Source organism: Salvelinus fontinalis, chromosome 1 (genome assembly GCF_029448725.1).
Source record: "Salvelinus fontinalis isolate EN_2023a chromosome 1, ASM2944872v1, whole genome shotgun sequence".
NCBI lineage: Eukaryota > Metazoa > Chordata > Actinopteri > Salmoniformes > Salmonidae > Salvelinus > Salvelinus fontinalis.
The window spans coordinates 56,539,436-56,610,090 of NC_074665.1; the positions used below are offsets into that span (position 1 = coordinate 56,539,436).

At 41.2% G+C, this 70,655-nt stretch overlaps 1 protein-coding gene and 1 pseudogene across 1 annotated transcript; one reads left to right on the forward strand and one right to left on the reverse strand.

Moving 5' to 3' along the window:
• The first annotated feature begins 17,793 nt into the window (after positions 1 to 17,793).
• On the forward strand, positions 17,794 to 34,597 carry LOC129858325 (tetraspanin-14-like). The gene is made up of 9 exons (XM_055927482.1): positions 17,794 to 17,887; positions 18,706 to 18,794; positions 22,761 to 22,811; positions 23,540 to 23,686; positions 26,388 to 26,558; positions 26,940 to 27,065; positions 27,254 to 27,304; positions 32,136 to 32,249; positions 32,336 to 34,597. The coding sequence occupies exons 2-9, from the start codon at positions 18,714 to 18,716 to the stop codon at positions 32,399 to 32,401; spliced, it is 807 nt and encodes a 268-aa protein (XP_055783457.1). The 5' UTR covers positions 17,794 to 17,887; positions 18,706 to 18,713; the 3' UTR covers positions 32,402 to 34,597.
• Positions 34,598 to 46,674: 12,077 nt separating this feature from the next.
• On the reverse strand, positions 46,675 to 53,023 carry LOC129859048 (SH2 domain-containing protein 4B-like; annotated as a pseudogene).
• Between the last annotated feature and the right edge of the window lie 17,632 nt (positions 53,024 to 70,655).

Consider the following 70,655-nt stretch of genomic DNA (forward strand, 5'->3'; position numbering starts at 1 on the left):
TTCTGTACAAAATATTTAGTTCTGCTTTTCTGATGTATCAAATACTTATGTCATGCAATAAAATGCAAATGAATTACTTAAAAATCATACAATGGGATTTTCTGGAATTTGTTTTAGATTCCGTCTCTCACAGTTGAAGTGTACCTATGATAAAAATGACAGACCTCTACATGCTTTGTAAGTAGGTAAACCTGCAGAATCGGCAGTGTATCAAATACTTGTTCTCCACACTGTCTATATATATATACACTGCTCAAAAAAATAAAGGGAACACTTAAACAACACAATGTAACTCCAAGTCAATCACACTTCTGTGAAATCAAACTGTCCACTTAGGAAGCAACACTGATTGACAATAAATTTCACATGCTGTTGTGCAAATGGAATAGACAAAAGGTGGAAATTATAGGCACTTAGCAAGACACCCCCCAAAACAAGAGTGATTCTGCAGGTGGTGACCACAGACCACTTCTCAGTTCCTATGCTTCCTGGCTGATGTTTTGGTCACTTTTGAATGGTGGCGGTGCTCTCACTCTAGTGGTAGCATGAGACGGAGTCTACAACCCACACAAGTGGCTCAGGTAGTGCAGTTCATCCAGGATGGCACATTAATGCGAACTGTGGCAAAAAGGTTTGCTGTGTCTGTCAGCGTAGTGTCCAGAGCATGCAGGCGCTACCAGGAGACAGGCCAGTACATCAGGAGACGTGGAGGAGGCCGTAGGAGGGCAACAACCCAGCAGCAGGACCGCTACCTCCGCCTTTGTGCAAGGAGGTGCACTGCCAGAGCCCTGCAAAATGACCTCCAGCAGGCCACAAATGTGCATGTGTCTGCTCAAACGGTCAGAAACAGACTTCATGAGCGTGGTATGAGGGCCCGACGTCCACAGGTGGGGGTTGTGCTTACAGCCCAACACCGTGCAGGACGTTTGGCATTTGCCAGAGAACACCAAGTTTGGCAAATTCGCCACTGGCGCCCTGTGCTCTTCACAGATGAAAGCAGGTTCACACTGAGCACATGAGCACCTGTGACAGACGTGACAGAGTCTGGAGACGCCATGGAGAACGTTCTGCTGCCTGCAACATCCTCCAGCATGACCGGTTTGGCAATGGGTCAGTCATGGTGTGGGGTGGCATTTCTTTGTGGGGCCGCACAGCCCTCCATGTACTCGCCAGAGGTAGCCTGACTGCCATTAGGTACCGAGATGAGATCCTCAGACCCCTTGTGAGACCATATGCTGACACATGCACATTTGTGGCCTGCTGGAGGTCATTTTGCAGGGCGCTGGTAGTGCTCCTCCTTGCACAAAGGCGGAGGTAGCGGTCCTGCTGCTGGGTTGTTGCCCTCCTACGGCCTCCTCCATGTCTCCTGATGTACTGGCCTGTCTCCTGGTAGCGCCTCCATGCTCTGGACACTACGCTGACAGACACAGCAAACCTTTTTGCCACAGCTCGCATTGATGTGCCATCCTGGATGAACTGCACTACCTGAGCCACTTGTGTGGGTTGTAGACTCCGTCTCATGCTACCACTAGAGTGAGAGCACCGCCAGCATTCAAAAGTGACCAAAACATCAGCCAGGAAGCATAGGAACTGAGAAGTGGTCTGTGGTCACCACCTGCAGAATCACTCCTGTTTTGGGGGGTGTCTTGCTAATTGCCTATAATTTCCACCTTTTGTCTATTCCATTTGTACAACAGCATGTGAAATGTATTGTCAATCAGTGTTGCTTCCTAAGTGGACAGTTTGATTTCACAGAAGTGTGATTGACTTGGAGTTACATTATGTTGTTTAAGTGTTCCCTTTATTTTTTTGAGCAGTGTATATACACAGTATATACACACACACACACACACACACACACACTATGCATTCGTAAAGTATTTAGACCCCTTTACTTTTTCCACATTTTGTTACAACACAGCCTTTTTCTAAAATGAATTAGATGTTTTTTCTCTCATCAATCTACACAGAGTACCCCATAATGAAAAAGCAAAAACTGGTTTGTAGAAATGTTTGCAAATTCATTCAGACCCTTTACTCAGTCATTTGTTGATGCACCTTTGGCAGTGATTACAACCTCAAGTCTTCTTGGGTATGACACTATAAGCTTGGCACACCTTTATTTGGGGTGTTTCTCCCATTCTTCTGCAGGTCCTCTCAAGTTCTGCCAGGTTGGATGGGGAGCGTCGCTGCACAGCTATTTTCAAGTCTCTCCAGAAATGTTAGATCGGGTTCAAATCTGGGCTCTGGCTGGGCCGTTCAAGGACATTCAGAGACTTGTCCTGAAGTCACTCCTGCATTGGCTTGGCTATGTGCTTAGGGTTGTTGTCCTGTTCGAAGATTAACCTTCGCCTCAGACTGAGGTCCTGAGCACTCTGAAGCAGGTTTTCATCAAGGATCTCTCTGTGCTTTGCTCCATTCATCTTTCCCTCGATCCTGACTAGTCTCCCAGTCCCTACCGCTGAAAAACATACCCACAGCATGATGCTGCCACCACCATGCTTCACCACAGGGATGGTGCCAGGTTTCCTCCAGACGTGATGCTTGGCATTCAGGCCAAAGGGTTCAGTCTTCATTTCATCAGACAAGAGAATCTTGTTTCTGAGAGTCTTTAGGGGCCTTTTGGCAAACTCCAAGCAGGCTGTTATGTGCTTTTTACTGAGGAGTGGCTTCCATCTGGCCACTCCACTATAAAGGCCTGATTGGTGGAGTGCTGCAGAGATGGTTGTCCTTCTGGAAGGCTCTCCCATCTCCACAGAGGAACTCTGGAGCTCTGTCAGAGTGACCATCGGGTTCTTGGTCACCTCCCCGACCAAGGCCTTTCTCCCTCAATTGCTCAGTTTGGCCGGGCAGCCGGCTCTAGGAACAGACTTGGTGGTTCCAATCTTCTTCCATTTAAGAATGATGGAGGTCACTGTGTTCTTGGGGATCTTCAATGCTGCAGACAATTTTTGGTCCTTTTACCCAGATCTGTGCCTCGACACAATCCTGTCTCGAAGATCTACGGACAATTCCTTCGACCTCATGGGTTGGTTTTCGCTCTGACATGCACTGTCAACTGTGGGACCTTATATAGACAGGTGTGTGCACTTCCAAAGCATGTCCAATCAATTGAGTTTACCGCAGGTGGACTCCAATGAAGTTGTAGAAACATCTCTAGGATGTTCAATGGAAACAGGATGCACCTGAGCTCAATTTCGAGTCTGATAGCAAAGGGTCTTAATACTTATGTAAATAAGGTATTTCTGTTTTTTGCAAATGTTTCTTAAAAACCTGTTTTTGCATTTTCATTATGGGGTGTTGTGTGTAGATTGAGGAAAATGTTTTTTTAATCCAGTTTAGAATAAGGCTGTAACGTAACAAAATGTGGAAAAAGTCAAGGGGCTGAATACTTTCCGAATGCACTGTACTTGTGCCCCTCAGATTTTTGGGGTACATGATGCCCATGCATGTATACAGTGCCTTGCAAAGGTATTCAGACTCCTTGGATTTCTTCAAGTTGTATTGTGGTACAAAGTGGTATTAAAATGGATTGAATTGTAATTTTCTGTCAACAATCTACCCAAAATACTCTGTAATTTTATAAATATAAAATGCATTAATAAAATATAGTGATTGCATATGTATTCAGCCCCTTTGTTTTGGCAAGCCTAAATTCGTAAAGGAGTGTCACGACTTCTACCGAAGGTAACTCCTCTCCCTGTTCGGGCGGCGCTCGGCGCCTGACTCCTACACCTCTCACCGAGACGCACCTTATCACAAGGAGTAAAGTTTGTCTTATACAAATCACATATGTTACATGGACTCACGCTGTGTGAAATAATCAAGTTGACATGATTTTGAATGACTAATTCTTCCTTTGTCCCCAATACATACATCTGCCAGGTCCCTCAGTCAAGTATTGAATTTCAAGCACAGATTCAACTACAAAGAAGGCCAATGATTTGGTAAATGGCTAACAATAACTAATCAGACATTGAATATCTCTTTAAGCATGGCCAACTTAATAATAATGCTGTGGATTATATATTAAACCACTCCGATACATCAAAGATATAGCCGTCTTTCTGAACTGAGCTGCAGGACAGGAATGAAACTGCTCAGGGATGTTACCATTGGTGATTTTTAAACTGCTACAGAGTTCAATCTGGTAGAAAGCTAAGGATGGATCAACAACATTGTAGTGACTCCAGAATAATGACCTAAATGACAGTCAAATGAAGAATACAAATATACAAAATGAAAATATTCAAAAAATTGCATCTTGTATGCAACAAGGTAATATAGTAATACTGCAATCAAACACAGCAAAGGAATACATTTTTGGGCCTAAATGCAAAGCCATATGTTTGGGTCAAATCCAACACAAGACATCACTGAGTAATGGCTCCTTAATTTCAAGCATGGTGGTGGCGACATCATGGTATGGGTATGCTTGACATCGGCAAATAATTGGAAGTTTTTCAGGATAAAAAGAAACAGGATGGAGCTAAGCACAGGCAAAATCTACTTCAGTCTGCTTACACCAGAGATTGGGAGAGGAATTCACCTTTCAGCAGGACAATAACCTAGAACAAAAGGCCAAATCTACACAATCCAGGTGTGCAAAGCTCTTATAGACTCACCTAAGAAGGCTCACAGATTTAATCAATGCCATTGGTGTTTCTAACATGCATTGACTCAGGGAGCTGAATACTTACGCAACAACATTTTTTTTTAACAGTACATTTCTATTAATCTGTAAAAAAGTTTAATATTACTAGTATCTTCCACTTTGACATTACAGAGCATTTTGTGTAGATTATTGACAAAGAATGACAATTAAATCAGTCTTAATCTCACTTGGTAGCGCAATAAAATGTTAAGAAATCCAAGGGGTATAAATACTTTACGAAAGCACTGTATCTCTTCTGTCTTCTCACTTTTCATCAAGATTCTAATTCAGGCCTCTCTCTGCCACATATGGACCTTTTATTATGCCCTAATGGACATATTTTCTCCCTTTATGCCTTGTATTGCATAACTGCAGATGTGCCCAGTCATGAGTCGAGCCTGTTGACTTGTGTGGGCATCGAGAGCAGGGAGGGGCCACTGGAAGGAGCTACCAAAACCACTGTTTCCAGATGGATGAGTCTGTGGCAGGGTTCCTACTCCATCCTTCCTCCCTCATTCATCCCTCACTTTCCCCCCTCCCCCCCCAAAACCACTGAATATCTGGCACATGACTTGGCCACTGTTTGCAGATCAGGTGTGAAAACAGTGCAGGCATGGAACCAATCAAAAGGAGCGGCAGCCCTGGCCATAACTACATATATGTGTTACTTAATTTTTCTTCTCATACCTTTTTTTTCTCCTCATTCAGATACTGCTAAATAATAAGTACATTTAGGGTTGAATTTTGTGAACTAAATCCAGTTCATCACTGAGTTGTCCAGATGAAAATATAGGCTACAGTGTATTTTACTCCTCAAATATATGGAAGTGGCTTGAAAATAGATGAACTTCTGTGGAAATACTAAAGTTATCCCAAATGTGAGTCATACAAGGTTTACATTTGGGGAGGAATGGACTTCCACCCACTGCAGATGGAAGAAGTACCTTCATAGCTCCAACTTAACCCCTGAGCATAGGCACACATTTTATGGTAAATTCTATATCTTCGCTTCACCTATACTCCTATTATTTGAGCACAAACCCTATTTTAATTTGAATACTGAGGGAAAGTTGATTTGTAGCTAACACCATAAGACATTGTCCAAGCATGACAGTGGCACAGATAAAAGCAGGGCCTAGGAATGTTACAGCCTAGGTTTAGTTTTGTGGTTACAAAGTGTTACAAATGCCTATCTGTATACCTTTCTGTTAGGAGTAATATTTAATTTCATTCATAGCAACCCAAAAAACATGGGAGTTTAGTCTCTTCACAGAGCCTCCAATCATATTTTCTTACAGCATGCTTCATTCATCGTGTTGGGCAGTTGTGCACACAAGCACAAGGTTACTCCAGTTCATAGCCTGGGTGTGGCTGTTTGTGTTTGTTAAGTGAATTAGGCCGGCATACAGTGCCTTCAGAAAGTATTCACACCACTTGACTTGTTTCACATTTTGTTGTGTCACAGCCTGAATTTAAAATGTATTAAATTGAGGTTTTGTGTCACTGGCCTACAAACAATACCCCATAATTTTTTTCAACAAATGAATAAAAAATAAAAAGCTGAAATGTCTTCAGTCAATATGTATTCAACCTCTTTATTATGGCACGCCTAAGTAAGTTCAGGAGTAAAAATTTGCTTAACAAGTCACTTAATAAGTTGCAGTAATAGTGTTTAACATAATTTTTGAATGACTACCTCATCTCTGTACCCCACACATTCAATTATCTTTAAGTTCCCTTAGTCGAGCAGTGAACTTAGAACATGGATTCAACCACAAACACCAATGCCTCGCAAAGAAGGGCACCTGTTTGTAGATGGTAAAATAAAAAAATGTAAAAGCAGACATTGAATATCCCTTTGAGCATAGCGAAGTTATAAATTAATCGCTGTGATAGGAGACAACTGAGGATGGATCAACAACATTGTAGTTACTCCACAATACTACCCTCATCTATAAGTCTTTGCTAGGTAAAGCTCTGCCTTATCTCAGCTCACTGGTCACCATAGCAACACCCACCCGTAGCATGCGTTCCAGCAGGTCTATTTAACTGGTCATCCTCAAAGCCAAAACCTCATTTGGCCGCCTTTCCTTACAGTTCACTGCTGCCAATGACTGGAACGAATTGCAAAAATTCCTGAAGTTGGAGACTTACATCTTCCTCACTAACTTAAAGCATCGGTTGTCAGAGCAGCGTACCGATCGCTGCAGCTGTACACAGTCCATCTGTAAATAGCCCATCCAAACAACTACCTACCTCATCCCCATATTTGTTATTTGTTTTTTTCTTGCTCTTTTGCACACCAGAATTCATATCAGTATTTATACCTGCACATCCTCATCTTCACATTGATCATTTCACTGTTAACTTATGGCTGAAGGGGCAGGATTGAGTAGCTTGGATGAAAGGTGCACAGAGGTGCCCATATTAAACGGCCTGCTCCTCATTCCCAGTTGCTAATATATGCATATTATTATTCATATTGGATATAAAACACTCTGACGTTTCTAAAACTGTTTGAATTATGTCTGTGAGTATAACAGAACTCACATGGCAGGCAAAAACCTGAGAAGTTCCACTTCCTGTTTGTATTTTTTCTGGGGGTGCCAATTTTCAACCAAGCTCTCATTGAAATCACAGCGAGATATTGATGAGTTTTCACTTCCTACGGCTTCCACAAGATGTCAACAGTCAATAGAACTTTGTCTGATGAATCTAATGTGAAGGGGGGCCGAAGGAGACAGGAATTAGCTCTGGCAGGAGGTGATCACGCATTGAACATGCACGTTCACGTGAGAGTGAGCTCCGTTCCTTCGGTCAACTGAAGTCGATGAAATTCTCAGGTTGGAACGTTATTCAAGATGCATGTTAACAACATTCTAAAGATTGATTCAGTACATCGTTTGACATGTTTCTACTGACTGTAACGGAACTTTTGGACATTTCGTCACGTTATAGTGGACAGTAGTGGACACGCTTTGGGTTTGGCGTTTGGTAAACATGTCCAAAGTAGCTAATTTGACATAAATAATGGACATTAACGAACAAATCAAGCATTTATTGTGGACCTGGGATTCCTAGGACTGCATTCTGATGAATTCATCAAAGGTAAGGAAACATTTATCATGTATTTTCTGGTTTCTGTTGAGTCCAACATGGCGGCTAATTTGGCTATTGTTCTGAGCTTCGTCTCAGATTATTGCATGGTTTATTTTTCCGTAAGTTTAAAAAAAAATCTGACACAGCGGTTGCATTAAGGAGAGGTATATCTATAATTCCATGTGTATAACTTGTATTATCATCTACATTTATGATGAGTATTTCTGTTGAAACGATGTGGCTATTCAAAGTCACTTGATGTTTTTGCAACGCGTGAATCTAACGCGTCAATGTAAACTCAGATTTTTTTATATAAATATGAACTTAATCAAACAAAACATGCATGTATTGTGTAACATGAAGTCCTATGAGTGTCATCTGATGAAAATAATCAAAGGTTAGTGATTCATTTTCTCTATTTCTGCTTTTTGTGAAAGCTATATTTCGCTTGAAAACTGCCTGTTTTTATTGTGGTTTTGTGGTGACCTAACATAATCGTTTGTAGTGCTTTCGCTGAAAAACACATTTGAAATCGGACACTTTGGTGGGATTAACAACAAGATTACCTTTAAAATGATATAAGACAAATCTATGTTTGAGGAATTTTAATTATGAGATTTCTGCTTTTTGAATTTGGCGCCCTGCACTTTCACTCGCTGTAGTCATATCATCCCGGAGCGGGATGGCAGCCATAAAAGGTTTTAATTGCTAAATTGTAATTACTTCACCACTATGGCCTATTTACTGCCTTACCTCCTTACTTCATTTGCACACACTGTATACAGATTTTCTATTGTGTTATTGACTGTATGTTTGTTTATCCCATGAGTAACTCTGTGTTTTTTTTGTCGCACTGCTTTGCTTTATCTTGGCCAGGTCGCAGTTGTAAATGAGAACTTGTTCTCAACTGGCCTACCTGATTAAATAAAGGTGAAATAAAAATAAATAACTGACAGAGTGAAAAGAAGGAAGCTTGTACAGAATAAAAACATTCCAAAATATGTATCCTGTTTGCAATAAGGTGCTAAAGTAAAACTGTAAAAAAACTGTGGCAAAGAAATGTACTTTATGTCCTGAATACTAAACATTTTGTTCGTGGCAAATCCAACACAACACATTTCAGTGTGCCACACTTCATATTTTCAAGCATGGTGGTGGCTGCATCATGTTATGTGTATGCTTGCCATTGGCAAGATCTTGGGAGTTTTTTTGGACTGCCTAGTTACAGTTTTGACTTAAATCAGCTTGAAAATCCTGTAGGCTACAGAAAAGGGCACATACTCTTTTTTACCATATGCTATATCTGCTACATGATCTGTATGTTAGATTTTTTGGGGGTGACAGAACATTGGTGGAGCGCTACAGAGATGCGCCTCTCCAACAGCACACTGGAGAGGCATGCTGGGAATGGACAAGCAAAATATTTTGTGCCCCTGCCTTTGACAAAGTGGGCATTGTTTACCAAAGGGCGACATCAACGCTCACCTAAGAAGCACATATGCCACTGGTTGAGAGAAATAGTTTTTGGGCAGAATTATGTGAGATTTTGTGTTTTTGTTGGAGGTGCGTCTTGGTCAGTTTAGCTCAGAAAATGTCGCCCTCGTCAATCTGCCGCCATAGTCGAGCAGTGAATTTCAAACAAGGATTCAACCACAAACACCGATGACTCGCAAAGAAGGGCACCTATTGGTAGATGGTTAAAAACCCCCACAAAAATAGCAGACAATGAATATCCTTTTGAGCATGGCGGTTATTAATTAATCACTGTGATAGGAAAAAACTGCTTAATGACTAGGCCGGCCGTGTAAACAACCAATTTGACTGAGCTTGAATATTTATTTATTTTTGTATTGACTTAGGAGTGTAAAATACTTATGTAAAGGAGATATTTCTGTATTTCATTGTCAATACGTTTGCAAATATTTCTAAAAACATGTTTTCACTTTCTCATTATGGGGTATTGTGTGTAGATGGGTGAGACATATTTAATCAATTTTGATTTCAAGCTGTAACACAAGAAATGTGAAATAAATCAAGGGGTATGAATATTTCTGAAGGAACTGTATTATGTATTGTACGTGCTGGTTTTTATTCTCACAGCACAAAGAAGCTTGTTGGTCAAGAATAAGTAATGAAGAGTTGCTTTTAATTATGCAAATATAGAAACAGACCTAGATCATTTCAGTGACATTTCTGGGGGAAACAATAAAAGAGTGTACAATAGAATAAAGATGGCAGTTAATTTATTCCCCGTGTTACCTGTCCTTTCTGTAGTAGAGTAATGCCTACTCAGAATTGCCGTATGCAAATCTAGTCCATGGGTCTTAGAAAGAGACAGAGCTGAGCCCAGAAGAGAACCTGTGGTACTTCTTCATTCCTTTGTGAGTCACTATGGTCAACAACTCTTGTGATTCCCAGGTCAACAAGCATCTGTAGATGGACTCATGTCAGACCGATCTTTTCTGTTCTCCAGCTAAACCTCAAAAAGTAATCCATGAGAATGAGACGGCGGTGAAGTTTTCTAATGAATGCCAGCATTTATTTGATCACATCTACTTGGACTACTATAGATCCTGAACCCGACTCAGTCAAGTTCCATTATGCTATACATTGTCCTCAGTAAATCAGCATTTTTTGGAAAACAGCTACACCTGCTGAATTATTGCAGATATTACTGACATACTGTAGGCTTATGCAGACTCTAGTACAATGCACTTTCCAAAATGTTGAATGCGACTCATAAAGAGTGTGATGCCACAGCCACTTTTCTAATGCAATACATTTCTAATGTATTTTTTATGCAAAATATCTCACACTATTGTATGAATGCCTAATAAGAAACCACCACATGGTTGAGGCAGATCGCTAATAGTGATTTATTTCTGTATTCCCATCAGCCCATTCATTGTAGCAGAAGTGCAATTCATCAATACACATATCCTGGACACATTTGTAACCCCAGTCACACAAAGGTCATGCTCACAATGGTGTTGGAGACAATAATATTATTCAATGGAGGGTCATAGCTCTTTTCAAGGTCATGACTTTTCCATGGAACTGCAAGGGCACGTCAGGAGATCAACACAAGAGCATATTCTCTCATGACCCCAAACTCACATTGGAATTTTATTCAACGTATCCGCTACTGTTTTGTATCCTCATGAGTTCAGTGGAAGATAATTATAGTGGTCAGCAGATCATTTTCGCCAATCTTACTTAACTGTCAAGAATCTTACACTTTAGTTACAATTAGAGATTGCACATATTGCACTCAACCATTCAAATAGTTAGTCAATGCATAATAGTGCAGAATGATGTGTGGATAGTACAATGCCAGCAGATGGCGGCAAACTCCAGATATGATGAGAAGTCATAATTTCATTATCAGCTGATAGTGTAGCCTAAACTACTAGATATATTGCAATATGTATCGTATATATACATTATATATGTGCCAATAACCAATATGTCTGGCTGTGAGAAAGCTTAATGGAACTGACCTGTCTTTTTTTTGTTGCATTATACCCTTGCAGAGTGTGTGTGTGTGTGTGTGTGTGTGTGTGTGTGTGTGTGTGTGTGTGTGTGTGTGTGTGTGTGTGTGTGTGTGTGTGTGTGTGTGTGTGTGTGTGTGTGTGTGTGTGTGTGTGTGTGTGTGTGTGTGTGTGCGTCAATAACTATATGTATGTGTCATGTGTATAGACCCTTGCAATGTGTCTACAGAAGGACATCTACAGCACCCAGTGCCACAGGCAGGCAAATAAGATCATCAAGGAGCTCAACCACCTGAGGCACGGCCTATTCACCCCACTACCATCTAGAAGGCAGAGACGGTATAGGTGTATCAAAGCTGGGACAGAGAGACTGATAAACATCTTCTATCTCCAGGCCATCAGACTGTTAAACAGTCATCACTAGCCGGCCTTCGCCCAGTACTCTGCCCTAAACCTTAGACACTGTCACTATCTGGCTAACACCAGGTACTCTATCCTGCACATTAGAGACTGCCCTATGTACACAGAGTCACTGAACACTGGTCACTTGAATAATGTTTACATACTGTTTTACCCACTTTAAATGTATATATTGTATTTTAGTCATGACTTATCCTATATACAGTGCATTCCGAGAGTATTCAGATACCTTGACTTTATCCACATTTTGTTGCATTACAGCCTTATTCTAAAATGGATTGAGTTAAATAGAAACCTCATCAATCTACACACAATACCCCATAATGACAAATAAAAAAAAGTTTATGAAATATTTGCAAATGTATTAAAAATAAAAAAACTTATTTATATATGTATTCAGACGCTTTGCTATGCAACTCAAAATTGAGCTCAGGTGTATCCTGTTTCCATTGAACATCCTTGAGATGTTTCTACAACTTGATTGTAGTCCACCTGTGGTAAATTTAATTGATTGATCATGATTTGGAAAGGCACACACCTGTCTATATAAGGTCCCACAGTTTACAGTGCATGTCAGAGCAAAAACCAAGCCATGAGAACGAAGGAATTGTCTATAGAGCTCCGAGTGTCGAGGCACAGATCTGGGGAAAGGACCAAAACATGTCTGCAGCATTGAAGGTCCCCAAGAACACTGTGACCTCCATCATTCTTAAATGGAAGACGTTTGGAACCACCAAGTCTCTTCCTAGAGCTGGCTGTCCGGCCAAACTGAGCAATCGGGGGAGAAAGGCCTTTGTCAGGGAGGTGACCAAGAACCCGATGGTCACTCTGACAGAGGTTCAGAGTTCCTCTGTGGAGATGGGAGAGCCTTTCAGAAGTACAACCATCTCTGGAGCACTCCACCAATCAGGCCTTTATGGTAGAGTGGCCAGACGGAAGCCACACCTCAGTAAAAGGCAGATGACAGCCCGCTTGGAGTTTGCCTAAAGACACCTATAGGACTCTCAGACCATGAGAAACAAGATTCTCTGGCCTGATGAAACGAAGATTGAAATCTTTAGCCTGAGTGCCAAGCATCACGTCTGGAGTAGACCTGGCACCATCCCTGTGGTGAAGCATGGTGGGCTGTTTTTCGGTGGCTTGGACTGGGAGACCAGTCAGGATCGAGGGAAAGATGAACGGAGCAAAGTACACAGAGATCCTTGATGAAAACCCGCTCCAGAGCACTCAGGACCTCAGACTGGGAAGAAGGTTCACCTTCCAACGGGACAGCAACCCGAAGCACACAACCAAGACAATGCAGGAGTGGCTTCGGGACAAGTCTCTGAATGCCCTTGAGTGGCCCAGCCAGAGCCCGATCTTGAACCCAATCAAACATCTCTGGAGAGACCTGAAATAGCTGTGAGCGACACTCCCCATCCAACCTGACAGAGCTTGAGAGGATCTTCAGAGAAGAATGGGAGAATCTCCCCAAATACAGGTGTACCAAGCGTGTAGCATCATACCCCAAAAGACTTGAGGCTGTAATCGCTGCCAAAGGTGCTTCAACAAAGTACTGAGTAAAGGGTCTGAATACTTATGTAAATGTGATATTTAGCAAAAATGTCTAAAAGTCTTTTATTGCTTTGTCATTATGGGTTATTGTGTGCAGATTGATGACGGGGAAAAACAATTTAATCGATTGTAAAATAAGGCTGTAACGTAACAAAATATGAAAAAAAAATCAAGGGGTCTGAATACTTTCTGAATGTACTGTAAATCCTGCTTTACATACCTTTTCTATTCACATACTGTCCATACACACTATTCTCATACATACGTATTTATATTCCAGACTCTGGTCAGGACTCTATCTATTTTGTCATGGGGTTTTGTAAAGTACTGTGTATTTATATACTGGACATAGCTCACATATCTACTGCTGTGCATATCATTCATTCTTCTCATCTGGCGTAGGCTACATACATACAGTTGAAGTCTGAAGTTTACATACACCTTAGCCAAATATATTTATACTCCGTTTTTCACAATTCCTGACATTTAATCCTAGTAAAAATTCCCTGTCTTAGGTCAGTTAGGATCACCACTTTATTTTAAGAATGTGAAATCATAGTAGAGAGAATTATTTATTTCAGTTTTTATTCCTTTCATCACATTCCCAGCGGGTCAGATGTTGACATACACTCAATTAGTATTTGGTAGCATTGCCTTTAAATTATTTAACTTGGGTCAAATGTCTCGGGTAGCCTTCCACAAGCTTCACACAATAAGTTGGATGAATTTTGGCCCATTCCTAGTGACAAAGCTGGTGTAACTGAGTCAGGTTTGGAGGCCTCCTTGCTCGTACACGCCTTTTCAGTTCTGCCCACACATTTTCTATGGGATTGAGGTCAGGGCTTTGTGATGGCCACTCCAATACCTTGACATTGTTGTCCTTAAGCCGTTTTGCCACAACTTTAGAAGTATGCTTGAGATCATTGTCCATTTGGAAGACCCAAGCTTTAACTTCCTGACTGATGTCTTGAGATGTTGCTTCAATATATCCACATAATTTCCTCCCTCATGATGCCATCTATTTTGTGAAGTGCACCAGTCCTTCCTGCAGCAAAGCACCCCCACAACATGATGCTGCCACCCCCGTGCTTCACGGTTTGATGATGTTCTTCGGCTTGCAAGCCTCCTCCTTTTTCCTCCAAACATAATGATTGTCATTATGGCCAAAAAGTTATACTTTTGTTTCATCAGACCAGAGGACATTTCTCCAAAAAATATAATCTTTGTCCCCATGTGCAGTTGAAAATCTTAGTCTGGCTTTTTTTATGGCGGTTTTGGAGCAGTGGCTGCTTCCTTGTGTAACCGATGTGAAATGGTTAGCTAGTTAGCGGGGTGCATGCTAATAGCGTTTCAATCGGTGACGTCACTTGCTCTGAGACCTAGAAGTAGTTGTTCCCCTTGCTCTGCAAGGGCCGCTGATTTTGTGGAGCGATGGTTAACGATGCTTCGTGGGAGGCAGTTGTTGATGTGTGCAGAGGGTCCCTGGTTCGAGCCCAGGTAGTGGCGAGGAGAGGGACGGAAGGTATACTGTTACACTTGCTGAGCAGCTTTTCAGGTTATGTCGATATAGGACTTGTTTTACTGTGGACATAGATACTTTTGTACCGGTTTCCTCCAGCATCTTCACACTGTTTGCTGTTGTTCTGGGATTGATTTTCACTTTTCGCACCAAAGTACGTTCATCTCTAGGAGACAGAATGCGTCTCCTTCCTGAGCGGTATGACGGCTGCGTGGTCCCTTGGTGTTTATACTTGCGTACTATTGTTTGTACAGATGAACGTGGTACCTTCAGGCATTTGGAAATTGCTCTCAAGAATGAACCTACAATTATTTTTCTGAGGTCTTGGCTGATTTCTTTTGATTTTCCCATGATGTCAAGCAAAGAGGCACTAAGTTTGAAGGTAGGCCTTAAAATACATCCACAGGTACACCTCCAATTGACTCAATTCATGTAAATTAGCCTATCAGCAGCTTCTATAATCATGAAATAATTTTCAGAAATTTTCCAAGCGGTTTAAAGGCACAGTCAATTTAGTGTATGTAAACTTCTGACCCACTGGAATTATGATAGTGAAATAATCTGTCTGTAAACAATTGTTGGAAAAATTACTTGTGTCATGCACAAAGTAGATATCCTAACCGACTTGCCAAAACTACAGTTTGTCAACAAGACATTTGTGGAGTGGTTGAAAAACGAGTTTTAATGACTCCAACCTAAGCGTATGTAAACTTCCGACTTCAACTGTATATATTGCATTTGGATTGCTGTGCTATTTGGCTTGTTAATTGGATTTGTTGAACATATCTTGATTTCAGTGTTATTTATCATTATTTTAAAATAATTGTTCTACTTGTTTGACATTTTACAGCATTTTTAGGCACTAGTAACATAACCATTACGCTGCACCCGCTTTAACATCTGCTAAACTGTGAAAATGACAAATAAACTATTTTATGTATCTGTCACGTTCCTGACCTATTTCTGTTAGTTTGTTGTATGTGTTAGTTGGTCAGGACGTGAGTTTGGGTGGGCATTCTATGTTTTCTGTTTCTATGTTGGTTTATGGGTTGCCTGGTATGGCTCTTAATTAGAGGCAGGTGTTTTGCGTTCCTCTAATTAAGAGTCATATTTAGGTAGGTTGTTTCACAGTGTTCGTTGTGGGTGGTTGTCTCCTGTGTCTGTGTTTGTCGCACCATACAGGACTGTTCGGTTTGTTTGTTCATTCGTCATTTATGTGTAGGCTATTTTCCCTGTTCGTGCGTTCACGTGTGTTATGTGAGTCCGTCGTCCAGATCTGTCTACACCGTTTGTTATTTTGTTTAGTCAAGTGTATTTCGTTTTCGTGTTTTCTTTAATAAATTATGTCTTCACAATCCGCTGCATTTTGGTTCAATCCCTGCTCCTCATCTTCTGAGGAAGAGGAAAGCCGTTACAGTATCAGTGTCATTTATTGACCATATTAATTTGTGATGTGTCCATCTTTGAGTGTTTTTTTGATTTCCATAAAGTTGATTTTGATTTTGATCTGTATACATCAATGATGTCGCTCTTGCTGCTGGTGAGTTTCTGATCCACCTCTACGCAGACGACACTATTCTGTATACTTCTGGCCCTTCTTTTGACACTGTGTTAACAACCCTCCAGGCGAGCTTCAATGCCATACAACTCTCCTTCCGTGGCCTCCAATTGCTCTTAAATACAAGTAAAACTAAATGCATGCTCTTCAACCGATCGCTGCCTGCACCTGCCCGCCTGTCCAACATCACTACTCTGGACGGCTCTGACTTAGAATATGTGGACAACTACAAATACCTAGGTGTCTGGTTAGACTGTAAACTCTCCTTCCAGACTCACATCAAACATCTCCAATCCAAAGTTAAATCTAAAATTGGCTTCCTATTTCGCAACAAAGCATCCTTCACTCATGCTGCCAAACATACCCTTGTAAAACTGACCATCCTACCAATCCTCGACTTCGGTGATGTCATGTACAAAATAGCCTCCAAAACCCTACTCAATAAATTGGATGCAGTCTATCACAGTGCCATCCGTTTTGTCACCAAAGCCCCATATAGTACCCACCACTGCGACCTGTACACTCTCGTTGGCTGGCCCTCGCTTCATACTCGTCGCCAAACCCACTGGCTCCAGGTCATCTACAAAACCCTGCTAGGTAAAGTCCCCCCTTATCTCAGCTCGCTGGTCACCATAGCAGCACCTACCTGTAGCACGCGCTCCAGCAGGTATATCTCTCTGGTCACCCCCAAAACCAATTCTTCCTTTGGCCGCCTCTCCTTCCAGTTCTCTGCTGCCAATGACTGGAACGAACTACAAAAATCTCTGAAACTGGAAACACTTATCTCCCATACTAGCTTTAAGCACCAGCTGTCAGAGCAGCTCATATATTACTGCACCTGTACATAGCCCATCTATAATTTAGCCCAAACAACTACCTCTTTACCTACTGTATTTATTTGTTTTGCTCCTTTGCACCCCATTATTTCTATCTCTACTTTGCACCTTCTTCCACTGCAAACCAACCATTCCAGTGTTTTTTTTACTTGCTATATTGTATTTACTTCGCCACCATGGCCTTTTTTATATTTTTATTTATATATATATTTTATTTGCCTTCACCTCCCTTATCTCACCTCACTTGCTCACATTGTATATAGACTTATTTTTCACTGTATTATTTACTGTATGTTTGTTTTACTCCATGTGTAACTATGTGTTGTTGTATGTGTCGAACTGCTTTGCTTTATCTTGGCCAGGTCGCAATTGTAAATGAGAACGTGTTCTCAATTTGCCTACCTTGTTAAATAAAGGTGAAATAAAAAATAAATAAAAATAAATTTGTTGAGTTTTCATAGCTAAGTGCTAGCTAAATTTGATTTGTTGAGTTTGCATAGCTATGTTGCTAGCTAAGTAATAGCATTATGAACATGTAGCTGGATAAACAAATAACGTTATATTATTACCTAATCAAATATCAATTAAAGTTCTAACGTGTAACCTTTTAATAACACGAAAACAAAAACAGGAGAAAAGTGGGCGAGGCCTGCTGCCCTTACAGGAAGTGGAGTAAAAAAGTCTACAAAGAGTTTTCGAAACTCGATCAAGATATATATTTTGTCAACGGGCAGTGCAGCGCTAAACAAAGCCGCGGTGAGTTGTTGATCATGGGAAAGTTGATAGGTAGCAGCGATTAAAATAAATATAAAAACTTTGTTTTTGTAACGTAGATACTTTATCTATATTGAAAATGTGAAGTTTGCCGAATATTTTGTTTTTTGAGCAAGATAGCCAGTTAAACGAACACTGTCTTAATCGCTACGCTAGCTAGCCACGAAGCTAACATTGAGTCCTAATCTTTGACTAACGTTAGCTAATTTCGCTAACTAGTGAATGAATGGCTTCTGTTTACGAGCATATATATTTTTTCCGGATAGCCACTATGGCTAGTACTTAGTTAAGTTAGCTGTGTTTCCATCTGTATCATAGCTAGCTGGCTATCACTAGATACTATCTAGCCACAGTATAAATGAATTGTGTTGACCAACTAACGTTAGTCAGGTAACGAATCCGTTAGTAAACTGTCTAACGTTACCTAGCTACAGTAATGTTAACTCTACTAGTAGCTATTGTTATCTCGCTCTTGGTGTTCTGACAGTGTGCAGCAAATCGAATGATGGTTAGCTAGCGGGCTAGCTGTTAGCTAACTAACGGTAGTTTGGCCAGCTATCTGGCTTTTTCTGGCCAACAACAGTCAGTTGTAGCTACCATTTCAGTCTTTGATTCAGTGTTTCAGATGAGCTAGCTAACGTTAGCTAGTGAGCGAACTATGTTGCTAGCTAAGTGATTGTGAACATGTAGCTGGGTAAACAAATAACGTTAGATAATTATCTAGCTAGTAGGTCAACCTTTAACATCTTGTTCCATCTGTGTGCTAACTGTCATCGTCTCGCTCCTGTTTCCCAACACAGGGGAAAATATGCACTACTATCGTTATGAAAATGCAGAAGTCAGTTTCTGTTACAAGTACCTCATGTTCAGCTACAACATCATATTTTGGGTAAGTAGCACAAGCAGTAGGTAGCCCTGTAAACCATGAGTAATACAGACATGCTGTGACACCCCGTTGTCTCATTTGGTGCTATGCTATGAATGTAGTTATGCATATGCTGTATAGTTGGCCTGAGTTAACCTAGCGGACTAAACTCCACTCGATGGTGAAGGAAGTTTATGATGAACTTTACCAAGAGAGTGGAGCAGAAACCAGAATTTGTGGAATCTAGCTCAGACTACATCGATTTGCCCAATACTTTAAAAAAGGTAAATCCTGAAATGCCTACATTGTTCCAATGTTTGACCTCTAGTTGCGTGCCTTTCTTTTATTGCTGAAATTCATACCTTTTCAATAAACAATCAAATACAGCCACTGACTTTTTGCTCGTTTCTGTTTCTCGAAGATGGCTACTTCCATCAATTGAATCTCTGATGTTTGTAAATTAAATATAGGCTATTAAAAAGGGGTTGCCAACCATTTCTAGCATGAGAGCTACTTATAATAAATTAAACATGTTGTGTGCTACTCATGCTTCTCATCTCGCCTGCAATTCTTCCCCGGGTCCTTAGTGTACAAGAGAAAGTAGTACACTACTTGTTTTGTTTTTTACTCTAAAATGTACAGTTGTTCATAGATAAACAACAAAATTGGATGTCCTGAGTCAATGTGAAGACCATTTTTTAGGGCGGGGTGTGGTGTATGGAAGAAAATGAACAAATATAAAAATATTGTAATTCCCCTTTTATTGCACCTGGCCCTTTACTTGCACATCTAGTGAGTTGAGGAATGTGCCATCCTAATGTGCTGGTCTAGCCATAGTTCTCTACTGCTGCTGCTCATTTCATGGCAAAGTAAGCAAATAATAGATACAAATGTTATAATTAAGCAATACCGCCCGATGGGTTGTGGTATATAGCCTATATACCACGGCTAAGGGCTGTTCTTAAGCACGACACAACCCCCGAGGAGCCTTATTCGATTATAAACTGGTTACCAGCATAATTAGAGCAATAAAAAGAAATGTTTTGTCAATACCCATGGTATACAGTCTGATATACCACGGCTTTCAACCGATCATCATTCAGCGCTCGAACAACCCAGTTTATAATTACTCATAATATACTTCTGCCATGTACACCTACTTTGCAGTTAACATTTAATTGAGACCGTTTTGGGGGATGTATTTCTCTCAACCCACAAGACCGTTATCACATCAACTGGCTAAACACAAAGTGATAGACAAACGTGCGCACCACTCAGACAGACGGGCAATGTTGCTGGAAATTAATTGGCAGATATTGTTAGGTTTGGCTTTTTAAGCCAATAGTCGCTAACCAGGGTTGTGATAATTAAGCAATAACGCCCGAGGTGTGGTATGTTGGCCATATACCACAAACCCCCGGTGTGCCTTATTGCTATTATAAACTGGTTACCAATGTAATTAGAGTTGTAAAAATACATGTTTTGTCATACCCATGATATATGGTCTGATATAGCACATCTGTCAGCCAGTCAGCATTCAGGGTTTGAACCACACAGTTTATAATGTTGTGTTGATTAGACCGTAGCGGGGAAAATACAGTATCTGATACTTGTTAGATTGCAGTGGAACACTTGAAAATATAATGTATTTTCAGAATTGTTTGCCGAGCTACTCATAGGTGGGCTGTGAGCTACTGGTAGCTCGCGATCGACCTGTTGTAGACCCCTGCTATAAAATGATTGTAATATTAAAATAAAAGTATATTTTTATGATTTCTCTCGTTATTTCTCAGTATCTCTGGATAGAAAATGCAGCAAGTCAATAAACTAATGTGCCAAATTTTGGGTTTGTAATGATCTGCAAGATTCGATTGGTCGGCACACCATCTGTAGATTGTATGATTTGATTGGACAATGAGTATTTGGAGCACTAGGCTTACGTCATCGGATAATCAATTGACACATGCACATTCGCGCTAAATTGCCATCTTTGAGAAACAGACGTGAGCAAAACGTCGGTGGTTGTATTTTAGCAAACACCCGCAACTACAGAGGACAAACATAGGTACACGGTAGGCGTTTCATGAGATTTTTTTTTTTAAAGTATTGCCCGTGAGTGAATTGTTGTAGTCTGAGTTAGATTCCAAAAAGCCTGGTCTCTGCTCCACTCTGTTGGTGAAGTAAATCATAAACTTCCTTCACCTTGCTGTTTAGTTTGGTAGTCAGCCATTAGCAGTAAATCAGATACTCAAGAATACTGCAACTTTAAAGCCAGGCGTACACTACATGATTTTTGACCCCGAATTAGCTGTCTCAAACAAGTTTTTGAGATTGGAGACAAAATCATCATGTTGCCTACGCGGGGTGCGTGGCTGTCACCGACGCAATCTGAGGGCTATCGATCCCGTCTTTGGGCCGTCCCAGACGTTCCCATATTTTCAAACACATTTTATCAGCACAAATCTGCAGTGCTCTTGTAGTGAGATGTGCAACGGCAGGTTTTCAGAACGCTGATCAGCAATGAGAGCTTGCCAGAGAAGAAGCCAGTGAGATGATGATGATGATGTATCGCCACACCCAGAATGTGTAGACTGTCGAGCCAGAGCGATTACTACTAGTATGTGTTTGTACTTGTCTTTAACCAAAGCCAGTGTCAAATCACTACAGCTCTGAAGTTCACAAGCAATTTTAATAAATTCAAAATGTGTAGGATAGGGGATTCAACTCTGTATGGCAAGTGTGAATTTCTGATTTGAATGTGTTAGTGGCTGCTTTTAGCCACCCTTTGTTCCAGCTACGTTTACAATCTAATCACTCATTGTTTTCAGAAGACAGCATGGTATCGAGGATCATCACGACCAAGTGAAGAATCTTGTAGTGTGTGACCCCCAGTCTGTGCCACATCGTTTAGTGTGCGCACCACTACGTTGGCAAGACAACAAAAAAAAACTACAAGAAAGACATTTGTTTAATGTGAGGCTCAGCAATGTTAGGATTTTGAAAGTTGTGTAGTTTACGCCCGGTATGAGGTGGAGCAGTCCCTCCAGGATTCTGTAATCACAACATATTTAGCAAAATCAATAATTTCCTGCATATTATACGAGGTCTTGCAGATTTGACCAATCACTGCACTATTTCTGTCAGTCAAATCATCACAATATTATTGCATAAAACTGACCCATCACCGCAGTACAAAAATAGGGCTCGAAATTTCAACCAATCACTGCACACTTTTGCCTGCAAATATCACAAATTCCAGCAAAATCCTGGAGGGACTAATATGGTGTTCTTTTAAGGCAAGAATGTCTGGGAAGCCCATGTAGAGAACATATTGATTTATTAAAACCATTTTCCACCTTTGAGGGCAGATGGTAGCCCCTGCTGGCTGACCTGGTGCCCCCTGCCGCTATCTTTCTACACAGAGCACTTTTTCAATAGCCATTCCCTCTGATAACATCCTCCACTGGTAACAGCCTCTTTCTGTTTTATTTTTAAATTAAAGAAGTGTGAGCATTTGTTTTGTTGCTTTAGCCTACATCTCTAATGTCCGTCCAACATCGGGTTGAGAAATAACCTTCAGAGCCCCTACTTCCTGTTTTAGCGAGTGAATGGGAGACTCACTAAGATATTTGCTAGCTTCTTCTCTTGGTCTGTGTCAACAGGAAATGTAGAAACGCTTCTGTTTGGGATTTTGGTTAAGCTCGTTAATTCATCTCTTGATAGGGCAGTTGTATTCTGAGTTCAAAGATACGCAATAACCTCTTATGACCCATCTCTTCCTGTTTTTTTTGTTGCGATTTCTTGAGAATTTTGGTGTCCGTTGAAATTAGACATTGTCATTGTTTTCGTTATTAGCAAGCTCCCTCTTTTATACCTAGTAATGCTTTAATATTATTTAGTGGCAGAGTTTTCCCTAATGCCCATGTGAAAATGTTAAAAGTAAACAACTGAACACACCAGAAAAAAAAGTTGGTCTGCTTCCTTCCTCAGCTGGCTGGAGCAGCATTCATCGCCATTGGGTTCTGGGCCTGGAGTGAGAAGGTGAGGGAGCAGCTTCTGTTTCACCACCGTACAGACAGCTTATCTCTACTCATTGACTCTAATTGTGTTTGTGCCAGACCTTCAGCCCACAGACTTGTCACTTGTCATCACTGCCATCACATCTTTTTTTAAACATTCACAACCATCAAATTCACAGTTAATTTCCCCTATTGTTACACACCGCTTGAAGCTGATAACACATTTTAATCAATTTCTGTTCTGTAGGTTTGAACCGCTACATTAGAGGTTATTCAAATCCGTATTGGAGATATTAATGTTACTGGATAACACGCCAGCTTTTAATCAGATACGCCATGTTATTTAGTCAATGTATTAAATAATTGAATTCTTTATAATGTGGCATTCATTATTCTCGGAATGACTGTCTACTTGCATGTTGATGCTTTGCTTGAAATGGTCTCAGCCTCTCATCCATGTCTGAAAGGTCATACAGTATTTTATGTAATTCACCCGTCGTCCTGTGTCGCCATGCACAATACCCTGGGGATCTGTTAGCTCAACGGTTAGCTCAACGGTTAACAACTAAATTCCCAATCTGGCCCTCAACCATCACGGTCACCTAATAATTCCCAGTTTACAATTGGCTCATTCATCCCCCTCTCCCCTGTAACTATTCCCCAGGTCGTTGCTGCAAATGAGAATGTGTTCTCAGTCAACTTACCTGGTAAAATAACGGATAAATAAATAAACTGTTCTCACTCCTGTAGGGAGTACTGTTGGACCTGACACAGGTGACACGGCTGCATGGCTTTGACCCTGTGTGGCTGGTGCTGTTGGTGGGAGCGATCACCTTCATCCTGGGCTTTGCAGGATGTGTCGGAGCACTCAGGGAGAACATATGCCTCCTCAAGTTTGTGAGTACTGCACCACCACAACAATACTCTTTATATTTCTCTTGCTCTTTCTCTCTCTCTTGGTCTCATAGCATACCGATAGAATACTGGTACACATTTTAGCTGCTCTTTCAAGTGGGGCTGTGACGGTCATTGGTCAGCCAAATGACCGAGGTCACTGTAATAACCGTTTGAGTAGAAAAAAGTAATCATTCTCTCCTCTTGACTGCATGTGCTGTTGTAGAAATATCATGAATAGAAGGGGTGTCCCCGTTCAAGCGTGATGGTATATGGGGTGGACTGGTGGCCATTGCGAGTTTACCCATAGTTGCAAGGCAGGAAGTATACCCATCAATATGTGTTGTGGTTTGTTGATTCAACTCAAGTGACTTTACAAACAATGTATTCCAAATTATGAGCCACATAAGTTAACATCATACATTCTACTTTACCATGGAAGTTATTGCATCAATATACCAGGCAACCATTTTTGAGATCATGAAATTACCGGTCAAATTGCCAGGGTTAGAAGTTCCAAGCACGTTTTATTCATTCTATTTTTCTCTGCTGCTGGTGCGGGGAAGGGGCATTACCTAGGCAACACCTTGCTTGTTTTAGCAAGAAGCAATGAAGTTTCATCACGTTAAGTGTCCATGTTACCACAGAAACTGGCTCAAACTGACTCTTCAGTCAGCTGTTCGTTTCACAAAAATATTTTTATATATATACAGTATCAGTCAAAAGTTTGGACACCTACTCACTCAAGGGTTTTTCTTATTTTTTTTTTTTTTACTATTTTCTACATTGTAGAATAGTAGTGACGACATCAACTATGAAATAACACATGGAATCATGTAGTAACCAAAAAAGTGGTTACTAAAATAAAATCTAAATGTTATATTTGAGATTCTTCAAATAGCCACCCTTTGCCTCAATGACAGCTTTGCACTCTTTGCATTCTCTCATGAGGTAGTCACCTGGAAAGCATTAGTTAACAGGTGTGCCTTAAGTTAATGTGCGGAATTTCTTTCCTCAATGCGTTTGAGCCAATCAGTTGCGTTGTGACAAGGTAGGGGGGTATACAGAAGATAGCCCTATTTGGTAAAAGACCATATATATATATATATATATATATATATATATATATATATATATATATATATATATATATATATATATATATATATATATATATATGGCAAGAACAGCTCAAAGAAGCAAAGAGAAACGACAGTCCATTACTTTGTAAAACATGAAGGTCAGTCAGTACGGAACATTTCAAGAATGTTGAAAGTTTCTTCAAAGCAGTCACAAAAAACCAAGCGCTATGATGAAACTGGCTCTCATGAGGACCGCCACAGGAAAGGAAGATCCAGAATTACCTCTGCTGCAGAGGATAAATTCATTAGTTACCAGCCTCAGAAATTGCAGCCCAAATAAATGCTTCACAGAGTTCAAGTAACAGACACATCTCAACATAATCTGTTCAGAGGAGATTGTGTGAATCAAGCCTTCACGGTCGAATTGCTGCAAGGAAACAACTGCTAAAGGACACCAATAATAAGAAGAGACTTGCTTGGGCCAAGAAACACGAGCAGTGGACATTAGACTGGTGGAAATTTGTCTGGGGTCCAAATTTGAGATTTTTGGTTCCAACTACTGTGATGATATCCGCATGTGTATTTCCCATGCGAAGCATATTTTAGATTTTTCAAAGTACCCACCCTTTGCTTTGATGACAGCTTTGCACACTCTTGGCATTCTCTCAATCAGCTTCGTGAGGAATGCTTTTCCAACAGTCTTGAAGGAGTTCCCACATGCTGAGCACTTGTTGGCTGCTTTTCCTTCACTCTGCGGTCCAACTCATCCCAAACCATCTCAATTGGGTTGAGGTCGGGTGATTTTGGAGGCCAGGTCATCTGATGCAGCACTCCATAACTCTCCTTTGTCAAATAGCCCTTACACAGCCTGGAGGTGTGTTTAGGACATTATTCTGTTGAAAAATAAATGATTGTCTAAGCGCACACTAGATGGGATGGCGTTTCTCTGCAGAATGCTGTGGTAGCCATGCTGGTTAAGTGTGCCTTGAATTCAAATAATCACAGACAGTGTCAGCAGAAAAGCACCATTACACCCACCATGCTTCACGGCGCACCACACACGCAGAGATCGTCCGTTCAACTACTCTGCGTCTCACAAAGACACGGCGGTTGGAACCAAAAATCTCCAATTTGGACTCATCAGACCAAAGGACAGATTTCCACCAGTCTAACGTCCATTGCTTGTGTTTCTTGGCCCAAGCATGTCTCTTCTTCTTATAGGTGTCCTTTAGTAGTGGTTTCTTTGCAGCAATTCAATTATGAAGGCCTGATTTTACGTAGTCTCTTCTGAATAGTTGATGTTGAGGTGAACTCTGAAGCATTTATTTGGGCTGCAATCTGAGGTGCAGTTAGCTCTAATGAACTTGTCCTCTGCAGCAGAGGTAACTCTGGTTCTTCCTTTCCTGTGGCGGTCTTCATGAGAGCCAGTTTTCTTCATGCACCACATCCTTCATTGATTAGGGCATGCAATTGTTTAATCTTTAAGCTGTTTTTTTTTTTCTACCCGTGCAGAGCACTACCAAACCATACTACCAAGATTACTACTGTCCTGTATTTGAGTCTGTTGTCTCTGACGCTTCTCTGTCTCCCACCACGTATAGTTAACTTGTTTTCTCTTCTAGTTCTCAGGGGTGATCGGGTTAATCTTCTTCCTGGAACTGACTGCGGCCGTGCTGGCGTTCGTCTTCCAGGACAACGTCAGAGAGTGGATCAACGACTTCTTCCTGGCCAACGTCAAGGCCTACAGAGAGGACATCGACCTGCAAAACCTTGTTGACTCCCTGCAAAAGCTGGTGAGAGAGGCCACAGAGCGAGAGCTATGTAGCGTGTTGTGTTGGGGGGTGGGTAATGGGATATAGAGGCAGGGAGAATGTGAGACACAAAGTTTCTTAATCACCTGCTGTCCCTCACATCGGTTCTGTCACATTAATTTCCTTTCCTCCTAACCCCTTCCCGAGATGGTTCATACATCCTAGTGTTAGTGTGTAATTGTGTGCTTGCTACGATGGCCTGTTCTCTAGGGACCTGATGATACTTGAACTGCTCTCCTCCAAGTGACTGTGTGCTCAGTCCTACACTGTCAGATGTATGGTATGGAAACACACCTCAGGAGTTGGTGTGTGTTTGGGTTCGTTAGAACCATCTGACTCAAACTTCCCGCTTGTCTGTCCTAGAACCACTGCTGCGGAGCCAAGGAGCCTGATGACTGGAACCTGAACGTCTACTTCAACTGCACCAACAACAACCCCAGCAGAGAGAGGTGCGGAGTGCCCTTCTCCTGCTGCCTCAGTGACCCTGCAGTGAGTAATCTGCCTGCCCTTACCTCCATGTCTCTCTTGGTGTCATTGCTCCTTCAGTATCTGTCTCCTCTGAATAAGTCACTCTGTACTAGTTGTTATAACTGCCATGTTAATTTTTAGGTATGCCTCTTGTTAGTCCTTGACACTTACCGGACTAATTTGAGCTGTTTCTTTCTCCCTCTCTGCAGGACTCTGTTTTAAACACCCAGTGTGGCTATGATGTCCGTAAACATCTAAAGGTATGACCCTAACCAGTGCACACATCACATATAGAGTTGAAGTTGGAAGTTTACATACACCTTAGCCAAATACATTTAAACTCAGTTTTTCACAATTCCTGACATTTAATCCTAGTAATAATTCCCTGTCTTAGGTCAGTTAGGATCACCACTTTCTTTAAGAATGTGACATGTCAGAACAATAGTAGACTTTTATTTAAGCTTTTATTTCTTTCATCACATTTCCGGTGTGTCAGAAGTTTACATACACTCAATTAGTATTTGGTAGTATTGCCTTAAACAATTTAAACTTGGGTCAAACATTTGGGTAGCCTTCCACAAGCTTCCCACAATAAGTTGAGTGAATTTTGGCCCATTCCTCGTGACAGAGCTGGGTTAACTGAGTCAGGTTTGTAGGCCTCCTTGCTCGCACACGCCTTTTCAGTTCTACCCACAATTTTTCTATGGGATTGAGGTCAGGGCTTTGTGATGGCCACTCCAATACCTTGACTTTGTTGTCCTTAAGCCATTTTGCCACAACTTTGGAAATATGCTTGGGTTCAATGACCATTTGGAAGACCCATTTGCGACCAAGCTTTAAGTTCCTGACTGATGTCTTGATGTTGCTTCATTATATCCACATAATTTTCCTCCCTCATGATGCCAACTATTTGGTGAAGTTCACCAGTCCCTACTGCAGCAAAGCACCCCCATAACATGATGCTGCCACCCCCGTGCTTCATGGTTGGGATGTTGTTCTTCGGCTTGCAGGCCTCCCCCTTTTTCCTCCAAACATAATGATGGTCATTATGGCCAAACAGTTCTATTTTTGTTTCATCAGACCAGAGGACATTTCTCCAAAAAAGTACGATCTTTCTCCCCATGTGCAGTTGCAAACCGTAGTCTGGCTTTTTATGTCTGTTTTGGAGCAGTGGCTCCTTCCTTACTGAGCGGCCTTTCAGGTTATGTCGATATAGGACTCTTTTTACTTTGGATATAGATACTTTTTTACCTGTTTCCTTTAGCATCTTCACAAGGCCCTTTGCTGTTGTTCTGGGATTGATTTGCACTTTTCGCACCAAAGTATGTTTTTCTCTAGGAGACAGAACGCGTCTCCTTCCTGAGCGGTATGGCGGCTGCGTGATCCGATGGTGTTTATACTTGCGCACTATTGTTTGTACAGATGAACGTGGTACCTTCAGGCGTTTGGAAATTGCTCCCAAGGATGAACCAGACTTGTGGAGGTCTACAATTTTTTTTTCTGAGGTCTTGGCTTATTTCTTTTTATTTTCCCATGATGTCAAACAAAGAGGCACTGAGTTTGAAGGTAGGCCTTAAAATACATCCACAGGTACACCTCCAATTGACTCAATTGATGCCAATTAGCCTATCAGAAGCTTCTAAAGCCATGACATCGTTTTCTGGAATTTTCCGAGCTGTTTAAAGGCACAGTTAACTTAGTGTATGTAAACTTCTGACCCACTGGAATTGTAAGTGAAATAATCTGTTAACAATTTTTTGAAAAATTACTTGTGTCATGTAACAGTATAGCTTCCGTCCCTCTCCTCGCCCCAACCTGGGCTCGAACCAGGGACGCTCTGCACACATCAACCACAGTCACTTACGAAGCATCGTTACCCATCGCGCCACAAAAGCCGCGGCCCTTGCAGAGCAAGGGGAACAACTACTTCTAGGTCTCAGAGCGAGTGACGTCACCGATTGAAACACTATTAGCGCGCACCACTGCTAACTAGCTAGCCATTTCACATCAGCCACACATGCACAAAGTAAATGTCCTAACCGACTTGCCAAAACTATAGTTTGTTAACAGGAATTTTTGAGTGGTTGAAAACCGAGTTTTAATGATTCCAACCTAAGTGTATGTAAACTTCCGACTTCAACTGTATGTATACATATAATAATATATGCTATTTAGCAGACACTTTTATCCAAAACGACTTTTGATATCCACACACAATCTGGAGAAATTGCTATTTGTATTTACGATAGCCTACTGCATGTCTTAACTATGTTTATATGGCCTTTATATGCACCCATGTTTATTGTTTGCAAAAATCCACCTCTGTACTAGCTGTAGTAAGACTATTTCTGTGAAAGGTAAACATTGTAAAGCAATAGATTAGATTTCAGGGCAATTTCAGTGCAGAAAGTAAACTTCCATTTCTTCTTAAGGGTGGATAATGCAGTCTTTAGTGTCAGGTCATTTAAACTGTATCAACAGTGCTTTTTCTTCCCATTACCCAAATGGGAGAAACACAAATTTGGTGTTATCACTGCTGAACGAAAGGCAGGCTCCCTCCTGTCCCTGTTAATCTCTTGTCACTACGAAGAACGGCAGGCTGAAAATAAATGATCCTTTATCTATGTTTTGGCCTAGTGTTCCAGTGGTCGCTCTCAAATCTGGGGCTTAAATTAGTTTTTCTGCAAATCCACCCTGGTTTACATCGGTTCTGGTCTCCTGGCTCAGAATGAACTATTCATCTTCATTGTTATTCAAAGTTATGAGGCAAACTGATGTCTTTTTTGTTTATCAGGAAAAATGTCTTAGACCGAGCAGATGCTTCTAGATAAATGGGAGTTTTTATGTTGAAATGGAAGAGCTGAGTTTCACTATTCATCATAGATGACTCATCAAATCTTCATATTTTTTGTTTGTCACATACACTGGATATGTGCAGTGAAATAGGATGTTTTACAGGGTCAGCCATAGTAGTACGGCACCCCTGGGGCAAATTAGGGTAAAGTGCCTTGCTCCAGGGCACAAATATATTTTTTGCCTTGTTTGCTCGGGTATTCAAACCAGCGACCTTCCTGTTACTGCCGCCAATTAATTTCAGAATAACTATCTATTTGCTAATTTTGACCTTTCCTCTGCCCCTTGTGATGGTCAATTTTAATTTCACTGAGATATTGCCATAGGCTGTCATGGATAATAGCTATACAATAGCAGAATGCATCCTTTTGACTTAAAAAAAATATATATTCTAATTCAGGAAACTTCTTGGCAACAAACACTTGGTGTCAAATCTTCTTCGGTATTTGAAAAAACAATCGGTTTGATCTATCCCTACAAGATACATTAAGTGCACCAAGACTTGTACTTTGTGTAAGGTGATTTGAGTAAGCCGGGATATATCAAATCAAATTTATTTATATAGCCCTTCGTACATCAGCTGATATCTCAAAGTGCTGTACAGAAACCCAGCTTAAAACCCCAAACACCAAGCAATGCAGGTGTAGAAGCACGGTGGCTAGGAAAAACTCAATAGAAAGGCCAAAACCTAGAGAGGAACCAGGCTATGAGGGGTGGCCAGTCCTCTTCTGGTGGAGATAACAGAACATGGCCAAGATGTTCATAAATGACCAGCATGGACAAATAATAATAATCACAGTAGTTGTCGAGGGTGCAGCAAGTCAGCACCTCACGAGTAAATGTCAGTTGGCTTTTCATAGCCGATCATTAAGAGTATCTCTACCGCTCCTGCTGTCTCTAGAGAGTTGATAACAGCAGGTCAGGGACAGGTAGCACGTCCGGTGAACAGGTCAGGGTTCCATAGCCGCAGGCAGAACAGTTGAAACTGGAGCAGCAGCATGGCCAGGTGGACTGGGGACAGCAAGGAGTCATCATGCCAGGTATTCCTGACGCATGGTCCTAGGGCTCAGGTCCTCAGAGAGAGAGAGAATTAGAGAGCGCATACTTAAATTCACACAGGACACCGGATAAGACAGGAGAAGTACCAGATATAACAAACTGACCCTAGCCCCCCGTCACAAACTACTGCAGCATAAATACTGGAGGCTGAGACAGGAATTGTCAGGAAACAGTGGCCCCATCCGATGATACCCCCGGACAGGGCCAAACAGGAAGGATATAACCCCACCCCAAAGCACAGCCCCCACACCACTAGAGGTGGTGAGACAAGGCTGAGTATAGCCCACAAAGATCTCCGCCACGGCACAAACCAAGGGGGGGCGCCAACCCAGAAAGGAAGATCACGTCAGTGACTCAACCCACTCAAGTGACGCACCCCTCTTAGGGATGGCATGAAAGAGCACCAGTAAGCCAGTGACTCAGCCCCTGTAATAGGGTTAGAGACAGAGAATCCCAGTGGAGAGAGGGGAACCGGCCAGGCAGAGACAGCAAGGGCGGTTCGTTGCTCCAGAGCCTTTCCGTTCACCTTCACACTCCTGGGCCAGACTACACTCAATCATATGACCCACTGAAGAGATGAGTCTTCAGTAAAGACTTAAAGGTTGAGACCGAGTCTGCGTCTCTCACATGGGTAGGCAGACCATTCCATAAAAATTGAGATCTATAGGAGAAAGCCCTGCCTCCAGCTGTTGCTTAGAATTTCTAGGGACAATTAGGAGGCCTGCGTCTTGTGACCGTAGCGTACGTGTAGGTATGTACGGCAGGACCAACTCGGTAAGATGGGTAGGAGCAAGCCCATGTAACGCTTTGTAGGTTAACAGTAAAACCTTGAAATCAGCCCTTGTCTTAATAACAGGAAGCCAGTGTGGGGAGGCTAGCACTGGAGTAATATGATTAAATATTTTGGTTCTAGTCAGGATTCTAGCAGCTGTATTTATCACTAACTGAAGTTTTTTTAGTGCTTTATCCGTGTAGCCGGAAAGTAGAGCATTGCAGTAGTCTAACCTAGAAGTAACAAAAGCATGGATTCATTCTTCTGCATCATTTTTGGACAGAACATTTCTGATTTTTGCAATGTTACGTAGATGGAAAAAAGCTGTCCTTGAAACAGACTTGATATCAAAGGTATATACAAAGGTATGGGAGAGCATTCCATATTGCTCTCATTTCCTGTTGCAGGGGGACTGGATCAACTATATTTACATCAAGGGCTGCATCCCAGCCTTAGAGGAATGGCTTCCACGGAATCTCTACATAGTAGCTGGAGTATTCATCATTATATCTCTGCTTCAGGTAAATATATTGAAATGAGTACATTTTTATATGCTGATGGGATTCATATCTATTAGCTAATGCTGTGAATTCTTCCCCCTTTTCAGATGATGGGCATCTTCTTGGCTCGGACACTGATTGTCGACATTGAGAAGGTCAAGTTTAACTACTAGTGAGGGGTGTGGTGGAATGCATAGGCCTACAGGGTACTGTACTGAGAGAGAAACTATCCACCATCCATTCCGCCCTCTCTTTGATCTCCCTCTGAGGCCCGGCAAGGGATGAGAGAAGAGGACAAAAATACTTCCATACCTATGGCTCGTTATCTTTGGACTGTTCTGTCAGTCTCTGGAGACTGATACCTCTGCAGAGCCTGCACAGTGGACATGAAGCTGCCTTATTCAACTAGACTCGTATGTGCCTTCTCTCACAGGATTGCAGTCAGACTTCAACGAACCACGTAAAAATAGCCTCTGGGTTTCCCTATAAATATGGTTCTGAATTAGATACATTCTTGTATTGTTTGACTCAGACACTCTGAACATCTCTCCCGGAACAGTGTCTTAACCAATCCACCCAGGTAGAATCCTGGGTGAATTCATCATACCTCAACAATGATCAAAAAACAACAATGAAGTCATCGCAAGTGTTTAAACGGTGTGCTTTCTGGCCTGCAGCATTCCATGACTAGAATTGTTGAATATCAGACTGTGAGCAGTAAGAGTTGTCTACCACATCAGTGAAAATGTAATTGCTCCAATATGAGACTTTGCCCTAGAGCTCTTTCTGAATCAACACGATCTCAGCACCGCATTGTGTGACGGCTAATATCATCCTCCAGCCGGTTCTCTCTGTTGAACCGTCTGCTTTCACAGCGCCTCAACTTGACTTGACTGGAAGTCTATGGCAGGAGCGGACGAAACAACCATTTATTTTAATTGGCTAATCTATCACCATCACCATTATCAGCATAACCCTTAGAAACTCCCCCTACATTGAGCACTTTAAAGCTCGAGCAGCACAGGTGATTTAATAAAGTACTTTCAGATTTTCTGAACTCACACTTCGTGAAATATTTTTTCAGATATAAACTTTAAATCCTGAACTCTGAATCAATTGAGCTCCTCAAAAATATGGCAATGTGATAGAACATTTATATTGATTGGCTATTTTTGCCATATTTCAGTCTCATCTAAAACAGCTGTATCAGGCTTGCTGTCTTCCACCTCGATTTTATCCACACCCCTTTCAAATCACACTTTGTTGCTCAGTGTTACCAGGCTCTATGCAACAGTAATTTGACCCTGGGGACTAGGTTAGGACAAGCTTTCAACTGGAACCACCATTGGACCTTAGCTCTCAGCTAAACATTGGGAAAATTCTGCTAGCTCTTAACCATTTAATCAATCTGCAGCTGTTCAAACCCACATGTGCACTGCTGAACCTCTGACTGGTTGTCAGTCAAGCCATGTCTTTTCTATAAGTCATGTCTCATAACTTGTCATACCAACTTGTCAGTCCACAACGTGCATCAAATGCTTCTGAGCAGAAGTTGAGTATTGATCATTGAGATACATACTACTTTCCTTAAGGGAAAGTGAATTGTGGATGCGATGCGTACGTAGATAGTTGACATGTTTTATTTTGATCAGTGTTAGATGACCCGTCAGTGAAGTATTAGTTAGTTGTTAGCCCTCAGAGTAGCGGAGTTTGATTATTTTGCTGTTGTGTTGATGGGCTGCCCGATTGAACTTTATGGAGAAGATATACAATTACAACTGTACTTGATGCCCAACCCACCAGCGTCTCTCCTCAGTCCAGACCATATACCTCAACAAGGCCCCCAGCAATCATCCAAGTGACCACGCCTAACATTATTCAAAGCGTTCTGAATGCATATCTGGCATGAGGTTTTTGCCTCATGCCAGTTCCTCCATACATTGAGCTTGCTTTACTTCCATCCTGTCCAAAGATACTCTGCTCGTTCCCCCTACTCTGCTGTCCTCGTACTAGAAAGGGGACCTTTACAGAGGCATCTATGGAGGGTTATGGAATGTTGATTGAGAATATATTTCATGGGATTTTATATCTCATGAATGCTAGAATTGAGCTATATATATATACAAGATAAAAGAAGCAAATGAAAGCAATGGAGTTGACGGTCATTCAGGCCTTCAACTGCACATCTGCTGGTGAATGTCTGTCATGTAGTTAGACAAAAAAAAAGTGTGTTACTGATTGTTTCCATGTAATCATATGAGTGTTTTTAACAAAAGGGATATTCTGTAATGACATTTTGTAAATGTGCATTTTCTTAATTCTGGATAGGTTTTTATAAACAATAAAGTATGTTTGTCCATTTTGTTAAACTTCCCAGTGTTATTAATCATCACAGATAACAATATAATTTAGTCACATTATCTTCACCAGGCATACACTTACAAGATGGTCGTTGGATATTTTGAAAAGTGAAAAGGCTACTACTTGCTTTTGTGCCTTGGTTGAAGGATTTGACACTCTAAACAGTACTGATTTAGCTGTGTTTTAGAGCCCTCTTGTGTTCATTGTCGGAAGTTAATAGAAACCCTGAACAGCCTTCATGGCTGACTTTTTTTTTTTTTTTTTATAACTAGGAATAGGTCTATTGCCACATTGAGACAGTCTTGCAACTTTGATGGGGTTGGGTGCCACAAAGAATCTGATCTCATCACGAGGGGCTGAAGTGGCTTGCGGGTCTGCATACACACATGCTGTCAGTGCTGGCACTGAAGAGAAATGTTTGCAGTTTTTAATATGAGTGACTAACAAAATCAATGGGGGGGGCAAGGTCGATAGCTGGCTAGACTAACTTACCAATCCGATTTTTTTTGTTGTTGACATCGGCTAATTGAGTGACTGACAACGAGATCAAAGCTGCTGATGAGTAAGAGAAATTATTTTACCAACACATCTATTTCTGTGACTACCTGGATCTACCATTTGGTATTGAAATCAAACCATAGGATTTGAATGTAAAGTATTGTTAATAAACAACATAAAAAGGTGTCCTGTCCTCATGCTTCCCAGCTGAAACAGTTTAAGAGTTTGTGCATATGTTAAGGTTTGGACTTCGGCGAGACTTCGGATGTTCGGGCACATTTTTTTTCTGGAGGCTACACCCCTTCGTCAGTGATTGGTCAACAGTAAGGCTTCTTCAATAAAGTCTTTGCTGTCATTCAATGAAGACGACTCGTTTTCAAGCATTTTTTTAAATAAAAAAAATACTGCACAAAACAGTAAAATTGCGCCTCTAAGATCTCTTCATTAAAGACGTCAAAATGAATGACAGATTTCTTGAGTTATCTTACATTCATTCTCAATATTTTGAGGAAGTGGCTATGGTGTCTCAAAATGGACAAACAATACGATTGGAGCTTTTTTTTCTTGTTTTTCAAGCGAATGTCTTTTATTAACCTTTCTGAACCACCCATCCCGGTATCGGGATAATTGTCATCAGCAACGCTGAATAGCATAGCGCCACAGTCAAATAATATTACAAAAAAATATTTATGAAATCACAAGTGCAATATTGCAAAACACAGCTTAGCCTTTTGTTAATCCACCTGTCTCAGATTTTGAAATTATGCTTTACAGCCAAAGCAATACAAGCGTTTGTGTAAATTTATCGATCGCTCGACAAAACATTAAGTACACTTAGCGTCAGGTAACTTGGTCACGAAAATCAGAAAAGCTATCAAATTAATCGTTTACCTTTGATGATCTTCGGAGGTTTTCACTCACGAGACTCCCAGTTAGACAACAAATGTTCCTTTTGTTCCATAAAGATTATTTTTATATCCAAATACCTCCGTTCGTTTTGCGCGTTATCCTCAGAAATCCACAGGAAAGAGCGGTCACGACAACGCAGACGAAAATTCCAGATAATATCCATAATGTCCACAGAAACATGTCAAACGTTTTTTATAATCAATCCTCAGGTTGTTTTTCAAATATCGATTCGATAATATATCAACCGGGAGTGTTGGTTTTTCAGTAGGACCGGGAGAAACAATGGCCACCTTTCTCTGTTGCGCAAAACTCACTCTGAGAGCCCCCACCTATCCACTTACGCAATGTGATCGTTCTCGCTCATTTTTCAAAATAAAACCCTGAAACTGTCTAAAGGCTGTTGACACCTTAGGGAAGCCATAGAAAAAGTCTGGTTGATATCCCTTTAAATGGGTGATCGGGATGCATAAGAACAGAGAGGTTTAAAAAAAAAAGAGGCATTTCCTGATTGGATTTTCCTCAGGTTTTCGCTTGCAATATCAGTTCTGTTAAACTCACAGACAATATTTTGACAGTTTTCTATCCTAATCTGACAATTATATGCATATTCTAGTTTCGGGGGCTGAGAAATAGGCAGTTTCAAATGGGTACGTTTTTTAGACAAAAATGAAAATACTGCCCCCTATACTTAAGAAGTTTTAAGGGAGAATGGGAGCACACTCATTCGGTTCGGCTAGGCGCCAGCCGAATTTAAGCATGCTGAGGTCTTTAGAAGCGCTCATTATTTCAAACAGGCTACATCTATTAACTGCCCCCTAGACTATATTGATACACCCATGCACCAATCTAAGTAAAACAATAAAAACTAATCCATCAAAATCTGTCAGTTTCAAATAGAGGAATGTTATTTTGCATCCACTGCATTCGCCCATGCCGGCTATATGCGGTGGAAGGTAGACAAGCTACAGCGGTGTTTGTTAGACCATGAGACATCCTGAAAATTGATCTTCTCAGGAAAAAGTCTGTAGCGTCCGAATGGTCCATTGTGACTTGTCTGAAAACAGTAAACGCTGATGTGCCAACTCTGTCTGTAGCGTCTGAACCGTTTGGCCTAAAAACTAATATGACCCCACTGTGAAAACGGGATACTCTCACGAACACAATGTTGTCCTTTTCTCCTGTCACTGGACTCGTCTGAAGGTAACCCATACAAATTAATGGAAGTATAAAGGTAGTGTTGTGCCAACAAAAATAAGGGGTTAAATATGTGCCCCCCCCCCCCCCCAAAGAAATGATCCTGAAATGTATTTTTTGACATTTATGAATATGTCATTCAATGTATTTTTTGACATTTATGAATGTCATTCAATGTGTTTTTATTGGCTATAGTAGTAAATGCCAAATTCTGTATTTTATCCAATACATGTTTATAAAATATATATTTTTAATACCTAAATGGGTCCTAAAATTCGAAATCAAATAGCCAAATGTATGACAATTTAAAGCAATTCCATATGTTCGCTTAGTAGCCCCCCCCCCCCCCCATACTTTTGTTTAAACACATTTGTTCACCAAGATGCAATTTGAAGCGTGGTAAATTTACTGTTGAAGAAAAAGCCCCTTTATAATAAATCCATAATAACATAAGCTACAGTTGAACAGAGGTGTTTTCCGAAAAAAATCAACCTTTTAAAAGCGCATTTCATGCAATTTGTTGTTTACATGACAGAATACATTATCTGAATCTTTTTTAATACCACACAAATGACCTAAATGAGTGGCTACTCTAACACTGACAAACTGAGATCAATCTGGTTTTGATTTCAAACAAACAATAGCCCAGGCCAATGAAGCAACACACAGATTGTGCAATATTAGGGGAAATATACTGTGTACTGTATACAGTATATATATCATAGGCTACAGTAGGCTACTAAATACAATTTCCAGTTGCACACTGACTCAGCTAATGATGAAGTTGAAGCTATAGGCTACTCACGGTGATGGCCAATGTGCTCTTTGTGGCAATAACCTCAAGATCTCAAGATGAACAACTGCAAAAGTGCTGCTGTTAGCTACACATTGGGAGTTGTTGAAATTGTATTTTTTGCCTGCGATTGTATTTTGAAATCTGCAAAAGGCAAACTGACAGCCGCAATCAACCATAGAAAAAAGATTTCATAGATGGCAGTTCCCATTCAAGTAAGGACTGGCATCCATTGCTACTGTACCCATGAGTTTAAGGGCTTGTAAGTAAGCATTTCACTGGAAGGTCTACACCTGTTGTATTTGGCTAATGTTACAAATAAAAGTTGATTTGATTTTGTTTAACAGTCAAATTGCCAGGGTAAAAGGTTAAAACACCCTTCTATGGATTATATGGTTATGGCTTAAACACAACAAGCTGTAGCCTATATTTGGCGCACATGCTGCCCAAACTGCAGCCTTCCCGACTGTAGGCATACCCCTTACATTTTTCCACATTTTGTTACGTTACAGCCTTATTCTATAACGGGTTAAATAAATACAAATCCTGAGAAATCTACACACCCATAATAATGAAGGGAAAACAGTTTTTTAGAAATGTTAGCACGCGTATTAAAAATTAAAAACAGAAATTCCTTATTTACATCAGTATTCAGGACCTTTGCTAGACTAAAAATTGATCTCAGGTGCGTCCTGTTTCCATTGCTTATCCTTGAGATGTTTCTACAACTTTATTTGAGTCCCCCTGTGGTAAATTCAATTGATTGGACATGTTTTGGAAAGGCACACACCTGTCTATATAAGGTCCCACAGTTGACAGTGCACGTGAAAGAAAAATCCAAGCCACGAGGTCAAAGGAATTGTCCATAGAGCTCCGAGACAGGATTGTATCGAGGCACAGATCTGGGCAAGGGGACCAAAACATTTCTGCAGCATTGAAGATCCCCAAGAACACAGTGGGCTCCATCATTCTTAAATGAAAAAGTTTGGAACCACCAAGTCTCTTCCTAGAGCTGGCCACCCAGCCAAACTGAGCAATCGGGGGAGAAGGTCAGGGAGTTGGGTTCCTCTGTGGAGATGGGAGAACCTTCCAGAAGGACAACCATCTCTGCAGCACTCCACCAATCAGGCCTTTATAGTAGAGTGGCCAGATGGAAGCCACTCCTCAGTAAAAAGCACATAACAGCCTGCTTGGAGTTTGCCAAAAGGCCCCTAAAGACTCTCAGAAACAAGATTCTCTGGTCTGATGAAACCAAGATTGAACTCTTTGGCCTGAATGCCAAGCGTCACATCTGGAGGAAACCTGGCACCATCCCTATGGTGAAGCATAGTGGCTGCAGCATCGTGCTGTGGGGATGTTTTTCAGCGGCAGGGACTGGGAGACTAGTCAGGATTGAGGCAAAGATGAACAGAGCAAAGTACAGAGAGATCCTTGATGAAAACCTGCTCCAGAGCACTCAGGACCTCAGACTGGGATGAAGGTTTACCTTCCAACAGGACAACGACCGTAAGCACACAGCCAAGTTAACGCGGGAGTGGCTTCGAGACAAGTCTCTGAATGTCCTTGAGTGGCCCAGCCAGAGCCCGGACTTAAACCCGATCAAACATCTCTGAAGAGACCTGAAAATAACTGTGAGCGACGCTCTCCATCCAACCTGACAGAGCTTGAGAGGATCTGCAGAGAAGAATGGGAGAAACTCCCCAAAAACAGGTGTGCCAAGTTTGTAGCGTCATACCCAAGAAGACTTGAGGCTATAATCGCTATTGATAGAAACTTCTGTGGTTGGATAAAACATGTGAATAGTATAAACAATGTCATTTACATGTAAGAAATAAAAAGAAATGCCTCTTGGGCCCTCTACGAGCTTGAGTCCCCTGTGAGCTTGGGCCCAGCCCCTGACTCACACATTTGACCAGTCAAATGTATTTATTAGCAGTTTTTTGTATTAATCAGTTACCCATTCAAGTTACCCTATGTTGGCCCCCTACTTCCACTCCTCCCACAAACTGACGATTAGCAGAGCGGCAGCAGCAGGTTGTCTACTTTACAATCATTGAGAGTGGACTCCTGAGTGTTCCTGTGGTTAGCGGTTACAGTGGATTTTCTTTTTATATATACTATATACAGTATATAATATATACTGTATACATAATACATAAAGTATATATTTCCTAAATCTAATTTTTTTGCTGACTTTTTTTGCTGCCATTAATCCGGCCCTGCATGTGAGACAGGAAGGACAGTCAAAACCAATGAGAGCAGAGCCTGGCAGTAACTCTTATGGTGGAAAATTACAAGATTACGTTTTAATACTGTTTATGCATTGAATAAGGTTTCTCATTACTCTATCATCTGTGTCTGTGGGACTGAGTTGGGCCTCTGGTGCTTGGCACTGGCAATTGATTTATGATGGCTTGGTGATAACCTACAGCCTGCACTCCATTGAATGATTAGTGTCTGTGAAATGTTGGCCTGTCTGCCAGGGACAGGTGAACCCTCCCTCCAGTTTCTCTCCCACATGCAGATGAACACTGGACTTCAGAAATTGTGACGACCCAGTGTCCCATGTTGCATTAGTATCTGTGTGTTAAGGAGTGCGAAACTGAGAAGATATCCCTGTATAAACATACAGTAAATTACCTAGAAACAGAAACCTGACGCAATGTAAATCTTGCTGTCTGTTGCTTGATATGACAATGTACCTTTGTATAATCTTACACATCTGTTTGTCATGAACATTCAGGAGGATGAACTTTGCTATAAAGAGCTGTAACACAAATCTGCTCGTTGGGCTCTCAGCGAACACCTGGTCGTTGACCAGCTCCATTATTGCAATAATTAATAATAAAGTTTGATTGTTTTGAAAGAAATCTAAAAGTCTCTCTCCTTTGAATCAGAAATATTCCACGATAATTTGGCGATGAGGATAATGGGTGACTAACTCCATTTTGTTGCTGATAGATCCCGGGCAAACCCTGGAGGGAGTTTTGGCGGATGGATACGTCATTTCGAACAAATAGATTAAGGTGGGAGACTGATTTCTTTCAATAATTAATCTAGAAAGGTCACAGAATGAATAGTAATAATTGAACATTAATTGAATATTGTTAGTGTTGATTGGGTAGTTTAGTCGAAAATGTTTAGTGGGCAAGAAAAAAATTCACATAGCTAATGATATATTTATTTCTTGAAAGAAATGTTACCCTTATAAAATCCTAGATTGTGAGGTTGGAAAAGATCATTTGGTCTCTTGTTTTTACCAAGGTAGAAAGTGGGCAGTTAGGTGAAAATGGTGTTCATTGTCTTTAAATAATTCCTAAAAGACATGGAGTAGGTTTGGAAAAGAGAAATAGGTATCTTATTATGAACCCGAGGAATAAGGAGAAAAGGTGTCTTATGCAGTTACATGGTATAACCTAGTGAGTAGTAGAAGAAAGTTTTAGAACAACTCATTCAAGGGTTTTTCTTTATTTTTAATATTTTACATTGTAGAATAATAGTGAAGACATCAAAGTGTTAAACAAATCTAAATATATTTAATATTTGAGATTTGTCAAAGTACCCACCCTTTGCCTTGATGACAGCTTTGCACACTCTTGGCATTCCCTCAACCAGCTTCACCTGGAATGCTTTTCCAACAGTCTTGAAGGAGTACCCACATATGCTAAGCACTTGTTGGCTGCTTTTCCTTCACTCTGCGGTCGATTCACCCCAAACCATCTCAATTTTGTTGAGGTTGGGGGATTGTGGAGGCCAGGTCATCTGATGCAGCACTCCATCGCGCTACGTCTTGGTCAGATATTCCTTACACTGCCTGGAGGTGTGTTGGGTCATTGTCCTGTTGAAAACAAATGATAGCCGCACTGAGCCAAAACCAGATGGCATGGTGTATTGCTGCATAATGCAGTAGTAGCCATGCTGGTTAAGTGCCTTGAATTCTAAATAAATCACAGACAGTGTCACCAGCAAAGCACCCCCACACCATTACACATCCTCCTCAATGCTTTACGGTGGGAAATACACATGCAGAGATAATCTGTTCACCCACACCGTGTCTCATATATACATAGCGGTTGGAACCAAAAATCTCAAATTTGGACTCCAGACCAAAGGCCAAATTTCTCGTGTTGCTCGTGTTTCTTGCCCCAAGCAAGATTCTTCTTTTTATTGGTGTCCTTTAGTAGTGCTTTCTTTGCAGCAATTCAACCATGAAGGTCTGATTCATGCAGTCTCCTCTGAGCAGTTGATGTTGAGATGTGTTTGTTATTCTGTGAAGCATTTATTTGGGCTGCAACTTCTGAGGCTGGTAACTAATAAATGTATCCTCTGCAGCAGAGGTAACTGAAGTAAATAGTAAAAATAATGAATGAGTTGGTGTGTCATCTTTTGTTTGTGTGTGCGTGCGTATTTGGATAGTTGTCAGACCCCTTGACTTTTTCCACATTTTTTAGCGTTACAACCTTATTCTAAAATGGATTAAATAAATCAAGTTTTTGGAACTGTAGTGTGAATGTGATATGAGAGTTATGGGAAATAACTTTTAATCTGAAGATTGGACAATAAGATATAGAATGTGTATAATAAGCTGATTTACATTTTATAATATAGTTTTGATATATAACGTTATCTTGGGGTTCCATCCACCACTGCCCATCATATTCCCAGACTACTAGTAATATCGCGGGATGTTATTTTAGAAGGTAACGGTAAATATATAGGCTTTTCTGGAAGGCTAGGGAGTCCTTGAAGACTACCGGGGTCTTTGGGTTCCACTGGGAGTATGGTTGGACAGCTGAAACTTTGTAGCTGTTTATTTTTTTTATTTTTTTCACCTTTTATTTAACCAGGTAGGCTAGTTGAGAACAAGTTCTCATTTACAACTGCGACCTGGCCAAGATAAAGCAAAGCAGTTCGACACATACAACAACACAGAGTTGCACATGGAATAAATAAATATACAGTCAATAATACAGTAGAAAAAGTCTATATACAGTGTGTGCAAATGAGGTAAGATAAGGGAGGTAAGGCAATAAATAGTCCAATTAAATACTGGAGTGATTGATGTACAGAATATGAATGGGCAAGTAGAGATACCGGTGTGCAAAGGAGCAAGATAAATAAATAAATACAGTAAGGGGATGAGGTAGTTGGATGGGCTATTTACAGATGGGCTATGTACAGGTGCAGTGATCTGTGAGCTGCTCTGACAGCTGGTACTTAAAGCTAGTGAGGAGGATATGAATCTCCAGCTTCAGTGATTTTTGCAGTGCGTTCCAGTCATTGGCAGCAGAGAACTGGAAGGAAAGGTGACCAAAGGAGGAATTGGCTTTGGGAGTGACCAGTGAGATATACCTGCTGGAGTGTGTGCTACGGGTGGGTGCTGCTATGGTGTACAGTGAGCTGAGATAAGGCGGGGCTTTACCTAGCAAAGACTTGTAGATGACCTGGAGCCAGTGAGTTTGGCGATGAGTATGAAGCGAGAGCCAGCCAACGCGAGCGTACAGGTCACAGTGGTGGGTAGTATATGGGGCTTTGGTGACAAAACGGATGGCACTGTGATAGACTGCATCTGTCACGCCTTGACCGTAGAGAGCTTTTATGTCTCTATTTTGGTTTGGTCAGGGTGTGATTTGGGTGGGCATTCTTTGTTCATTTTCTTTGTTGTTTGGCCGGGTGTGGTTCTCAATCAGAGGCAGCTGTCTATCGTTGTCTCTGATTGAGAACCATACTTAGGCAGCTTTTTCCCACATGGTCTTTGTGGGTAGTTGTTTTCTGTTTTTGTGTCTTCACCAGACAGAACTGTCTCATGTTGTTACATTTTGTTATTTTGTCTCAGTGTTCAGTTTTTTAAAATAAATAATCATGAACACTTCCCACACTGCGCTTTGGTCCACACCTTCTTCATACGACGGCCGTTACAGAACTACCCACCACCAAAGGACCAAGCAGCGTGGTAGCGAGGACTGGACATGGGAGGACATCCTGGACGGCAAGGGATCCTACACATGGGAGGAGATCCTGTCTGGAAGGGATCGCCTCCCATGGGAACAGGTGGAGGCAGCCAGGAGAGCAGAGGCAGCAGGAAAAGGGAACCAGCGGTATGAGGGAACATGGCTAGCAAGGAAGCCCGAGAGGCAGCCCCCATTTTTTTGGGGGGGGGGGGGGGCACACAGGGGGTGTGGCAGAGTGTCCACATGCTTTTGTATATACAGTTGTCGTGACGTGAACTAAGCATTAATCTGATGACTTATGTATCGAATCAACTAACTAGATTTAATTGTTACTCAATTAAATTAATCATGATAACAATTAACTCATTAGGATTTGGGGCACCACGGAAGAAGTTGTTTAACAAGTTACCATCTCCCAAATGAAACTCTAGATGATATATAAGATATGTATTGATAACAGTCATGTATTAATCATTACCTCATATCAGTCTCATAATTCTGAACGTTGCGTACTCCTCGCATCTGGACAAACCCCAGCTTTACTGATCATTCCGTACCACAAAAATGGATTTAATTATTTATTTACTAACTAAATAATAACACAGGATACACACACACGGTATAGGTTATTGATTAGAAACTTAATACAATGGAAACAGGTCCCTAGCGGACTAACGACAACATGACTGCATGTTTATCAAAAGAGGGAGGAGTAGAGAGGGGAAACAGGAGAAAGAGAGACAACACTTGTATCTATGCTCACAGTAATTCTAATACTTAGCCCCAGAACCGCCGACCATTTGGGGTAAGAAATAATGAATGTATTTACGTGTTTAAATGTCTTCCTTCGTCGTTTATCTCTGTTGGACCAAGGCCTTTGTGAAAAGGGTTAAGTTGGGCCTTCTCCCGAGCTCTTATGTGTAAGGCTCTGATTGTCCACAAGAAGTCAAAATGTCCTTCTTCTTAGTTGGCCGGGGCTTCAATGCCTTGTCCTGTAGTCTGATGCAGAACTAACAGGGTGGTGTTTACTTTCACTCATTCTGGACGAGTGGTCCTCTGAAAACAGCTAATCAGCTGTCGATGATCTCCAGTGGGGTGATGAGGGCAGTGTAGTCAACAATGGTTTGAAGAGAGTAACAGGATGGTCCTACTTAAATTCACTTTCTTAGATACGGTACTTAGAACAGATACTCAGCCGTAACATTGATTGTTAGAAAGGCTACTTTGTCGTTTTCACCTCGTGTTGATTTTCAGGGTTGTAAACAATGGAGACCTAAGCTGCAGCTTGAGTCTCAACTCATTCTTTATACACTCTGGTAAAAAGGGGGCGTTTCTGTTATGCTGACACACTCTCTGAGCTCCCTCGGGCCTGGCTACTTACTGGGGCAAAGTATCATCAAACCTATGATCTCATTAGAAAACTAAAATCACATTCCTCTTTTAACAAAAATACTCTCATTATCTTTGATATTTCACACACAACGTAAAGGATGAAAACCTGATATATACAATGTGTATACTGTTCAAGTTACAATATTTTCATAAAAATGTTATACAATTTTTAATGACATCACGAAATATACATTTGTTTTCCATAGACCATCTCTCATCATTCCCCACATTCGGATGTTAGGAATATTGTTCCAGTGTTCACTTTTGGACTAGAGTTTTTGGGCAGCAAAACGTCTCTGTAACAAAGCTACATTCCAATCACCAATACTAAAGGGTAAAAAAAGAGGTGTCACAACACCCCCCCCACATCAATCCCTCCTCCCCTCTACGGGTGAGAGGGGTCTGGTAGAAGTTGATCCATTGTAAACCTTATCTTTGGATCCTCAAAGGAGAGTCATGACACAGTATAGTGTACCTCATCCAACTGGTATGCTATTGTATGTAGACGTATGATACTATAGGTCCTATAATTTGTGTGATATTGTACGACTGCTATTCCATGCATAATGTAACCCAACATAACCTATTATAACATACTAAATGGAGTTTCACAGTTTTACATAGAGAATAATACTAATTGCCCTGAGACCACATAGATATTTTGGCAAAGTATTAGAAAAAACTGCATCCCTCTCTCCGATGACCTTTTGTCTCTGTTTTTGATGAGGTTGATGTTCAGAGTGGTACTTTAATGTAACTCAATGGCTGTGTGGCTGTGGCTGACTACTGGCTGCTCTAAACAGACTGACTGCCTGGCTCACTGACTCATGCTGGATCTACAGCCAGTAAACTGATACCTAAAGCTGGACAAATCAAGCTGCCTGCCACACAACAATCTCTCATGCTGCTTACTACAGCAGCACATCTCTACTAGCCAGGAAAATGCATTCTTCACAGTGTTGTGGAAACCTGAGCTTATAATTGAATGTGTGTCTGTGTGTGTGGGGGGGGGGGGGGGGGGGGGGGTGCTGATGATGTTAACAAAACTATTGGCTGTCTTAACTGCTGAATGATACTGTCTGTTGGAAAAGAGGAGCTCTGGTTACCCACTCGGGACCAGTGAGGCTATCACTTGCATAGAAAAAGCTGTCAGTGCTACTGCAGCAATAGCCTTATATCCTGAACAGGAGGGCACTTGCACCATTCATTCAAGAGATAGGTGGATCTCAGTGAATAATTGCACCGTTTCCATTATGATTAATTCCTTCTCATAGTAGCTTTAACCTATGGGAGGAGGATGTGCATTCATTCGATATACGTAGTTTGATTTCTTTGCAAATGCTCTCTTTCAACTGCAGTCTGGCCCAGGAACAAAGCCCTATCAGGATGACAACAGATTCCATATAGGGATGAGTGCAGAAAAACATGTTCAAATTTCTCTATGACTCTACGTTAAAGCTGTAGTACTCCCTAAGACCTTTGTTTTGTCTAATTGTGTTTAGCATCTTACCATAAATTTGCTTAAGTACAAAGTGAGAATCATATCATTCAAAAATAAATTGTGTCAGTTGGAGTATTTGACAGATGCTAGACACTTTTATCAATCCACCTCTGTTCCCTGTTGCCTCCGGTGTCTGGGTGTCTGTCTGCTTATATTTGTACACTACACAATGTTATACTGTATGTGTAATGTCAAAGAGACATGTGAATTCTTGCAAACCAAGATGCATCCTCCTTTTCAAATTAGCATATAACTAATGTCACACATTCACACACAGTTCAAACATTCCGTTCTGTCAGCCTCCACATATCATGTTTCCGTGGTTACAGCAGTATTATTGAAGATAACGCAGGTCAGCCGTGTATGTGATTTGTTGCTACATCAGTTGTGATATGAAAAGATCACTGATGTACTGTATATCCTGCCACACACACTCCAGCCACACACACTAGCATGCACGAACAGACTCACTTTTTTTCAATGCTCCTTTCCTGAGGAATACTTTTGAGTTAGATCGTTTGCATGTGGTAATAGTAGTGAAGAGAAGGAGTTTGGTGCAAGAGGGATCCATATTTGGTCGAGACAACATCCCAGTAATGACCGTGGAACCAGGGGGCAATGGTGGTGCTGTTGCACTCATAGCCAGCCTGTTTGAGCATTTGCTCCTCTTTGAACCATAGCAGAACACATTCTCTGGAGCTGGGCCGGGGGGCTCTCACCCAGGCGAGACAGGAGAAGATAGAGAAGTGAAGCATGCATAATCACATGATATTATAATAAGAAATAAATACATAATATATAAGATTGCGCAAAGCCTTTTAATGGTGCCGTGATAAAGGTGCATCATGCTTTAGATGAGTTCCAGGCACAAAAAAAGCCTTGCGGGTCTATCGGGTCTGCTTCTGTGTATCTCTCAATATATATCATATACTTTTTTTACTTCACCATTCTATGCATCTTATCTGTATATGGATTGGGTGCTGGATAGTAATTATGCTATATCTATCCATGTACATATTCATGAATAGTAGGCCAATTCTGTATCTGTCCTGTACATCATTGGCTGTGTAACAGTGAGGCTGTGTCTTCGGGCACTGTCCGCGGCGGTACAGCGGAGGAGCAGCAGGCTGGAGGCTGGGGCAGTGGGTACGCTCTGTGCTGTGGGTGGTGGGGGAGGATGACTCTAGCACAGTGCTGTGTCTCCTGAGGGAGGCTGCTGTTTGTCTGTTCCCCACCACATGGCCCTGCTGGAACAGCCAACTGAGCACCGCCACACGGCCCTTCTCTATTGCCCACAGGGACTGTCGGGTTGTACTCGACACGTGCCTACAACTTATGAAGGCTTTATAAGCAGTAGAAACATGGGTCATAATTAATCTGTAACCGTATTTCATGCTCTAGAATGATTCATAATGTGGCATAACTGTGTGACATAACCATCTAATTTATTAGTTCACATGTTTTGATCCTTTATAGAGCATGAAATAAGGTTACAGATGATTTGTGAGCCATTTATGTAGTGGTTATAAAACATATATGAATGCTTTATGAAGCCTTCATAAGATGTACTTCAAATAAAGTAGGACCGTGTTTTTTAAACACAACTGCATACTTCAAGGAGTAGGGCTTTCAAATAGTTGGTTTGATGGAAAGTTGTGATGTCATCAGCCTCCCCCTTGCTTGAGCAACAATAGAAGACCAATAGAGAACAAACGGGGAAAGGCCCAGCCCCCCACTTGTGGTATGTCATGACTTATCTGAACCACCTATTGAGATGTGACTTTTGTTATGTAAATCAGGTGTTAAATGAGGTAAAAAGGAGACTGGATTCACCAATTGTGAATGTTATATATTATTTGTGCATCCATGAGTGATGTTCTATCGATTGCCGGGGTCATTTAATGTTTTCAGGTGTAGGAAAGTTTGAGGATTAACAACAAAAGTTTTGGAGTTGACATTTAGGGAGGGACCGAAATTAATAAAAGAGGTTCATGTAAAAATGAGGGACGGAGAAGGAGGTGATCAATGGAAAGGAAAACAGGTTTAGAGAGAAAAGGCAGGGAAGACTTGACTTACGTTGCGCCTCCCATTCCTTCTCATCCTTCTCACTCCTTCTTTGTTCCTGCTCTAGGGAGATATACAGCTCCCTTGCTCTCTTCTCTTCTCCTCTACACGTTTTATCTCCTCCTCACCTTGATGTCTCTCCTCCTCCTCGCATTTCTGTCAGAGGAGAAATATGTGAGGAATTGTGAACAAAAGACAGGTGGGTGTACACATTTGCATATCATTTTGTAACAAAACACAATAATAATTGTCCAGGACTGTCGGCAGTAAACACAGGACCTGTATGTCCCCGACGGTCATGATTGCTGCATCTTCTAATGTACCCTGGCCTGCTGAGAAATGTAGGCCTATTATAATATTTAGGGTTTGCTCCCTTCCCCTTCCTTAGTCCAACTTGGCTACCTTCTAATTGACTTCATTAATGACCTCATCCTACAGTATGATATTCCAAACACAAGCATTCAGCTCATCATCTGTACTGAAGTGGAAATAATTTACTTCCCGGGAAATAAATTGGCCTTGTAATTCATTGCATGGAGGTAATTACCATTTAGCTGTAGAGTGAAAACAGGCAGCTTTTGACCGGGACAATTGTTAGCTGTTATGTTTTGTTGTAGCTAAAATGCTTTTTCCCCCTGCTGGAGACTGGTGAGTGACAGTTGTGGCAGCAAGATAGTTGGTGTTTTTTGATGCTGTGGAAAGAACATACAGTATAGAACCTCAGTGAACATATTCAGAGTTTCAGACCACACAGGGTTCTTTTTTTGCAAAGCAAGCATTCACCACATGTGCACAGCAATTGGGTTTCTCTAGGTCAAAGGCTACTCTTCTGTGAATGTAACCAATAGGGAATGTAACCCATCATATTATTATTATTATTATAACTACTTTTTCTATGATAATACATTTTTTATTGGGTGGGGGGGGGGGGGGTAAATCAGTTTTAATATTGATATATAATATAGATATATAAGATATATATTAATATATAAATTGTGGGCTCTATCAATGTATTTGTCTGCATCATTTTCAATCCCCCATATATATTTTTTCTCATTTAAAAAAACATATATTTTCCTTCTTTATTATTTTCCCCTAACACCCCTCCCCTAATTGGAGTAAACCAACAGACAACAACACTTAGGCTTTTACTCTCAGCTTTTACATATTATATACATTTTATGGACATTGTAAACAGACATGGTATATTTTACGTTTATCTTTTTTAGTTTTTAGTTTTTTTGCTACACTTTAACCCTCCCATCCATCTCTGAAAGCATTCCCGTTTTGAAAACCATCCAGTTTTCTACTTGCCATATATTTTTCAATTGTGCTGTGATGTTTCACAAAAGTTCTGAACCTTTGTATTGTCATAGTTTCTACAGATTGTAAATTAGATATGAAAATATTTACTAAGAGTATTATTATAATATTGATTGATTGACTATGGCTTTTCAAATCACCCAACAGTGCTATTTGCAGAGATAGCTTTAAGTAAATGTTGTGATCTTTAAGCCATACCTGCACCTGCGACCAAAAACAAGCTACAGGGCCTTCCAAAAGTATTCATACCCTTTGTCTTATTCCACACTTTGTTGTGTTACAGCCTGATTTCAAAATGGATTAAACAGATTTTTTCTTGCCCATCTACACACAATACCTCATAATGACAAAGCTAAAACATGTTTTAGAAAAGGTTGCTAATTTATTGAAAATTAAATACAGAAATATCACATTTGCATAAGTCTTTCTGGGTAAGTCTAAGAGACTTGCACACCTGGATTGTACAATATTTGCACATTGTTCTTAAAATAATTATTCAAGCTCTGTCAAGTTGGTTGTTGATCATTGCTAGACAGCCATTTAAGTCTTGACATAGATTTTCAAGCTGATTTAAGTCAAAACTGTAACTAGGCCACTGAGGAACATTCAACGTTGTCTTGGTAAGCAACTCCAGTGTATATGTGGCCTTGTGTTTTTGGTTATTATCCTGCTGAAAGGTGAATTTGTCTCCCAGTGTCTGTTGGAAAGCAGACTGAACCAGGTTTTACTCTAGGAATGTGCCTGTGCTTAGCTCTATTCCATTTATTTTTATCCCCAAAAAACACCATAATCCTTGCCAATGACAAGCACACCTATAACATGATGCAGGCACCTCCAACTCAGTGTTGTGTTGGATTTCCCCAAATATAATGCCTTGTATTCAGGACATACAGTTAATTTCTTTGACATTTGTTTTGCAGTTTTACTTTAGTGCCTTATTGCAAACAGGATGCATGTTTTTGAAAATTTGTATTCATTACAGACTTCCTTATTTTCACTCTGTCATTTAGGTTAGCATTGTGGAGTAGCCCCAGATAGGTTTCCTTCCTCTCTGACAACTGATTAGGAAGGCTCCTGTATCTTTGTAGTGATTGGGTGTATTGATACACCACCCAAAGGGTAATTAATAACTTCACCATGTCTGTTTTTAATTAATTTTTTACCCATCTAGCAATAGGTGCTCTTTACGAAGCATTGAAAAACTGTCACGACTTCTTCCGAAGTCGGTACCTCTCCTTGTTCTTCGCAATGTTTGTTGGTCGACGTCACCGATCTTCTAGCCATCACTGATCCATTTCTCATTTTCCATTGGTTTTGTCTTGTCTTCCTTCACACCTGGTTCCAATCCCATCAATTACATGTTGTGTTTCTAACCCTTGTTTCCCCTCATGTCCTTGTTGGAGATTGTTTGATTGTATTGATTGTACTACTAACAGTAGTGTGGCGTTGCACCGTGCAGCTTAAATACTTACATATTTAATGGGACTGATCTGGCAAGCAAGTCCAGCAAATAAATGTTTTGCCCTCAAGGTGGGCATCAACACAATCTCTGTAGAAGACATTGACCACTTGGATTGTATGGAGAAAGTAATCTGACTCACATTTCCAAATCACAACCAAAGATCCCCATCACTTTTCCCCTGCCCCACAGATCCCTCCCACAGAAACACACACTGCCTTTGCCCTACCTTGAGCTCCTCCTGGATGCGTTCCACTTCCTGCTTGGCAGCCTTCCTGTCCTCTGTTTCTTCCTTCCACTTCCCTGCCACAAAATGGGCCTTTTCCTCCGGCATAGCATCCCGGAACTTCTTCTCAATCTCAGCCTCTTTGATTTGTCTGAGCAGGAGGGTTGTTGAAATATACTGTCGTGAAGGGAAGGAGTAGGAAACCTACCCAAAGCCCAAATTGACATTGGTCTTTTTGCATCAAGGTGCATGCTGTTATGTATAAGACATGTTTGGAGAGTTTGTGTCTAGTTATGGCTCTATAACACACAACAGATATCTCCTTATCTGCCCCTCTCATCCCTCTTACAATATAATCTCTCACTGGCACATTTTCCCTTCCTTCTATAACATTTATTACAATCGTTTACCTTTGGCATTCAAATCCCTGCACTGGGTTATGTGGGCATCCTTCCTCCTCCCCAGTCACCAGAGCTCCTTGGCCTCCTGCTGAGCCTGCCGTCTGGCTTTCTCCCCCTTTTTTATTTTTTTATTTTACCAGGTAAGTTGACTGAGAACACATTCTCATTTGCAGCAACGACCTGGGGAATAGTTACAGGGGAGAGGAGGGGGATGAATCAGCCAATTGTAAACTATCAGCTATCAGCTCCTTGATGATGTCATCATAAGGCTCATCTCCAGGGGCGTCGCCCATCACCCACACGCATCCCCATCACTGCCCTGCAGCTACTGGATACTTCTCCTGCTGCCTGAGCGGGTACAGTGAGGTAAGCATGTCAGCATCACCTTTGACTGTCTATGACAACAACAAAAAACACGGCAAACACAACCTCTCCAGTTTCTTTTGGGAATATTGTATTTAACCATACTTACCAGTACCAATATCAAACATCCCTGTGAAATCATCATTTAGACACAGCTAAAATCATCTCTAAATCTACACTCTGAGATTTCAGTACAGTACACCCAGACTCACCCTACTTGGCCTGGTCCTGGTTCTGGTTCTCCCTCTCATCCCAGCGCCTTTCCTGCTCCTTATAGAACATGATCTGCTTCTGCTCCTCGTTGAGCTCTGCCAGCAAGTCCAGATCGATGTACATGTCCCACAAAATCTGCTGCATCATCTTGTCAACACACAGCTTCCAAACACCCAAGATATCTCAGGGTAAACCTGAGGTTAGGGTTTTGGGGCCATGAACCCCTTTTATCAGTTCACTACATGTTTGGGAGATGTAGTTCTCATCTTCCTCTCTCCTTCTATTTTGTCCCGTCACCTAATATCAGATGAGTGTCAGAGTGATCCAGAATTGCACATTGGTATCTGAGTGAGTCTGACAGTCAGCTCTTCAGTCTCCCCCTTCTGTCATTCACTCTGCCGATACTCCTGTGACTGTGTTCATACAGTCCTCAGAGACCCTGCTGGGCTGTAGAGTTCAGATCCTTGTTCCTCTTCTATCCCCATCATACTGGATCCAGCACCGGAACAAACACAGGTGCCATCTTCCTTCCCTCTGCTCTATGTGCTTTGAAGTGAGGGGTTTTAACCAGATCTCTGGGGACACACACACACACACACAGATCCCTTTACCTGATGTGTAACATGATAACAAGTCTTTACTGCAGGAGAGGGAAAGAATGAAACTCATGCCCATCTTCCATGTACAGCCAATGGAAATTTGAACACATGCTTTTAGTGTCAGATTAGTGTTGTTTTCTTTCCATTCTTCCTGATATCTTGTAATTACGTTTCTGTATGCATGTTTTATTTATGTTCAGAGCTAGAAAACAGGTTATTCAATATTATAATTAAATTATATAAACAGCCTAATGCCAGTCAAATGCCTTATTCATGAAAGTCATTATACCATCCATGTGTACTGTAATCTGCCTTGGATTTATGACAATCCCTTTGATTTGATTTAGCAACAACATCTCCTCCCACCAGCTAAATAAACCATCCACAGTACTGTAAATAGGGCAGACATAAAGTTTACCTGTCCCCTAGTTCTGCTCTGTTTCACAGGGATGTAATTAGGAGAATGACTTCCTCTACCATTCCCTGTGCTGTTAGTCTGCCTGCATGCTCCTAGTCATTTCAGACAACATTCATACATACGGTATGAAAAAGCGGATAGGGACCCTGTTCAGGGGTGGACAGGGCGGTTTTGTCTTCATAGGCCAACAATGAAAATGGATACTGCAGCAAACACCAGGTGGCCATGGCTGTCAGCTGCGTGTGTGTGTGTGTGTGTGTGTGTGTGTGTGTGTGTGTGTGTGTGTGTGTGTGTGTGTGTGTGTGTGTGTGTGTGTGTGTGTGTGTGTGTGTGTGTGTGTGTGTGTGTGTGTGTGTGTGTGTGTGTGTGTGTGTGTGTGTGTGTGTGTGTGTGTGTGTGTGTGTGTGTGTGTGTGTGTGTGTGTGTGTGTGTGTGTGTGTGTGTGTTTGTGTGCGTGTCAGGGTCTTAGTATTCAGAAAACATACAGCGCAACATAATATGCTCTGCTGGGGACTGCCATCCATAAACTGCTATGAGGCGCATTTCTCTTTCTCTCGATCTCTCTCGAACACACAGAACATTAGGCAGCTTGATTTATGAAGGCATCGGGGGCTGTGAATATGGAGCCACCTCCCCAAGTGGCAAGCATCTGAAGCATAAATCCACAGCTATATAGTGAATCAAACTTCGGATTTCCCCTGCCATTTTAGTGGAGAAGACACTGCTAGTGTGCATCCATAAACACTTGAAAGTGTAAAGACACACTGAGATATACAGTACACGGCTCATACAAGCTGTCACGTTCCTGACCTGTTTTTCCTTTTTTCTTGTATTTATTTAGTTGGTCAGGGCGTGAGTTGGGGTGGGTTGTCGATGTGTTATTTTTCTGTGTTCGGCCGGGTATGATTCTCAATCAGAGACAGCTGTCAATCGTTGTCCCTGATTGAGAATCATACTTAGGCAGCCTGGGATTCACGTGTGTTTTGTGGGTGTTTGTTCTCGTGTCAGTGTTAGTACCATACGGGACTGTTTGCGGGTTTGTCACGTTTGTTGTTTTGTATATTAAGTGTTCAGTCTACGTGAATTAAAAGATGACCACTTTCCACTCTGCATATTGGTCTGATCCTTCTCGCCTCTCCTCCTCGTCCGAGGAGGAGGATTACGACGCCCGTTACACAAGCATACATACTGTATACATCATGGGTAGTAAAGCATGCACACATATGCACGCACACACACGATTTATTGTAAAATGTTTTCACTCAAAAAAACTTCACAGGCAGACAATAAAACTTCCTAACCCTTTGTTTCCATAAAGCTTTGCTTGCTGTTGTTACCTGTATGTACAGAGTGGTTTTCAATCTGAATGGAAAAGCATCCTTTGTGTGATTGCACACATTGTAAACAACATAAAGCATGCAAACAGTACCAGCATAGACTATAGGCCTTCTGGTTTCAGCTCCTGTGTTAGGAACACATTGAACTTGAGTGGATGTGATAACTAAAGAGTCTGTGTATTGACTCTTTAGTAAGGGCATTGGTGATCAGGAAATGTTCTCAGCTGGTTATTGTCATGCAAAAGTCTGCCTACAAGCCGCAGATGCGTGCCTTTCAAACATCTACATTTAAAAACGTTTAATAAATCAATTTAATATACACCATCACAATAAAGCCATTATTTATTTTAAGCATGTCTAAAGAAACATTATGAAATGAAGAAAATGTATTTCAGAAGAACAGAATATGAGTTGGCCTAATGTATGTTATCTGGCGATGCACCATGCCACAGGCTGTAGGCTTGTTCATTTAGCAGACAAGTTATGTTTATAAGTCCCATGCCATTATTTTATATTATATGATTTTATGGTAAGAAGAATATAATTGAACTTAGCAAACTGAAATAGAAAGGATATTTTTCCCATTCCTGAGCATATGAAGTGGCTATGTTGAGCATTAAAGTGATCATTTGAAACAGGTCATATACATTAGATTTACAGCTATTTGGCAACTTTAGTTGTGAATGATAAAACCTTAAAATGTGTTAGAAATGAAAACATTTATGGGATGCATGATGTGACTATAGCTATTGATGATTTGAGAAAGTAGTATAAAAAGCTTGCGCTCTATTCGTGGCATCTGGCTGCACAGCTGTTCTCTCGTCACGTGACCATATTTTCACCCATCAGACTATTCTCAATTTAAGCTTATCTTTAGTAATATGTAAACATTTGTTTAGGTCGTGGCAAGGGAAAAAAAGAAATGATCCATATGCACTCGAATAGCGAATGGAGGTCACTTTCCCGCTGGTGCGTTTTTCAATCATGTTGGCTACTCCGGTTTAATAGCAGAGCATGTGCTTCAAACGAACAGCTGGGAATTAAATACAGTAGCAGCTGGGATCCTCCTCTTTTTAGTGGCAACCATCAAAACTCTTCTTTCATGGATGAGTCTATTTTGCATACCATGTACAGCATATCATATACTGTACATGTGTACTTGTGACATAGTACATCACATATGATTATGTTACACGACAATTATTTTACACTACACAATGAAACAGTGTGCACGCTACATGCAAAAGACGAGCATAGGCTACATCTCCACTGTTAGATCATGCACTGCAACTGTCACGGCAGGCTGATGTAAGTATACTTTCATCCTGAACTACAGTACTGTATCTGCCGTGGGCCACTATATAATATTTTGCTGGTCTATTCTATGGGGAATATCAAAGCAGCTCTCTGTGTAAACCTGATTAATAAAGACGGTTGATTTTCTTTTATAGACTATGGATGTGGACACCTGCTCGTCGAACATCTCATTCCAAAATCATGGGCATTAATATGGAGTTGGTCCCCCCATTGCTGCTATAACAGCCTCCATTCTTCTGGCAAGGCTTTCCACTAGATGTTGGAACATTAGTGCAGGGACTTGCGTCCATTCAGCCAGAAGAGAATTACTGTGGTCGGGCACTGATGTTGGGCGATTAGGCCTGGCTCGCAGTCAGCGTTTGTTAGTCGTCTCCGGTCTACTAGCTGTCACCGATCCCCTTTTCTGTTTTCATTTAGGTTTGTCTAATTGGTTACACCTGTTTTGTGTTTAGGGTAGGGGGTTATTTAAACCCAGTTGGCCCGCCGACTTTTGTGCGGGCTTGTTATTCTGTTTGTTGTGGTGGTGTTTTTGTATAGTGGATTCGGTCCTAATTTATGTTGAACAGTATTTTTGACGCGCCCGTTGTTGTGTGGCGTAGCCGTCTCATAGATTATTTCTTGTTGAAATAATAAATTCCACTTGCTCATTATTACCCTGCTCTCTGCACCTGACTCCTTCATTTCACCATCGGAATTGTGACAGTGTTCCAATTCATCCCAAAGGTGTTCGATGGGATTGAGGTCAGGGCTCTGTGCAGGCCAGTCAAGTTCGTTCACACCAATCTTGACAAACCATTTCTGTATGGACCTCGCTTTGTGTGGCCAACCACTTCGTGGCTGAGACATTGTTGATCCTAGATGTTTCCCCTTCACAGTAACAGCACTTACAGTTGACTGGGGCAGCTCTAGCAAATTTGATGAATTTACTTGTTGGAATGGTGGCATCTTATGACGGTGCCACATTTTGTCCCCTGGGAAGTCCTCACTAAACAACTCCTAATGCTGAGGAGAGAGATGAATCTGGCAGATGACACCTCCCTGCCAACCCAGAATTAGGAAGAGACATGGCATAAGCCTCAAGAACCTGATATACTGAGGAAACAAATTGTGCCATTGAAGAGAGAAACAAAGAGGGAGAGAGAACAGAGAGAACTAAGGGGATAGAGAAAACTAAGAAGAGTATGCAGAAAGAGGGGAGAAAGAGAGAGAGATGGAACTGCTGGCTAGAGGAAAGAAACAAAAACACAAAGGAAGGAATACAAGATCAAAGGATGAGGAACATTTAAGAAATGGAGTGGCAAGGTGGCAGAGATGAAAAGGGATTTATGGAATACGAGATAGATAGAGAGAGCTCTACGGCTGAATGAGTGAAAGGAGGGAACAGATAGCAGGAGAGAGACTTTCATTTAGTGAGAGGACCTCTCTGTCTTTCTCTGGGACAGATTTAAAAGATCCTTTGGTGTGCTACCACACACTCTGGCTGAATATGAGAATGGCGCCGGAGGTAATGGCGGACGTTTTACGGGTTCTTGGCCAATTGTGCTATTTTGTGTATTTTTTTAGCGTTGATCATAACCTTTTTTGTACATAATGTTTCCGCCATCGTTTCCTATGAACAAAACATTAAAACAGCTATCACTAACCTTGATTTGGACGAGGAATTATACTTCAATGAGTCGGAGGCGAAAGACCTATTGATTATCTTGGACCAGGCCCTAATCCCAGACACTCATAAAAGGCGAAGACGGTGCCCTCTGTTCTATTGGTGAATGTGCAATCTCTGGAGAATAATCAAATCAAATCAAAGTTTATTTGTCACGTGCGCAGAATACAACAGGTGTAGACCTTACAGTGAAATGCTAACTTACAGTCTCTAACCAATAGTGCCAAAAATATGTTAGGTGAACAATAGGTAAGTAAAGAAATAAATCAACAGTAAAAAGACAGGCTGTATACAGTAGCGAGGCTATAAAAGTAACGAGGCTACATACAGACACTGGTTAGTCAGGCTGGTTAAGGTAGTATGTACATGTAGATATGGTTAAAGTGACTATGTATATATAATGAACAGAGAGTAGCAGTAGCGTAAAAGAGGGGTTGGTGGGTGATGGGTGTCGGGACACAGTGCAGATAGCCCGGTTAGCCAATGTGCAGGAGCACTGGTTGGTCGGCCCAATTGAGGTAGTATGTACATGAATGTATAGTTAAAGTGACTATGCATATATGATAAACAGAGAATAGCAGCAGCATAAAAAGAGGGGTTGGGGGGGGGGGGGGGCACACAATGCAAATAGTCCGGGTAGCCATTTGATTACCTGTTCAGGAGTCTTATGGCTTGGGGGTAAACACTTTTGAGAAACCTTTTTGTCCCAAACTTGGCACTCGGTCTATGGATCTGTCATACAGTGAGTACAATTTTACCTAGCTAAAATGCTTCTTAGCCTAACTTCCTTGCATGGGCAACAATGAACCAGCTAAGTTAGCTAGCTAGCTAGTTAATGTCAGCCTAAAAGGCTACATATTGAACTTCAGTCGTCTCAGGCCAGTGGCCACTGGCTTGCGAAAGTATTTTTCCTCTTTTGTTGCCTTACAACCTGGAATTAAAATGGATTTTGGGGGGTTTGTATCATTTTATTTACACAACATGCCTACAACTTTGAAAAAAGCAAACAATTTTTTGTGAAACAGACAACAAATAAGACAAAAATCTGAACTTGAGCGTGCATAATTATTCACCCCCCATAGTCAATAGTTTGCAAAGCCACCTTTTGCAGCAATTACAGCTGCAAGTCTCTTGGGGTATGTCTCTATAAGCTTGGCACATCTAGCCACTGGGATCTTTGCCCATTTTTCAAGGCAAAACTGCTCCAGCTCCTTCAAGCTGGATGGGTTCTGCTGGTGTACAGCAATCTTTAAGTCATACCACAGATTCTCAATTGGATTGACATCTGTGCTTTGACTAGGCCATTCCAAGACATTTAAATGTTTCCCATTAAACCACTCAAGTGTTGCTTTAGTAGTATGCTTAGGGTCATTGTCCTGCTGGAAGGTGAACCTCCGTCCCAGTCTCAAATCTCTGGATGACTGAAACAGGTTTTCCTCAAGAATTTCCCTGTAATTAGCGCCATCCATCATTCCTTCAATTCTGACCAGTTTCCCAGTCCCTGCCGATGAAAAACCCCACAGCATGATGATTCCACCACCATGCTTCACTGTGGGGATGGTGTTCTTGGGGTAATGAGAGGTGTTGGGTTTGCGCCAGACATTCCTTGATGGCCAAAAAGGTCAATTTTAGTCATCTGACCATCTGTACCTTCTTCCATATGTTTGGGGAGTCTCCCACATGCCTTTTGGCGAACACCAAACATGTTTGCTTATTTTTTTCTGGCCACTCTGTTGTAAAGCCCAGCTCTGTGGAGTGTACGGCTTAAAGTGGTCCTATGGACAGATGCTCCAATCTCCGCTATAGAGCTTTGCAGCTCCTTCAGGGTTACCGTTGGTCTCTTTGTTGCCTCTCTTATTAATTCCCTCCTTGCCTGGTCCGTGAGTTTTCGTGGGCGGCCCTCTCTTGTCACGTTTATTATTCATTCCATTTTGTTAATAATGGATGTAATGGTGCTCCGTGAGAAGTTCAAAGTTTCAGATATTTGTTTATAACCCAACCCAATCTGTACTTCTCCACAACTTTGTCCCTGACCTGTTTGGAGAGCTCCTTGGTCTTCATAGTACCACTTTCCTGGTGGTGCCCCTTGCTTAGTGGTGTTGCAGACTCTGGGGCCTTTCAGGACAGGTGTATAAATACATGTGACAGATTATGTGACACTTAGTTAAATAAAGTCCACCTGTGTGCAATCTAATTATGTGACTTCTGAAGGTAATTGGTTGCACCAGATCTTATTTAGGGGCTTCATAGCACGCACCACTTTTCTGTTTTAAATTTTTTAAATTTCACTTAACCAATTTGGACTATTTTGTGTATGTCCATTACATGAAATCCAAATAAAAATCAATTTAAATTACGGGTTGTAATGCAACAAAATAGGAAAAATGCAAAGAGGAGTGAATACTTTTGCAAGGCACTGCATTCATTTTTGGTTAGATCAGAATATCTGTCATAATCATTGGCCTTTACAGAGAATTAAGTCAAAACCACAAGTCCAAATCCCCATGTCCATCCATGTCTTAGGAAAAGGCAGATTTAGCAAGCTATCTACTACAGGACATCAACAGAAGCAGACCAGAAACAGACATCTTTTTCTCAAAATTACGTTTTGCAAAGGAAGTGATTTGATTGGTCTGAAGCCAAATCCAAACTGGCTTCCGTTGGGGGGAGTTTTGCTGCACCAGGACAACCCATAGTTGAGCTCAGGCTGATTGGCTATTTATTTTTTTATTTTTTTATCAAGAGAGGCCAAATTCTTGCTGGCATCAATCAATCAAATGCTACGGCGGCAACAGGTTATACTCTTTTGGTCCAGACAGCATCAGATACATGGGCTACACATACTTAGACAGAGGAGTTTCTCCGGTGAAATTCAACCACTTGCGAATTGACAGAAAATTATGAAAACACAGAGAGAGAGATGAAATATAAATCATTTAATTATTGGATTAAATATTTGGGGAAGCCTGGCTTCCCTTAACATCCATGAATACTCACCACTGTTCCCAGCTCACCTCTCCAGGGTGCTGTTGGAGAGACGCTTCGCTGTGGCACTTGTCAAAAAACGTGATCTAACATAAATCACGTAGCAGATATAGCATATGGCAGAAAGAGTATGTGGCCTTTTCTGTAGCCTACAGGCTGGAGATCAAATGTATGACAATATAATGAAATGTAAACTTTTTACATCATGCAGGTTTCTCCAATCAAATAGCCTAACCTAAATGGCACCCAATCAAATAAAAAAGGCGCTGACATGTTATCAAACAACATATCCTAAAAACAGATCAGGTCGAAGTAAAATGGACAACATGGAATGGACAATCAGGCTACTCACAACTGCTGTCAAGGAGTTTCATCCCGTGGTCTAAATTGTCATGATCAGTGGTTTCAAGTTAATATCCGTCAATTTTCCACGAGCTGATTCTAGTTCTGTATTTATCGCTTTGTAAACACATTGCAAATAGGCTCAGGATAACTCCTCCTATTAAAGTTGGGTAGCTGATATTCAGAGCTTAGATAGCCAAATTGATGAGTCACAGGAATCAGGAAACATAGATTGGCATTCCTAATATTACATTTCAGGCGACACTGTATGCCAGAGATGGGCAACTCCAGTCCTCTGGGGCCTGATCGGTGTCACGCTTTTATCCCCCGGGCCCCAGCTATCACATGACACCAATAATCAACTAATCATGATCTTCAGTTTAGAATGTAATTTGTTTCATCAGCTGTGTTGACTAGGAATGGGGAAAAAGTGTGATACCACTCCGGCCCCCGAGGACTGTAGTTGCCTATCCCTGCTGTAGGCTATACCTCAGTAAGCACTTTCATTCAGAACTGAAAATGAACCTGATTTCAACATTCGTAAAATATCTATTTTCAACTTTCAATCAGAACCGAAAAGCAACCTGATTTCAACGTCCGGACCATACGTCTTCTCACTTTTCATTCAGAATCTAAATTGAACCTGAAAAATACCTATTTTAGACATCTTTTCAAGGTAATTTTGCTTACTAGGACTATTCTTGTAGCGTGTCAATTTTTTGTCTCGCCTAGGGCGGCATAACGGCCAGGACTGTCCCTGCTAGAGTCGATTGACGCACCAGATGCATCTCAATCCGCCGCATCCGCCAGTATCACACTTCTGCATATGCGGTGAAAGATGGCAGAGCTAGAGCGGTGTTTGTCAGACTATGAGACATCCCAAAAATTGGTATTAATTATTCTTTAATTAAAATTGGTATTATTAAAGAATTAAGAGCTGTAATATACAGTGCATTGTGAAAGTATTTTGTTACGTTACAGCCATATTCTAAAATATATTTCCCCCTTTCGTCAATCTACACACAATACCCCATAATGACAAATAAAAAACAAGTTTTTAGATTTCTTTTGATGAATTTATAAAAAATAAAAAAACTGAAATATACTTTGTTGAAGCCCCTTTGGCAGGGATTACATCCTCTAATCTTCTTGGGTATGTTGCTACAATCTTAGCACACCTGTTTTGGGGGAGTTTCTCCCATTCTTCTTTGCAGATCCTCTCAAGCCCTGTCAGGTTAGATGGGGAGTGTCGCTGCACAGCTATTTTCAGGTCTTTCCAGAGATGTTCGATCGGGTTCAAGTCCCGTCTCTGGCTGGGCCACTCAAGGACATTCAGAGATTTGTCCCGAAGCAACTGCTGCATTGTCTTGGCTGTGTGCTTAGGGTCGTTGTCCTGTTGGAAGGTGAACCTTCACCCGAGTCTTAGGTCCTGAGCACACTGGAGCAGGTTTTCATCAAGCATCTCTCTGTACTTTCTTCCGTTCATCTTTCCCTTGATCCTGACCAGTCACCCAGTCCCTGCCGCTGAAAAACATTCCAACAGCATGACGCTGCCATCAACATGCTTCACCATAGGGATGGTGCCATGTTTCCTCCGGATGTGACGCTTGGCAACTTGGTTACATCAGACCAGAGAATCTTGTTTCTCATTGTCTGAGAGTCACTTTAGGTGCCTTTTGGCAAACTCCAAGCAGGTTGTCATGTGCCTTTTACTGAGGAGTGGCTTCCGTCTGGCAACTCTACCATAAAGACCTGATTGGTGGAGTGCTGCAGAGATGGTTGTCCTTCTGAAAGGTCCTCCCATCTCCATAGAGGAACTCTGGAGCTCTGTCAGAGTGACCATTGGGTTCTTGGTCACCTTCCTGACCAAGGACCCCCCCCCCCCCCCCCGATTACTCAGTTTGGACGGGCGGCCAGCTCTAGGAAGAGTCTTGGTGGTTCCAAACTACTTCCATTTAAGAATGATGGAGGTCACTGTGTTCTTGGGGACCTTCAATGCTGCAGACATTTTTTTAGTACCGTTTCCCTGATCTGTGCCTCGACACAATCCTGTCCAAGAGCTCCATGGAGAATTCCTTTGACGTCATGGCTTGGTTTTTGCTTTAACATGCAGTGTCAACTGTGGGACCTTACAGTATATAGACAAGTTAGTGCCTTTCTAAATCATGTCCGATCAATTACATTTTTCCACAGGTGGACTCCAATGAAGTTGTAGAAACGTCTCAAGGATGATCAATGGAAACAGCATGCACCTGAGCTCAATATCGAGTTTCATAGCAAAGGGTCTGAATACTTATGTAAATATGTTTTTTCATTTTTAATACATTTGCAAATATCTGTTTTCGCATCGTCATGATGGGGTATTGTGTGTAAAATGTTTTTTAATCAATTTTAGAATAAGGCTGTAACGTAACAAAATTTAGAAAAAGTCAAGGGGTCTGAATACTTTCCAAATGCACTGTACTTTGCTTCTCGGAGTCATGGCTGAACATGGAAATGGATAATATACATCTCACTGGTTTTTCTATGCATCGGCAGGACAGAACGACAGAGTTTGGTAAGATCAGGGGTGGTGGTGTGTCTTTAATATTTAGGAAGTCTTGAGGTTTTGCTCACCTGAGTTAGAACACCTCATGATAAAGTGTAGACCATACTATTTAAAAGTTTTCAACTGTATTTTTTGTAGCTGTCTATTTACCACCACAAACTGAGGCTGACACTAAGACCACACTCAACTAGCTGTATAGCGACATAAACAAACTAGAAAATGTTCATTCAGAGGTGGCGCTTCTATTGGCCGGTGATTTTAATGCAGGAAAACTGGAATCCATTTTACCTAATTTCTACCAGCATGTCACCTGTGCACCTAGAGGGATAACAACTCTAGACCAGCTTAACTCCACACACATTAATGTATACCAAGTTCTCCCCCGCCCTCCATTGGCAAAAACGGACCATAACTCTGTCCTCCTGATTCTTTCTTACAAGTAAAAACTCAAACAGGAAGTACCAGTGACGCGCTCAAAACGGAAGTGGTCAGATGAAGCGGATGCTAAGGTACAGGACTGTTTCGCTAGCACAGACTGGAATATGAGGAGTTTACCACATTACGGAATCCTTTGACGACTGATAAGTGCATCGACAGGCCTCCCGAGTGGTCAAAGGGACTGCATCGCAGTGCATGAATAATCACTACAGACCTGGGTTCAATCCCTGGCTGTGTCACAACCGGCCGTGACCGGGAGTCCCATAGGGTGGCGCAAAATTGGCCCAGCGTCGTCTGGGTAAGGGGAGGGTTTGGCCGTGGGGACTTTACTTGGCTCATTTTTCTAGCAACTCCTTGTTGCGGGCCGAGCGCCTGCAGGCTGACTTTGGTCGTCAGTTGAACAGTGTTTCCTAAGACAAATTGTTGTGGCTGTCTTCTGGGTTAGGGTTAGGGTTATGTTTCGGAGGATGCATGACTCCCGAGCCCGTTGGGGAGTCATGCAGAAATGAGACAAGATCGCAATTGGATATCACGAACAATACAAAGAGGAGGATGTCAGAGACCTGGCAGTGTGATGCCATGAAAACAATCTGTCCCTCAACATGGGCAAGATAACGGAGCTTATCGTGGAATACAGAAAACGGGTCGCCAAAAACGCCCCAATTCACATCGACAGGACTGTAGGAGAGCGGGTCGAGAGCTTCAAGTTCCTCGGTGTCCACATCACTAAGACCTACTGTAAGTCACACTTTATTCTGTTTATCTTAGTTAGTTTTTAAATGTAGACCTATATATTTTTGTTTCAACATAGTGATGGAAGAACCTTATATGTATTTTAAAGCGCATGAAGCTACGCGCGGACACACACAAACACACTGAGGTGAAAAACACACACACACCTGTTGTGAGCTTAGTGAAGGAAAATGTTTATCTACACACACGCACACCAACACACACAGAGGGAGAGTGTGACTAGGAGATTTCAATTAAGATTATGGCCGACACTACCAGCTGTGTCTGTATGTCTTGTGGGGATCTCCATCCTACATCTCAACCTCTCTCACCCCCAACACACATGCACGCACTTACACATGCTTACACAGCACGCACGCACACATCACAGCTATCTATCATAGCTTGGTCAGTGAATAAGTGGACATGCAATAGAAGTTTTAACCCACTAGAGTTGATTGACGCACCCTTTCATCAATCTAATTAAAACTTCTTATGGCTGCAGGGGCAGTATTGAGTAGCTTGGATGAAAGGTGCTCAGAGTAAACGGCCTTCTCCTCAGTCCCAGTTACTAATATATGCATATTATTATTAGTATTGGACAGAAAACACTCTGAAGTTTCTAAAACTGTTTGAATTATGTCTGTGACTATAACAAAACTCATATGGCAGGCAAAAACCTGAGAAAAAATCCAAACAGGAAGTGAGAATTCTGAGAGTGGTCGATGTTAAAGTCATCGCCTATTCAATACCCTGTAATATATGGATCTGTTTGGACTTCCTACCCCTTCCACTAGATGTCAACAGTCAGTAGAAGGTGGAATGAAGCTTATGCTGTGTTGTGGGACCGGATGGGAGGTGTTTCAGTCAGTGGTCTGGCAGAATGCCAGTTCTTGGTCACGCACTTTCCTCATGATATCGCCATGCATTCCATTACTTATTGAGACTGAAAAGAATGCTCCTGTAGGAACGTTATTGAATATAGATGATAACAACATCCTGAAGATTGATTCTCTACTAAGTTTGACCAGTTTATTCGACTTGTAATATAACTTTGTGAGGTTTTCGTCCGACGTTTGCCTGCATCTGCGCGAGCGTTTGGACACGTGTACTACACATGCTAGCAGAATTAGCTAATTGGACATAAGTAATGGACATTATCGAACAAAACAATAATTTATTGTGGAACTAGGATTCCTGGCACTGCATTCTGATGAAGATAATCAAAGGTAAGGGAATATTTATGATGTAATTTCATATTTCTGTTGACTCCAACATGGCGGCTAATTTGGCTATTGTTCTGAGCTCCGTCTCAGATTATTGCATGGTTTGTTTTTTCCGTAAAGTTTTTTTGAAATCTGACACAGCGGTTGCATTAAGGAGAGGTATGTCTATAATTCCATGTGTATAACTTGTATTATCATCTACATTTATGATGAGTGTTTCTGTTGAAACGATATGGCTATGCAAAATCACTTGATGTTTTTGGAACTAGTGAATGTAACGCGCCAATGTAAACTCAGATTATTTTATATAAATATGAACTTTATCAAACAAAACATGCATGTATTGTGTAACATGAAGTCCTATGAGTGTCATCTGATGAAGATAATCAAAGGTTAGTGATTAATTTTATCTCTATTTCTGCTTTTTGTGAAAGCTATCTTTCGCTGGAAAAATTGCTATGTTTATTGTGGTTTTGTGGTGACCTAACATAATCATTTGTAGTGCTTTCGCTGAAAAGCATATTTGAAATCGGACACTTTGGTGGGATTAACAACAAGATTACCTTTAAAATGATATAAGACACATGTATGTCTGAGGAATTTTAATTATGAGATTTCTGTTGTTTGAATTTGGCGCCCTGCACTTTCACTGGCTGTTGTCATATCATCCCGGTAACGGGATTGCAGCCATAAGAAGTTTTAACATAATAGAAAACAATTCTGTCTGTTTAAGCTAGATATATCAGGTTTTTTGCATGGGCTCAATCCACGGATGTCGGCCTTCCATATCTGTGGTGGAAAGCTTAAGAGCTACAGCGTTGTTTGTCTCAGTTTTGTTCTAGGACCCCCACAAGTCTGACGAGCCTTGTCTAATGGTAACCCTGTACTGGTTAAAATGAATGGAAGTATGGATATATATATTCCTGCGCTTTCTTATATCTTCAAGATATAGGACAGACACTTCAAAAACGTATTCCTTATGGTTTATTTTTTGACTGTTTTGCCATGATATGAATGTGATATGAATGTGTTAGACTAACGACTTAGGGTTTTAGGGGAGGACATGCAATAGTTTAGAAGTTTTAGGGCTCATATGACATCTCCTGAGAATTTCCCATCCCTAGATAGTCAATGTTGGCTGAAAGGGAACGCGGGGACAAATGTGTTGGAGTATGTCCTTAAAATATAATAGCACATTAAGTGCAGCTGTAGCATGAAAATATACTTTCTTCTCACTCCGACTGGCCTCATCTATCCCTCTTAGGGCATCAAATGCAATTCTGGGAAGTACAGGTATACAAGTATAATGAGCCATCATGAGAATTGTAGTGTTTGGTTTAGGCTCAGAGCCTTTTTCCAGCTCATCTGCACACATCATCTTTCTGTATGCCCATTGGGTCATTTATGTAGATGGCTTGAGAGTGTCCGTCTCTTTCACAATATCATGATTTCTTCTTCAGCCTTCCCTTAAGGCTTGTTGCTGTTGTTATTTCCACTTGAGATGATTCACTTACACTAACTTAATTATTTATATCTTTCTCACGTCATTATGTTTATTTGACATACTGTATCATTACAAAAAGACTGGAGCGTGAATTTCATTTCTGTCATCTCCGTGACAGGCTCTCATTCACTGCATCTCGCCATGGTGACTTTGGACATAGCTGTGAGAGGCTGACATACGGAGGGATCCCTGGGTAATTGCAGTTTTGGGTGCCTTTTACGGATATCAGTTGCAATTACTGTTTAACTTCAAATTACCATCATTTCTCTGAGGCTAGTGGAGACTGTCTGAATGAGTGTAGCAGTGGCATCTCAAACAGTGTGGCTGCACTAAGGTAGTGTTTTAACACCGCTGGAAACCCAGGCATGGCTCACGTCATGCAAGCCCTTCAGGAATAATGTTGATGCCACATGTTCTCTATGTGGTTTCTAAAGACTGAATACAATGAAATCCCTTATTTATGTCAGTAGATACAGAGGAAAAGTTCAGCACTCTGATTTATGCAATGCACATTTTGTCATGAGACAATATTTACTTGCAAAACTATATAGCTGTCCATCAACAAGGTGGGTATGCTAAAGGAGCTACCATCAACAAGGTGGGAATGCTAAAGGAGCTACCATCAACAAGGTGGGAATGCTAAAGGAGCTACCATCAACAAGGTGGGTATGCTAAAGGAGCTACCATCAACAAGGTGGGTATGCTAAAGGAGCTACCATCAACAAGGTGGGTATGCTAAAGGAGCTACCATCAACAAGGTGGGTATGCTAAAGGAGCTACCATCAACAAGGTGGGTATGCTAAAGGAGCTACCATCAACAAGGTGGGTATGCTAAAGGAGCTACCATCAACAAGGTGGGTATGCTAAAGGAGCTACCATCAACAAGATGGGTATGCTAAAGGAGCTACCATCAACAAGGTGGGTATGCTAAAGGAGCTACCATCAACAAGGTGGGTATGCTAAAGGAGCTACCATCAACAAGGTGGGTATGCTAAAGGAGCTACCATCAACAAGGTGGGTATGCTAAAGGAGCTACCATCCACCTGTTGGCCTCTATGAAGACCGCTCTATAATTGAACATCAATTTACCATATTTGTTGCCTCATTTACCGTAACAATAACCCTCCCAAATGCACCTTACTATGCTCCATTTAACACTTACTCCATGCATATCATTTTCATAAACAGGAACCCCAGAGCTCCTGTTCACTGTGATGTACATATAGAGGTGAGGGCCTCTCCTTCTCGCACTGTAAATTGCCTCCAAATCACCTTATACATGTTAGACTCGTTAGATGGAAAAGTGTTCCCAAATCATTACACAAGATAAACATTTCACCAATGGAGGTAAGTGATGTGAGGGGCCTTGAGATGTTCAGAAATGCAGCTTTTACTGTTATTGAAGCATGTCTCTTGATGGTTCCTAATGACAGCCATTCTATCATTCATCAAAACAACATTCTATCATTCATCAAAACAACATTCTATCATTCATCAAAACAACATTCTATCATTCATCAAAACAACATTCGAACATTCATCAAAACAACATTATATCATTCATCAAAACAACATTCTAACATTCATCAAAACACCATTCTATCATTCATCAAAACAACATTCTAACATTCATCAAAACAACATTATATCATTCATCAAAACAACATTCTAACATTCATCAAAACAACATGCTATCATTCATCAAAACAACATGCTATCATTCTTCAAAACAACATGCTTGTCACGTTCTGACCTTAGTTCCTTTTTTATGTCTTTATTTTAGTTGGCCAGGGCGTGAGTTGGGGTGGGCATTCTATATTGTTTTTCTATGTTTTGTTCTGTTGTTATATTTCTATGTGTTTGGCCTAGTATGGTTCTCAATCAGAGGCAGGTGTCAGTCGTTGTCTCTGATTGGGAGCCATATTTAGGTAGCCTGTTTTCTATTGTGTTTTGTGGGTGGTTGTTTCCTGTGTTAGTACCATACGGGACTGTTTCGGTTGTTTGTTTGTAGTTTTGTTATTTTGTTCAGGGTATTTATTAAATATATCATTATGGACACTTACTACGCTGTACATTGGTCCGATCCTTGCTACTCCTCCTCAGACGAAGAGGAAATCCGTTACAATGCTATCATTCATCAAAACAACATGCTATCATTCATCAAAACAACATGCTATCATTCATCAAAACAACATGCGTGGCCGACTCAGCAAACAGAGCTGTTGGGGGAGTTACAGGAAAAACAAAAACAGTCAAAGATATTTGTTATGCTGCGTATTCCCAACTGTATCAGACGTGTGTGTCCTCTTCTGGACTATTCAGCAGGAGTGTGGGGTGCTAAGAGGTATTTTAAATGTCCATAACAGAGCAGTACGTTACTTTTTAGATATCCACAAGTTTGCACATATACTTGCAATAACTGGGGACATGGGCTGGGAACCCTGTGAGGTGAGATGGAAGGCTTTTAGTGTGAGACTTTGGAATAGACTGTTGGATATGTCAACTGCCAGAATAGCTAGTAAAGTTTTTAAATTATATCTAGCCATAGGGGGAGCCTGGGAAACAAAACATGTCTGATCTTTATCAACAGTCTGACTGTGACCATCTGTAGGAAAACCTAATTAAGGGAGACATACTGTAGATATGATTAAAAAACTGTTAATGCAATAT

Coding starts and splice junctions, on each gene's coding strand:
- LOC129858325 (XM_055927482.1), top strand. CDS start 18,714: ATGCACTACTATCGTTATGAAAATGCAGAAGTCAGTTTCTGTTACAAG. Junction 18,795..22,760: donor GCTACAACATCATATTTTGG/GTAAGTAGCACA, acceptor TTCCTTCCTCAG/CTGGCTGGAGCAGCATTCAT. Junction 32,250..32,335: donor TCATTATATCTCTGCTTCAG/GTAAATATATTG, acceptor CCCCCTTTTCAG/ATGATGGGCATCTTCTTGGC.